Raw genomic sequence first — 72089 nt, forward strand, 5'->3', positions numbered from 1 at the left:
CAGAAAACACCTTACTACTGCCTTGGAGAACAGAATGAGCGAAGGCTCAGGGGTGAGCCAAAACATGCCACATTCTGGGAGCTGGAAATGGATTCAGTATGGCTGAAGCAGAGAGTGAAACACAGTGTTTCTTCACAGGGAGTAGCAAGGCCAGATTCCAGAGGACACTGGGAAGCCAAAGAATTGAAAGCAGGGTAATGTCCTGATCTGATTTGTCTCCGTATAACGGTTTTCTTATCTATTAGAAGTGTGAGCGCCTCGAGGGTAGATACTACACCTTTTCATCTCAACGTCTGTAACATAGTAGTATCTGATACACACTAGGCACTGTAGATTAATATTAGGTCATCTTATTTATTTTACAAAACAAGCCTATAAAGCAGTATAACTTTTTTCCCCATGTTAAAACAAACAGAGGTGGGATAATTATATAGTTAGCCCAAAGTCACCCAGCTGGTCACAGAGCTGAGCTTTGGACCAAGGATATCTGGTTCCAAATACTTTGAGTTGAACCAATGCTACGGTGACTCTTGATGGATAGGTAGATGCAGGAAAAGTATTTAATATATTTAAGTCCTGGGACAGGCCAGTTAGAACAGACACTCAAACAGTCAAAATAAGCACTGATCATTAAGTCCTTTACCTGTGTATCCACTGATTATTAGGCCTTGGCTGATGCATTGTTTAAATCATTTAAAACGATTTGCACTAAAAAGTAACTCAGGGTTCTGCAACCACATCCCATTTCTGGCAGCTGTGTGCAGGAGGCCAGTCTGCACATGTCTGTGAGCATAGACCAGTGCTCCTCAGATGGGAATTCTTAGCGTGGACAGCACGATTTTCACGTTTATATCCCTGTGGCAGTCTGGGCATCTGCTTTTGCTTCTGTATCTTGGAAGCTTCTATCTAAATTGTGCATCTTTCCCATGGAGTCTCATGTATTTTGTGGCACATTTATCCAGGACTGTGAAAATGTCTCCCCCATTTGTTGAAGTGCTTTCAGGGGAAATACTATGTTTCTATTAGTCCAGAAGATAACCCAAAATGGGAGCATATTTTCTCAGGTTCTTGATGAACTCCTGGAAAGAAATGAACCTTTTCAGATTTTCCCATGGATCTATAAGCTTGTGACCTAAGGAAAAAAAAAATTAAACAGGACAAATAAGGTATGTGCTCTGCAGCTCCTCTAATGAAGTTACCTCATCCTCTTCCATATAGCAGGCCTTTGCAAGGTAACATCCTTTTAACCCAGCTTCTTATGCCAAGAAGCATGTTTAATAAGCTATTGTTCTTGAAACTTACCAACCCTTCCAGCTTACTGCTCATTGTCAAAGGCTGTATTAATGGAAAGGCTGAAAGCCACTTCTGTGTGTTCACAGCTGCCCGCCAAACATGGTTAATTCTCCACCACAGTGATAAACACAGTGGTAGCAGATTAAGGTCAGTTATCAGAGCAGCCTAGTATCTCCATAAACTAGCAAGGAACACACAAGGGACTCATAAAGTTCTGTAGTGTACCTTTAGTCACTTCCTCTTAAGCTGTCATTTTAGTTAGCAACAGCTCCTGGGATATTCAGGATCCCCGGGGAAGGTTTTGGGCTGTGAAGCAGGTGACCAGTGCACTAGGCTCAGTGAGTGCAGTTACTCAGCAACCCCCTTCCTATCTGAGTTCTGTGACTTAGCATTGCTGTGAAACTGGCAAATGACAGCGGAACAAAATTCAGCTGTTAACACCACTTTTCCCTTACTCTGGCCCGATGCAAAGGTTAGTTCCACAGCTGATTGGGGTCAAATTGCTCTTGAATGAAAACTGAAATTGCTATTCATCTATGGAACTCTCTTTCGGGGAAGTAAGAGTGAAGAGGGACTGAAAAGACATTACCTCTACAATCTGTTACTTGGAGCACAAAGGGTTAGCAGGGCACAGCTGTACAGAGTTCTCCCCTAGGAATTTGTTTTTCTGCTAGGGAAATGTCTCTTACCAGACCGCTTCTGGGCTCCTTATAAAAGCTCTCTTTCTCAAATCCGATAGCTGCCCCATTTCTGAGTTTTCTCCCTGTGTGTTCTTCTGGCAAAAGTGGACCTCTTTGTCAGGGGCAGGACTGATCCCCCAGCTTTAGTACAGGATCTTTCTGCAAGTAAGTTTGTGAGCTTGAGATAATCTCTCTCTCTCTCTCTGATTCTATTGCCTGAGATGACCTTTCAAGGGGCAAGGGGCAGGATCAAATGACCTCATTTTCCAGAACCCCAAATTTTTCTGTGCACAAGGTTAGTATTTTAGTGCACGGAAGGCTTTTACAAAATACATCAGGCATTGTATTATATAATCTTCAGATAGTTTATAAAACCAACATGGAACAGTTCAGAGTAATTTAGGTGACCGTGAACTCAGTAGTATATATTTTAACAATTCATTTATTATGCCAATTTAAAAAGATTGAGATGATTGTGTTTTCCTGGGAGTCATTGTTACCTTAGTGGTCATGCCTCTTCAGTTTCATTAGAAGATGTTTCTTTTGTCTTTTATTAACTACTGCCATTTCCCAGGGCTCTTTCCTCAGACTTTTTTTCCCTTAGATTTATTACTCCAAGATATTAATATTTTCATTGCTCCTGTGACTTCAACCACAAACACCAGTTTCACAACTTGCAAGCCTTATTATCAGGGCAGGATTCACTTTCCCTGGGATGCAGATGTAGGTACATGACTCAATTCTTGTATGAAAAGTCACAGGTGAAAAAATGAGGCTGGTCCTCCAACTGAGGTGCAAGGGCTGACTCCAAAATCAATATATTTTGTTTTGTTTTGTATTGCCTGTCAATTCAAATTTTCCAGTCATTATCATTTTTTTAAGTGAGTACTCAAAGATGCTTCGTGTATTGAACATTTTTCTCTCTTCCTCTCCTCAAATGCCTAGAGAAATGCCCTGCTGAACACACCTTCTTCTGTAACCAATTATTCTCATCCAAGTCTAACCTTCTGCCTATTAATTCATGGGTTGTAATGAAGGGAACCAAGTTAACTTATACTCAGATATTTTCTTTCCCAGAGTCATGTACAGGCCTTCTGAAAATACCAGGTTTAATTCTAACTCTATCCATTGCATACAATGGCATTTTGTAAGTATTTAAATATTTCTTGAGTAAATACATGCTTGAATGAATACAAGGGGAACACACATACATTAAAAACCAAGCATTCTTCCTGTGGATAAAGATTCTGTGTTAGAAAGTTTAGGACAAGAGCCAATATAGAGCAACTTCTTCAACCCTATAGAAGCATAGATCTGGGCAAGTGTACACTCATATCTCCAAACACAGGAGGGAGATCCCCTCTCAGCCAATGCTTTCTCAATACCTTTCTGCAAAGATGGAAAATCAAGAAACTTGCTCAGAGAACTCTGCTCCAATTATTATTCATGAGCTTCCAATGAGTTCCTTTGTTTGGGATGAGGTTACCTTTAAGCCATCTTTCTTCAGGTGGAATTTCCCTTAAACACAATCAGTTAGTTTCTCAACTACCACCTGGATAAACAAACTTTTTTCTACTATCACCCACTGTGGTCTATTTGTATAGATTTAATTGGTTCTTTCCTAGTATTTAGTTTTATTTTTATCAACAGCTATTGAGTATTTATTCAATCAGAAATATGTTACTAGAAAATATTTAATATTATCTTATTCTCCTATTTTTTTAATGGGCCTCAAGGTTTTTGCTTTGGAAACTGAGAAGTGAAGAAAAGAAGGTTGAATTGCCTGTTGTGTTGCTTATGGTTGCCCAGAAATATCCTGTCTGCCCATGTACCTAGAGTCATAGAACTGGAAAATATTTTCCATTATTGAATCTATCTCCTCTTTTATGTATGTGCATGTAAATATGTTGAAACCTAGTTGTAACAGAATGGGAATCTTGCTAAAACCAGGTTTCTTCACACAATTTAATGCTTTATGTCTCCCCCAAGTTCACGCAAGATAAAATCTAAGAAAACAGTGACAGACTATGCAATTCCATTGAAGAACAGGACATGGTTCTCCAGTAATCCTAAATTGTATGATTCATAGAAGAGAGTAAAAATATTTTTCTTCTCTATTATTACAGGACATGGTTCTTTCCCCAAGAAAATATGCTTCCCTCAATTATTATCCCATCATCCTTCAACCAGAGCATTTTGCACCCTTCGGTCTTCTTTCTCACTGGCATCCCTGGCCTTGAAACCTTTCATGCCTGGATCTCCATCCCCTTCTGTTGCCTCTATGCCATTGCTATCTCTGGGAATGGCATGATTCTGTTTGTCATCATCACTGAGTCGAGCCTCCATGAACCCATGTACTATTTCCTCTCCATGCTGTCCTTCACAGACCTAGGTCTGTGTCTTTCTACATTGGTCACCATGCTGAGTATTTTCTGGTTCAATGCTCCAGAAATCAGTTTTGATGCCTGCATTGGCCAAATGTTTTTTATCCATGGCTTCACATTCATGGAGTCCTCAGTACTCCTGGCAATGGCCTTTGACCGCTTCCTTGCCATCTGTAACCCACTGAGATATGCCACAATCTTAACCAATTCACGGATCATCAAAGTGGGCTTTGCAATCGTTATTAGGGGGACCGTGGCTCTGGTGCCCTTACTCTTGCTCCTCAAACGTCTGTCCTTCTGCCACAGCCACATGCTCCACCACTCCTATTGCTTCCACCCTGATGTGATGAAGCTCTCGTGCACAGACACCAGGATCAACAGTGCATTTGGCCTGGCCATTGTCATCTCTACTGCTGGCTTGGACTCTGTCTTGATCCTCCTCTCCTATGTTCTGATCATCCGCTCTGTGCTCTCTATTGCCTCCCCAGAGGAGCGGAAAAAGGCTTTTGGTACCTGCATTTCCCACATCAGTGCTGTTGCCATCTTCTACATTCCCATGATCAGCTTGTCACTGGTGCACAGATTTGGGAAGCATGCCCCTCCCCTCGTGCACACACTCATTGCCAATGTTTATCTGCTCATCCCTCCTGTAGTGAATCCCATAATCTACAGTGTGAAGACCAAGCAAATTCGCAAGGCTGTGCTGAAAGTATTTCGTTCTAAGCTAATTTAGGAAAGTTTTGGACTACTTCTTTCTGAAGTCTTCCCTGAACCATGTTTGATCATTCAGTCCTGTGAGTTATTATTATTCTTTGAAAAAGCCGGTCTGTACATGATTTCTATTCTGATGATCCACTAACGTACTATTTACACAGTTCTAGACTGGTTTCTTTGAGGGCAGGGACTATGTCTTGTGTACATCTGACCCTATCATGAATACAGAAGTTGGCACAGTATGGGACCATGGTTAAAATATGTCTGCAAGCATGGGCAAATAAAGTCATAATTTGGAGTCTAGACAGTCTCACTGCCTCTAGGGTAAGTGGCTCTCCAAGTTATGTCTCATACAATATAGATCAGTAGGAAATGTCTAGGTTTCAGTAATTCTTAGGGTTTGGTAATGATTATTATACCCCAAACTAGATTATTCATGGCTGAAGAATAAGAATAAGCACAATAAACAAGAAGAAATTTGAATAAAAAGAGTACTTCTAAATTTTCAAAAGTCCTTGGGGTCACTTTGTCAAATGCATTAATATTTTAATTACACAAGAGCTAGTTATTTGTCCTCTAAATAAATATGTGTCCAAAGAGGAAAAATGGGCAAGAATGTAAAGATGTATTGTGATGTTCAACACATCTTTATACCTCACAATGATAATTTGGAAACTGCTTGAACAATTACTTTAGAGAATTTATTAAATAAAATATGAAATACAAGGCAATAAGTTAAATACTGACACAGATGTAAATGATATATTGTTAAAAGAAAACATAGATTACTAGACAGAGAACTTATCACCGTTTGTGTACATATTTCATGTGAATATACATATATGCACATATACATGAAAAAGGTATATATAGACACATCCCAAATGTTAAAAGTTCTTATCTTTGAATAGTTAGATATTGCTTTATTTATATTTTCTTTATACTTTTATAAATATTTTATAAATTCTCAATGAGGAACTTTTTAAAACACTTTTCAGACAATGATGTCACCAATTTGCACTTAATATCTCCCCCAAATAAACACAACTTTTTTTGCTCTTCATCTTCCACTGGATCTTTATTCCCATGAGTCTTCACAAATCTGGCTTCACACAGCCCGCTGGATAAACAATAGTGTGACATCCACTTTCCATTTGAGCCCATCACTATTCTCAATGTGGTCCAGCTCCAGTGCATCAGAACCACTTGATATTCTTTTTAAAAGTGTGGATTCCTCAGTTACACTCAGGAATTACTTAATCAGAAATGCTTGACATAGAATCCGCAAATCTGCACTTTAATCAGACATCTACAGTTTATCATGCATGCTAGAGTCACACTCTTCTGGGGTCTATCCACTTCTGGGGATAATATCCATTTCTGAAGAACACCATGAATGTCTTGCCTCTAGGTCTTCATTACTTTGCTTTTTCTGACTGAAATATCCCTCCCCTTTCTTTTCCTGCTTGTTCCTTTTTTCTTTACTCTTTCAGGTGCCATTAATAAATCTTTGTATTATAGGTAGTCAGGTCTTTCTTCCCTTACTGACCTGAAACTCTTTGAAAGCTGGTATTATGCTCTGGGGATGGATATATCTTGCCCAGACCCAAACACAGAGCTTTATTAATGATAGTTATTTAATATACGCTTATTTTATTAAATTTATTTGTACATAACTTTACCTATATTCTTATATATTTCAAGCATCTTCATTTTGGCAAACAGTGCAGGAGGTACTAGGGATAAAGCTATGACCAATGAAGACACAGACTCCATTTTTGAGGGATTTGCATTCTCATTAAACATATATAAATTGAAACAATATTTTAAACCAGTTGTTTCTTATGAATAATCTACTGTGTACAAAACATTGTACCAGATGCAAGAGGAGTTATAGATAGTAGTCTCTCTCTTTCCCAGGAAGAGCCTGAACTAATGGGAAAATAATAACCCTAGGAAATACTTAACCAGATAAGGAAAATACAGGTCTTAGAAATTTACTGTTTAATAGTGAAGATATAATAACGTTCATTTCTAAGTAATAGAAGTATAAACATAAATGATTTAGATTCATGGATGGTCAGGAAAAGTTTTGAAAAAAGAAGAATTTTGAAGATGGGCAACCATATTTTGAGGTATATTTTAAAATAAATGTACTAGAGAATGTTCTTGTGAAAGCAATGATTTTCACTCATGCTACAATTAAGGTGATTCCTTAAGCATCAGTTACAGATAATTTTGCATAGTATGGTTACATGTACATTAATAAAATCCATTTTAAAGTATGTTTCTTTTCTTTTTTATAAAGTAATATTATTTAGATATAATTTTCTAAGTACAAATATTTTTCTTTTACAAGTTATACTTTTCGCTTTTCCTACTAGCTGTGTTATGCTTTGAATTCAACATTATCCAATACAGAGATTTATATATTTTGCTTTTATTTATAGACCTTCTCAAACAACGCTTGTTTAAGACTGTTTGAAGAAATGCTGAAAATAATAGTATTGGTTCATTTGAAGTAGAATTTGGAAGAGTAGGTAATGGGGTATTCTGCCAAGACTGAGCTCATTGAGGTTTTCTTTGAGAAGGTTTCCTGAACTGATATTTATGTATAACTGATATATTGTAGCTTAGAGGGAAATGTGATTTTTGCACCATTCAGGATGATATTGACATCAAGCAGGGAACTACAATATATTAGGTATCCTCAGATAAGGTGCCTGACTTCCTCAGTTGCCTCACATGGAGCTGTAGGAAAGCATTTTCCTAGGAATGGGGGAAGATTAAATTCTATGCTGAGAAATTTTTATGTTATTTAGATTCAAATGCCTTAGAATGCCTAAATAATCTTCCATAGCATTCATCCTGCCTTCCTGCTTGGCTTCACCTCTTGCTACTCCCCCCCACTGAGTGAATGTGTTGTTAGTCATCTCCTGTTTTTCCTGTGTTCTAAACTTCCTTGTCTCCTGGCAGACCTGGACCTGGACTTTCCTGCAGGACAAATACATGCTCTTGTGTGCTGTCATCGTAAACATGCCCTGTTTAATCACTGAGTTTTATATCTGCTTCCTCACTGGGTTGTGAGCCCTGGAGGGAAGAGAATGTTCTATCTTCTGGATTATAGTACAAAGACCTGGGATATGATAGATACTTAAAGTGTTTTATGAAAGAATAAATAAAGCTTTTTTTTTTTTGATTAGGAAGGGCAGAAGCAGAGAGGTTTGTAACATATGTACAAAATTCACCCAAATGGTGTTGGAGGAAGATAAATTTATCAGTTGTGTATGAACGTAGTGTGAGAATGAGGGGTGAGCTGGTGTTTTTTTGGGGGGTGTGGGTATTTTTACTCACAAATTTACTTTTAACAAAATTTTATCAGGACATAAGATGAAAGAGCTGTAACACCAGTCCCCACATGGCAACTATAAAAGTAAGTGCGTTGGAGTAGAAGTAGAAGGAAGCTGGGGAGTAGAATGAACCCTTGGGGAACTTCACACTCTGAGGGCCATGCAACTGTCCCAGAGTTCTCTGATTAGGAGATTCACGCAGCCTGATACGTGGTTCTTATACAGGCCACTCATCCCCGAGTAGAACCGCTCCACAGCTCCTCGGGCCCCTTCCTGGAAAACAGGACTGGGAAGAACACATCTCTGTACGTTGTAAGTAAAAGTGCTGCATTCAGGGGAAACACTAGACCTTTCACACACTGGTTTCCTTTAAGAATAAGGACGATTTTATTAACCGCAAAAAGCTCTCATGGGTGCCTAAGAAAAATGGTAGAAATCTCTTTCCTAAAGTCTGTATTTTCTGGGGACATTTTATTATGAGGAGGTTCAACTGGTCTATGAGCCATTTGTCTTGCTGCTTAGAGCAGATTGTTAACGTATACATGCAATTGAGAGTTTTCTGGTTAATCGTGTCACATTTCAAAACTGCCACCTTAGGTCAGTTGCCCTTACCACCACCACCCACTGCCACCACGATCCTCATCCTCAGTTACTGTCATCAAAGGCCTCCCCTGTCCCATGCACTAGTCAGCATATTAGACGCTTTACAATGCTATCTCACTCAATCCTTACAAATTAATGCCATTGGTGAGCTATAAGTTTCACTGCAATGATATCTGATAGAAACTGCTTATTTGGAGAACTCCAGCTGCTTGATGGCAGAGATAGTATTTGAATGTACGTTTTCCTGACCCTATAACTGACTCTGTAATTAGAGAAGAGAGACAATGCAACGCAGTCCAGCACAGAACCTGTAGCATGCTTTCTTAGTGGGACTGGAGTAGCAATGTCACATAAGAAGGAAAGAATTACTGTCAACAAATGGGAGGGCACATGAAAGTTAATCTCCCAATACTAAGGCAGAGTCTTTCATCAAAAACAAACAAACCCATTACTCAGTTCATGGGAATGTGGGCGAGCTCAGCGAGATTCCTCTGGTAGCCACATGTGTAATTTCAGACAACACAGCATGATTTAAACAAACAAAATTAGAATTTTTTTTTTTTTTTTTTTTTTTTTTTTGAGACAGAGTCTCACTCTGTTGCCCTGGGTGGAGTGCAGTGGCATTATCACAGCTCACTGCAACCTCAAACTCTTGGGCTCAAGCGATCCTCCTGCCTCAGCCTCCTGAGTAGTTGGGACTATAGGCTCACGTCACCATGCCTGGCTAATTTTTCTGTTTTTAGTAAAGACGGGGTCTGGCTCAAGCTGGTCTTGAACTCCTGGGCTCAAGCAATCCTCCTGCCCTGGCCTCCCAGAGTGCTAGGATTACAGGCGTGAGCAACCACACCTAGCCAAAACTAGAAATTGTTGAGGTCTTGATATATGTTCAGAATCTTTGGTCAGTTTACAACTCTTGGATTGAATTTATGTCAACAAGTATATATTGTACGCCCACGCTTTTCAGAATAGAGTTCAAGGTATTGAGAGTATAATGATGAAGGAGCAATGATCCACCTGCTAGTGGCTTAATTTGTTTGAAGAGGCACATTTTCAAATAACTCATGATCATACAATGGAATAACTACTATTCTAGATGTATAAATATAAACAGTTATAACTCCAGATGAAGAAGTAATTTCTCCTCAGAGGAGGTGATGCCACTGAATGCTTCCTGAAATAAATAAATTCATTTTTAATTTATAAATGGTTAAATGGATCAAATAATGAGTTTAACGAATTTCATCTTATTTAAAGAAGAGAGGACTGCATGAATTAAGCAAGCACATTAGTGTGAAAGCATGTGCTATATTTGGTAATCTGGTGAGGTAGGAAAAGCCCAGGCTGATTATATCAAAAGGTCCCTTTGGGTAGGGAAAGATGGTCACTGATGGAACTGGAGGATAAGGATGCATAATCAAGAGACATTTGAGAAGTTAAACCTATAAAGGTTTGGAGAGTAAATAGCCTTGACGGTTGGGGTAGGCAGAATTCTAAAAGGGCTCTGAAGATTCCTAGCCATGCTGGTGTGCTTACTGGCCCTGTGATAAAACCCAGCCTTGGGTGTGAGTAGTGCCTGCAAATGTGATGGTATATCGCTCCTGTGATTATGTTACGTCATATGGCAAAAGAGTTCTACAGCTTTAAATAAGGTCCCTGATTACTTGACTTTGAGTTAATCAAGAGGAAGATTATCCTGGGTGGGCCCAATCTAATCACATGAGCCTTTAAAAGAGACAAAAAATGGTAGAGAGATTCTCCTGCTGGATTTGAAGAAGTAAGATGTTGTGTTATGAGAGGACCACATAGCCTCTAGGAGGTAAGGGCGGCCCCCAGGCCCCAGCAAGGAAGAAATGAGAGACTTCAGTCCTACACTCCAAGTAAGTAAATTCTGAAAATAACCTGAATGAGCTTGGAAGAGGATCCTGAGCCCCAGATGAGGACACGGTCCTGGCTGAAACTTCACTTTCAATTTGCAAGATCCTGAACAGAGGACCTAGTTTTGCTGTACTCAGACATCTGAATTACAGAATTGTGAGATAATAAATGTGTTTTCTTTTAAGTGACTGAATTTTTATTAAATTTTTTAAAGCAGCTCCAGGTAACTAGTGCAACAGAGTGTGCTTCTGGCAAAAACAGAAACCCGAAATGAACTATAGGTGTGAACCATTAAAGAGGGAAGTGAGGATAGACAACTTATTGTATGGGTTGTTGGTAAAGGAAAAGACATACATGTAGCAGGGAGGCAGGGTAAGAAGGCGGTTTTTTGTTTTTAAATTGTGTTTAGGTTTAGCAAGAAATCAGCATATTTATAAAGATTATAGTAAGGGTATAGATTCCTTACCCTTTTGAAAGTAGCAAATAATTCCATACTTGATTCCTGTTACCTCTCAAACACTACCTTTTCATCCTTTGTATCTCATACTTTAGTGGCATTTCTAGAATATCTGAAACTCCATTGCCTTTGGATATGCTTAGAATTTCTTTCATGATGATTTTCGCCTATCAACAACCTCTGCACAAGAATTCTTTACTTACTCAAAGAATCCTTTGACACACCTACCAGAAATTTCTAGTATATACAATTTTTGTATTTTAAACACAATCCCATTATTGTATAATATATGTCACACTGCATTTTACTTATTTCCTTACACGTGTTTTCCAAACCACCCTGTTCTTTCCTAAGGACCCTCAAGGGCAGGTGTAATATCTAAGTCGCTTCTGTGTCCCTGTGGTCTAGATTGCAGTTTGCACTCAGTCATGTTTGTTATCAAACTAAACTAATATCCAAAACTGATTGGGAGGCTACTTAGTAGGGTGGTCTGGAAAGGAGCAAGAGCTTTTCTTTCAATCAGGAAAGATGAAGAAAAGATGAGAAAAACTTGATTGTGGAGGAAGAAGGGAGCAAACGAGGAAGAGGTATTAACTGTGGACATTACCTAAGTCAGAATTAGAAAATACACCCTATGCCATTCTATAACTTGAGAGAGAGAGGAAAAAAAAAGAGAGATTTCCTCTTTTCTTTTTCCATCTTTTTATTTTTCTCTTGGCTTCCAGGAAAGGGACAAGTAGATAAGTAGGGAGGGGTGAGAATAGATATAGGGGGGAAAAAAAGAGTGAGAAATCTTTGTATAATTTTTTAACTTTAATTTTTCTCTTTAAGTGATAATAGATAATATTTGGTGAGCTTTTACCATAGTGAGCTACTCTACTGATATTTTCACATACATTTACTAGTTTAATCCTCAGAACAATACTATGGGGTATGCACATCATTATTACTTTAGATATGGGGAAACTGAGACACATATGGATTAGTATTAATAATTTGTTACCAGCTGGTAAAAGCTAGAACATTTTAACCCAGTTAAAATTTAGAACATGCAGTTGTAACACAATTGACTTGGGATGCAGGATAAAAATTCATACCATCAAACTATCCATAATATTTATATTGGAGACCCTCTATATTCAAATAATTCTGTTTATATACAATATTCTCAATTGCTCATATTTGTTATGTGGGATGAAAATTACTTAGGTACAGTTCAAGTTTTGATGTTGCAAACAGACTGTAAGATTATCCAGGGTATTATCACAACTGCTAACAGGTAGTACAAGAGCTACAAGTGTTAGCTATTCATTGGAGATGTTGAATCTGATTCTGATTCAAAGGGAATATCCAGAAAATGAACAGAGGATTTTTTGGATGGGCCTCTGGAAGCTAAAGCAGTTCAATTACTGTATCAGAATCACTGTATACACTGTTTACTATTTTTCTAAAATTTCACACAACCCTTTGGACACATTTCAGGAAATATTTACTGACTGCCTGCTATTGGGAGTCAGGAGGTGATGGGCTAAAACTGCAGCCCCATTGCTTATCAGACCTGCAAACCTAAATAGAATGTTGATCCCTTTGTTTTGTACAAATTTTATATGCTCAGGTAATTGTTTATTTCCTATTTTCTGCTTCTTTATTTGATGTGGTTTCTTAGTTGCTTTTTTTTTAACCAATCTTCATGAGCTCTTTATATGATATAGATACTGTCTTTTATAAATGTCTAGTGAAATAACTTCAGGTTGAATGCTTAATAAATAAATAAATATTTTAATAAATACAGTTTATCACTGCTGGACCCTTAGCTTAAGATTCTGCAGTTTGAGTTCAAAATGCCTATGCTGCAGAATATGACATCATCTTCCATCATTTTCCTGCTAACTGGTGTTCCTGGGCTGGAAACCTTCCACACCTGGATCTCCATCCCCTTCTGCTTCCTCTATGTAACTGCCCTCTTGGGAAACAGCCTGATTCTCTTCGCCATCGTCACTCAGCCCAGCCTCCACGAGCCCATGTACTATTTCCTTTCCATGCTGTCCACCACTGACCTCGGCCTGTCCATATCCACTCTGGTCACCATGCTGGGGATATTCTGGTTCAATAAAAGGGAGATTGGCTTTAATGCCTGCTTGTCCCAGATGTTTTTCATTCAACTTTTCACTGTCATGGAATCCTCAGTGCTGTTGGCCATGGCTTTTGATCGTTTTGTGGCCATCTGTAATCCTCTTAGATATGCTTCTGTCTTAACTGACCTTAAGATAGCACAGATTGGAGTAGCAATCATCACCAGGGGGACAGTAACACTGACACCAATGGTAGCACTTCTTAAAAGACTGTCCTACTGTCGCAGCCATGTGCTCCACCACTCCTACTGCTTCCACCCCGATGTGATGAAGCTCTCGTGCACAGACACCAGGATCAACAGCGCAGTGGGGCTGACTGCCCTGATCACCACCGCTGGGGTGGACTTGATCTTTATTGTCCTCTCTTATGTGTTGATCATTAAGACAGTCCTCTGCATTGCATCCCTGGGAGAGAGGAAGAAAGCCTTCAGCACATGCATCTCCCATATTGGGGCTGTTGCTGTATTCTATATTCCCTTGATCAGTCTCTCCTTTGTTCACAGATTTGGGAAGCGGGCCCCGCCCTATGTGCACACTCTGATTGCCAATGCCTACCTGCTGATCCCTCCTGTAATGAACCCCATCATCTACAGTGTGAAGACCAAACAGATCCGCAAGGCTGTGCTGCACATTCTTCATTTAAGCATGACAAAAAGCTAAATGGTCTTTTCAATTTTTTCTAGTCTTTGTCATGGTATAGATGACTAAGGTGTCATTAGGAGAGGTTAGACTCATGATTATGTTTAAAGTTTCCAGAAAGATAACTTTAGTTCTGTGTAAGAAGACTGTGGCTAAGTGAGATTAATAAGAGCTGGAGATTCTCAAGGATATCACTATTTTCCTTAGACAATCATAGTGGTAATAAGAGCATTTCTTCCTTTACGATGAAGGATTTTTGATGATCTAGATAACCAATGTCCCAGTTTCATTTACAAATGTGGAATTATTTTTTTTAAGTGGACAAAGAGAAGGTGTCTACTTGTTGATTTAGTTTCTCCTTTACAGAGAGAAATTCCATAACCCTGCTCACAAATGGTAGTGCCTGGGGTTACTTAATTCTTGCAAATATTCTTACTGTCCTTCTTCCTCTCTGGCCTCCCTGACCTCTTCATTTAATAGCTGTATAATCATCAAAAACACTGTATTGCCTTGTCAGTAACCTAACATTATTTGTTCAAATATTCATACCTTTTTCCAACCCTTCAGGGAATATTTTTAGCATAAACATTTTGTGAAAAAAATAACTCTTCTTAATTCAACTCCAATATGTATAGTTTTATCAAAAGTACTAATGTCATATTTACTGCTTAATAAATGTGTTCTTTCTTTTGGAAAATATCAACTTTAAATAAATTTTCTCTGAAGCCCCAAGATTAAAAGAAAGCAAATACAGAAATATTTTAATCTGGTTTGATTTATAATGCTATATTTGGATCTCTCCCTCAAAGGATGAAGTGTGTATACCTGTCAGGCTCTAGGTTGAAAAATAATTAACAGAGGGAACATTTAATACAAAAAGCTGGATAACAGGTAGTGGAGGACTAAAAAGGTAAAAAGAGAACATACAAATAATACTGAAATAATAATAATTGCAGGAATTTTCTGCCACCTGTATGGCTGGAGAACAAAGAGAAGAGTTTGAGCTTATTAAAACTAGACTCTTGGTAGAGGTTCCTCCCAGAACTGACATTCAGAGCCATAATGAGAGGGTGCTGCCCTGCTGGTTCTGGTACCTTAGTAGCTCAAAGGATGGAGCTCATGGGATCAAGACCCAACATTGGAGGAAGGGGCTCACTCCTCAAGAGCATAGAGGAGGACCTCTCGTGGAATTGGGAGTTAGATCTCTGATAAAGGCCCACTAGTGGTTGGTTCTGTTTTTTCCCAGGAGCATGATGAGATTGGTACTGGAAGAATGGGGGAAAATAAAACCACAAACTGGAACCAATGCAGGTGGGCAAAGAACTGTTGCTGTGGCAGCACTGGTAGGTATGACAGGCAAACATGACAGGGATACTTGTCCCTACAGCAGCCTCTAGGCTCCTTCTAACATCCCCCAATTAATAGAGCATAGGAAACCAGCTGCCAAGTGATGATTATGACTCATGAGTTGCGTCCTTCTTATCAAAAGCAGAGTCTACAGAATGGTGGGTTTGGAGCTAATATAGCCAAGAGGCAGTGCAACTAGGTGATGTGCTTGTGACACAATTAAGCTTGATATGGCCATGATGGGGGGCTTATGTGGTGTTCCAGGATGGACTGTTGATAAAAACAGCAGTGATTAGTAATTATACCCAGACAAATGCTTCCACAATTCAGTAAGCATTTTTAATACAAGGCTGTCAGTTGACACTTTTCAGATCTTTCCTAGGGGTGTTGCCTTCCTTTCTACCAAATATCTTATTCTCCTAGGACCACTCAGGTCTTTTGTTTGATGGCCAGCAATAGAGTTCCAGGTTGTGTCTGTGTCAACTTTTATTTTGGAGCTTGCTGGCTGCTCAGGAACTCCTGGTGGCTTCTCTATCATCTTTCCCAATTTCTCTTGTTTCTGTTCACTAATAGCTTCTTTCCAAAAGCTGAGTGTATGGCATAACTATCCCTGGGTGATAGATTATGGCTGGAAACTTGTGCTCATCATTCTTGGTATCCTCCCAACTTCAATTGTGTTGTCCATCTTTCTGTGCTTTGTCTGATGCCCCAGGGTGTTGACTGAAATGGACTGCATCACCCAGGCTCTCCTGTGAGCTGACTTCAGGTTGGGTTCACAAAACAGAAGAAACTAGCAGGAGAATGTAGGGTTGGAGGAGTGATCCTGCTCTGACAATGTTTCCTCTTCCCCTTTGGCTTCTGGGCCAATAATCGTTTCTCACTATCACTGGTCTCACTATCACTATCTCAGCATCCCTTTTTTGTTTCCTTAGCCCTGCCCATTATTCTGCAATTAGTTATTTCATTAACATGTCTCACTTTAAGTTATCTGAAAGAATTTTGTTTCCTGCTGATTTTGCAACTAATACATATCTCTTCAAGGAGCAAAGATAATGTCTCCTTGATCCTACTGGGTCTACTCCAACTTCACCTGTAAATACTTTTTGAGCTTGAGATGCAAGAGATAGGTGCTAATTGGTCCTTTGCCACCTAATGCATGAAGTAAATGCCTTTTTTTTGGCCTTTAATCTAGGTCTTGCTTCAGCCATATATAAGACCCCAGGAAAAGCACCACAGACATGATTCCTAGACATAGAGGGCTATGCAGGATTTTCCTCTACATGCTGTCAGGGCCTGAAACCATAAAGGGAGGGTGGGGTAGACTTGCAACCTCCTGGTTGGCTCATCTGTAGGGATCTGGGTACACAGCTTCATACATTTGTTCTGGTGCAAATATTAATAGAATCGATAGTCATAATTTCAGACTGAGAGGAGGGAGGCTTCAGTTCTGCCCTGGTATTCCTCTTTTGGCCTTAGCTTACATTAAAAACATAATGTTGGGAGAATCTATTTAGTACTTACCTTGTGCTTTACCTTGTGGAATACAAAGATTAGAACTTTGATTTTCCAGCTCTCCAGGAGGTAATAGTCCAGTTTGGAAGCAAGAATTATACCCAAATGTTTTGGAGAATGTAAGAGCTAAAAATAAATTTGCTGTAGCTCCTACACAAAAATCCCAGAAAGGGGTAGGAGGTGGTAGGGAACACTTTCCATATAAATGAATTCAACAGCACAATTTTGTTGAATACTATAGTACAGGGTTAAAATTGGATTTTCCTCTCTAGTTGTGGCTGAGGCAAGAAAACAGTAGATACTAAATTCCAAAGTGAGTTGTCAGACAGTCAAGGAAAACAAGTCAGATTAGAATGAGAATACACAATTTAGAAAAGAATTGAAAAAGTTATTATAGACATAAAGAAAACAGACTAAAATATGAAATTTAAGATTGTCTTTTTTCTTAGTAATCCACATATCCAGAGTAAATCTACTTCTTGGGATCTTAAAATTTAAAATGTCCTTTTATACACCCTAATGCAGAGCTAGTTCAGTATCTTATACAAGAGGCAAGTGGTCTCTTTACAAGAATTCCCAGTCTTTGTTGTCAGAGCCTTGTTTTCTAAGAACATCTTTTTCTTTTTCTGAGGTAGGGGAATTTTGACACAGAGGTAGTGTGGACAGGGTACCTTGTGACTCAGGGTTGTGCTGTCAAATAGGGCCCTTGTGAAGAGGACAACCTTAGAAAAAGCTGTCTTAAGAGTCTACCTACTCTCTCACCAAAGGAGGAAGGATCGAGTGGTTAGGGAGAGACAGGATGGGACCCTTCAGAGAGATCTGGGGAGAGCAGAGGACTGATGACTGACTCTCTCTGAGAAAAGTGAAGAGCAGGAAAAGGGACTGGAGAGTTTCTGTGGTGGCAGAATAAGGAGAATTGCTGTTTCACATATTGGGTCCATAATACTCTCTCAAGACGGCATGAGTGTGTCCTGCAGACCGATGTAAACTGCATGCACATGAACGAGCCAGTGAGAGTTCTCTTAGATCACGCCCAGTGGGCTTGTCCAGAGGCATAGCAGAAACTTAACAGAACTGGGGATAACCTCTAGGCCATGGAATGAACTAGGGCACGTTCACCAGATTAATGAAAACACTGGTGAGAAACCAGTACTGTTGGGAGATATTTGATAAACCCACAAAAGCAGTTCAAGAGAGAAATTAGGTCCAAAAAGCCAGTAAATCTAGCAAATATGGAAACATCTATGACAATATCAAATAAATAAGAATTTTACTATTGGTTTTACTTTTCTCTTCCTTTTAGCTTTGACCTCGGCAGTGTGAAAAGTAATAGCTAGTAAGATGTGAGTGTGCAAGAGAAGAAGCCAATACAGTCTCTCTCTTGATGTCCTGAGGCCGACCAGCAGCCAGCTTTAGCTCAGACAGCAGGGAGGAGTATTGCTTTTGAAGGAATATGCAGGTGTTAATTAATTTATTGAGCTGAATTCTTTCAATTTCTAAATTGAAAATGTGTTTTATGGCTCAAAGTATTTCGTATCATAAGCAGAAAACATTGCTTGCCAACATTTTCATCCAGGAGTAAGAAAGAATGTTTCTACTGAGAAGTCATAAAAGGGGTCTGGGGGAAAAAGAAAACACAAAAACTACACTTTTTTTTAAAGAAAACATCCTATGCGTACTGTATGTTCATCAACATCAGTTGCCTTACAAAGTACAACCAGTATCACCTCTTACTTACAAGCAGATCACCTATCATATGGTCTGTTTAATAGCATTTTTAAAATGTTTGCTTACAGTTGTAAAACATTTATAAATAGCAAATATAAAAATTTTATTATTTAAAAGGAGGTGTTTATGATGGTTGAAAAAAAATCTGTATTTTTCTGTAACTTCCTGTCTCAGTACCAGGTACTTGATGACCCCAATAAAACAAAAAAGTCCCCAAGCCTTTTCCGCTGTAGTAGTAATCAAGAAGAGATAGAATAAAACAATGAGTTGTCATTAATCAGCTATTAAATTAACAAAGATTTAAGTAAAAGGTCATAATACTGCTGAGTGTAGCTGGGCAGAATATACTTATGATTAGCTGGTGGGGGTATAAACAGGTACAGTTCTCCTGACAGGCAAAATGGAAACTGGGGTATGTATTAGGAACTGTAAATTGTTATCTGATTTAATTCAGCAATTCTAATTACAGTGATGTGTTCAAGGAAAAATAAGATATGAAAAAATATTAATAAAGATGCTACTTAGGTTTTCACATGGCACGAAAAACTGGAAATGGCCTAAATAATTTAATTTAGGGAAATAGTTTCTCATGAAAGATTATATTATAACCCAAGAAGAAATTAAAATTTATACTTATGCATCCTCTTTTCGGGGCTAAGGCATGATTTACCTAATTTCCCAGAGTGTTGGCTGCTGACAGATGAGTCCCTCTCTGGATATTGCCCTCATCTGAATGGAGTTGCCACGTCCAAGGTTCTGGGGTGTACTTATCCAGTGACTGGTCAATACAGGTGTACAAAGGCTTTGTCTCCCTTGCCTAGACAACTCTGAAGGGCTACTCCAGCTCTACAGCCTTCATGGGACTTTTTGAGGCCTCTGTTATAAGTATGGGGGAATTTGACATCCCCTTTTGCCCAGTTAGGACTCTCTTACTCTCTTATAGATGCTATTCCAGAAAGTACACTTTAATAAATTTCTTGCATGCAAATCTCCATCACAGAATCTTTTTTCAGAAAAATCTGATGTAAGACATGTTACTGCCTTGTTGTTTCCCTCTTGATACTATTGCCCTGTCTTTTCTAGGAGGTGTGTGCTAGAAGTTAACACAGTTCGGAAAGCGGTGAGCAGCGTCATTCCCTTGAAGGTTTTAAAATTTTTACTAAAACCATACGCATGCACATGCACAGAGCACATAGAATTGTTTAGAAATTTTACAGTCATGTGAATACATTCTATTTTGCATATTCAATTTGCATTTTGCTCTAACAACTAAATCTATTTTGAGATCATACATATTGATGTATAATAACATAATATTTATGTAAGAATATATGGTTTTAAAAACTTGTATATATTACATTTCATACAAGACATATACTACATGTGTTTTGAAAATTAATCCCCCATTCACAGACATTTAAATTATTCTCATTTTGTTTTTGCTGTGACCAAAAAAAATGGATCCTTAAGTATCCTTATCCAAAACTTAAAAATTGTACTATAAGCATCTCCTTAGTTCACATGTAAGTGAAGTTCTCTAGGAGTTAAATTGTTGGGCAATAAGATGTGAAAGTCAGGGGTTAAGCAGAAAATCAGAAGCCACTATAAATATTTTCAAAGAAGAATGTAGTTGCTTATGTGATGAAGAACCTGAGAGCCACGCAGGTGACAGTGAGGTAACCTGACTGCAGGAAGCCACTACATCCTCTTGGCTGGACTCTCCTTGTTGTCATTGGAGCTCAGGAGGTACGGCTCCCCGATGGAAGGTGGGAATGTGGAAGAAATGCAACACTGCCAGAGATGCTGCCCAAACAAAGCACAGAGGAGTGGGGAGAAATTCCTTAATTCCTCGCCTTGCCTTCAGTCTCCTGTTAGTGACTACTGTAGGCCAAACCAGGCTCGAATCCAGCTGCGTGGAAGGCTGAGATGCACAGCCTGCAAGGTGCTGCTCTCCTGAGGTACTGAGCAGAGTAGAGCAAGGGAAAAAATGGATTTGAGGGCAAACATGTCCAAGGCCATCACAGTCCACCCTTTTTGCTATTCATCAAATATATTTAATGGATTCATGATTCAACCTAATAGGTATTATCAATTTTCTTTTATAGGTATTTGGGATTTTTTGTTTGTTTATTTGCTATTGTTGCTTTCCATCAGTGTTCTTTATTTTCACAGCCTTACTGAGATATAATTTATATACAATACAATTAACCCATTTAAAGTACACAATTTAATGATTTTAGTCCATTCACAGAGTTGTATAATTATCACCACAATCAATTTTAGAACATTTTCATGTTCTAAAGAAACTCCACACCCATTAGCAGTCACTTCCCATTCACCCTCCCCCCAACCCCCAGAAACCACTAATCTACTTTCCGTTTCTGTGGAGTTGTTTATGAAGTTATTATTTTACATGTAATTTTGAAGGTTTGATTTCATGAGCAAAGTGTTCATTTTAGCCACTATTATTCATGCTTCCAAAAGTTTACTAACATTTTTATATTAAATAATATAATATATAATAAATAATATCAGGATATTGCATTGCTCATTTCTAAAGAGTAGATTAATAATAGTTCTATTGAAAATAAAGAATAAATTTCCTCCAAAATGCATCCTTCACCCAACCTTCTACTTTTTTTGATTTCAGGTTACTAACATAAGGAGTTATATTTATTAAACTCTATGTCTTGGACATGATAACTAAAGAGTAGATTTTATTGCAAAGTATTAGAATCAGACCTCAGATCCCTTGGGAGAGAGGACTTTTTTAATGGCCCTACGGATCTGCTTGGTTTTCACACTGTAAATAATGGGATTCATCACTGGTGGAATAAGCAAATACACATTGGCCATGAGAGTGTGCACATAAGGAGGTGCTCTTTTCCCAAACCTGTGGACAAAGCACAAGCTAATGAGAGGCATGTAGAAAATGGCAACAGCAGCTATGTGGGAGATACAAGTGCTGAAGGCCTTATGCCGCTCCTCTGGGGAAGCAATGCTTAGGACGGTCTTAATAATCAGAACGTAGGAGAGAAGAATAAAGATGGAGTCCACTCCTGCAGTGACTATGAGGGCAGTAAGTCCTAAAACACTGTTGATCTTATTGTCAGAACATGAGAGCTGGATAATGTCAGGGTGGAAACAGTAGGAATGGTGGAGCACATGGCTTCGGCAGAAGGACAGACATTTAAGAAGCAAGGCCAAAGGCAATAGAATCACTGTGCCTCTGACAAGGATCGCAAACCACACTTTGATGATTCTGGAGTCAGTCAGGATGGTAGCATATCTCAGTGGGTTACAAATAGCAATGAAACAGTCAAAGGCCATTGCTAGGAGCACTGAGGACTCCATGACAGTAAAGAGTTGAATGAAGAATGTCTGGGCAACACAGGCGTGGAAGCTGATCTGTCTTGCGTTGAACCAGAATGTGCCCAGCGTAGAGACTAGTGTGGAAATACACAAGCCCAGGTCCGTGGCTGAGAGCATAGAGAGGAAATAGTACATAGGTTCATGGAGACTCGACTCAGTGATGATGAAAAGTAGGATTATGCCATTTCCAGAGAGGGCAGTTATGTAGAGACAGCAGAAAGGGATGGAGACCCAGGCATGAGCAACTTCTAGGCCTGGAACTCCCGTCAGGATAAAGATCAGAGAAGAGGAAGTAACATTAAGAAAAGATGACATGATTACTATGGAAGTATAATTCTGCTGCCATAAAATGTCCTAGAATGAGAAATGATAACACCATTCAGCAATTTTGTTCTGACTTCTATAATATTAATTGTAGTTGAATAAATCACATTGGAGGTTAATCTTAGGATTTTATCCTCTCCTTTATTCTTCCCAGTTTTGAATTCCCTTTTTTCTGCCTTTCAACTTCCTCTTTATGATTTTTGTTTTCTGATTCACAATAGAGAATAGTAGCTCTTTTTTTTTTTTTTTTTAATTTTTAACTGAAGAGTGCTTTCGGTTCTCTTTCTTTTTTTTTTTTGAGACAGAGTCTCACTTTGTTGCCCAGGCTAGAGTGAGTGCCGTGGCATCAGCCTAGCTCACAGCAACCTCAAACTCCTGGGCTTAAGCGATCCTACTGCCTCAGGCTCCTGAGTAGCTGGGACTACAGGCATGCGCCACCATGCCCTGCTAATTTTTTCTATGTATATTTTTAGTTGTCCAGATAATTTTTATTTCTATTTTTAGTAGAGATGGGGTCTTGCTCAGGTTGGTCTCGAACTCCTGACCTTGAGCGATCCACCCGCCTCGGCCTCCCACAGGGCTAGGATTACAGGAGTGAGCCACCGCGCCCGGCCTGGTTCTCTTTCAATTTGATCCTAATCTGTTTCTTTGTCTTTTCCTTTACACTTTCCACACAAAAGGATAATTGGACTAAAATAACTTGAAAATACCATGAATTCAGTGGAGACTTGACAATCATATTAGTTTTTGAAAGTAAGATTTATTATTTAATAAAACTATACATATGTTTGAATCTTTTTGTATTATCATATATTTTAAATATATATAGCATTTTAAGGAAATAATTTTACATAAATAATTTTATACAAGCAAAAATGGCCTATTTGCTATTTCTTGGTCAGTGATGTTACCCTAGCCTTGTTCTGTTTGTTTCTAGTCTAGGGTTGCATTTCTGATCTTGATTCTTGATATTCTTATCTGTTGTCACCATAGCTGAGTTGATTCATAACTGTTAAAGAAAATTATCTGTAACATCACCTTCAGCAATTACTTTTTAAAAGGACAATTGTATTAAGTTTCAGGGCTAGGAGTGAACTTAGGTGTGCAGATGTTACTTACATACAAGCCTCAGAAATACACTTTCAGAGTCTGCCTTCATCAAGCTAAATAACAAATATGAACTTTTAACTCTGCCAGTAGCCAGCATCTGAAATAAGACTTACTACTATGTAGGTGAAGGTCTAGGTGAGTTTTCTTCTCTTTCCTTTCTTCTTTCCCATATTGACTTACTTCATTCTTGTGATCTGCTTCCCTTAGATTTCTTAGGAAAATCTTGCTAAGATTCCCACTAAGCCAATCTGGTGGTGCTCTGAATATCCATGTGTTGTTCAGCCTCGAGAAGACTGGATGCTTTCCTCATAGTCCCAGGCATTGGCTGGTATCCCATCGGTCTCTCATGGACATTCAGAACCAGGATGCCTCCAACCACTTGATTTGGAGAATATCTTCCTGCAGCTGTGTTATAGACACACAATTTTACCTCCTTTGTGATGCAGTCTGGCTCCAAATCTTAGTTTATGACACCTCTTGGACTGCATGTTTTGTTGTTGACTATATATCTTTTTATCCCCAGCTATAATACTATTGCTGTCCAGTTTCAGCTTTTACTCCTGTTCTTAGAGGCCACTGAGATCCCAGCGTGTCTTACATCTAAGGCTACTCAGTTTTGATTTAGCCACAAAATAGCCATGTCTTTGGTCTTGTCAAATAATGTTAATAGTAAGGAGGATTGACTTAGATAATATCTATTATTATTTTCTTATTCTATGTTACTGAAGTTTAAAAGGATCACAACAATAAACTTTTGAGCATTATATAATATCCTAAACATCTGAGAAATTATGGAAAGGGCTCCATGCAGAAAACTCCAAGTGCTGATTATAGTGATTGGAAAATAGCTACTCTGCTGAGTACGAGGTGATTCATATTGCATTAAGTTCATAATTTGACTGAAAAGTATATTAACTTAGATCAATTTATAACTCATTTTTCTGGCATCAATCCAATATTAATATGTAAAACATAAAAGTAAAACCCCTTATTCATCAGATAATTTTAGAAGGACAATTTAGTGGTTGTAGATAGGGAAAGATAAAAAACATGTTTTTTTAATTCAAAATATTAAGAGGTACAAAGTTTCTGTTACATGGATATCTTGTGTAAGGCTTAAGTTGGGGCTTCTAGTGCACCCATCACCAGAATACTGTTCATTGTACCCAATAAGCAGGTCTTTACCTCTCACCCCTACACCGTTCTCTGTTCTTGGTTTTCAATGTCCCTTTACATCTCTTTGTGTGTGTGTGTGCTCATCATTTAACTCCAAATTATTAGAGAGTACATCTAGTGTTTGTTTTTCTATTCCTGAGATATTTCACTTGGGATAATGGTCTCTAATTCCATCCAAGTTGCTGCAAAACACATTATTTCATTTCTTTTAATAGCTGAATATTAGTCCATGGTGTGTGTGTGTGTGTGTGTGTGTGTGTGTGTGTGTGTGTGTGTGTAGACCCAAAGCAAAATGGGTCTTTTCTTAAGGTTTTTTTCTTTTGCTGGCTTAGAGTTTGGTTTGCTCTTCTTTTTCTAGTTTCTTGAGAAGTGACATTAGGTTGTTAATTTGTTATCTTTATGTCTTTTTGATGTATGCATTTAAGGCTATGAACTTTCCCTTTAGGACTGCTTTTACTGTCTTCCATAAACTTTGAAAGTGCTATTTCTTCCTCATTGTTGACTGTGAGGATTCTTTTAATTTCTGTCTTAATTTCATCATTGACCCAAGCATCATTCAGCAGCAGGTTGTTTAATTTCCATTATTTTGTGTAGATTTGAGTTTTTCTGTTGGAATTGATTTCTTGTTTTATTCCACTGTGGTCTGAGAAGGTACATGATATGATTTCAATTTTTTTGAATTTGCTGAAACCCATGTATAATGTGGTTTTGAGTATTTCTTGTGGGGTAGGTCTAGTAATGACAAATTCCCTTAGTGTTTGCTTGTCTAGAAAAGTCTTTATTTCCCCATCATTTATGAAACTCAGTTTTGCAGGCTATAAAATTCTTGCTTGGCTGTTCTGCTTAAGAAAACTAAAAATGAGGCCTCAATGCCTCCTGGCTTGTAAGGTCTCTGCTGAGAAATCTGCTGTTAGCTTGAGGGGCTTTCTTTTATAGTTTTTGCTTTCATCTTGCAGCTTGTAGAATTTTCTCCTTCATTTTGACTTTGGCCATGTTGGTGATTATGTGTCTTGAAGATGTCCTATTTGCTGTGAACCTTCCTGGTGTTCAGTGATCATCTTGTATCTTGATATCAGAATCTCTGGTGATATCAGGCAAGTCTTCCTCAATAATTCCCTCAAACAGGTTTTCCATGTGTTTTGCTTTTTCTTGTTCTCGCTCAGGGATACCTATAATTCTTACATTGGCCTGTTTTGCATAGTCCTATATTTCTCTGGGTAATTGTTCATTCTTTATTATTCTTTTCTCTGTATCTTTAACTGGCTGGGTTAGTTCAAAAGCCTTGTCTTCAAGCTCTGAAATTCTTCCATCTGCTTTGTCTAGCCAGTTGTTGAAGCTTTCTGCTGTATTTTGAAATTCTCTAAATGACTATTTCATTTCTATAAGGTCTGTTATATCTTTTCTTATGCTATCTATTTAGTGAGTTTTTATATTTTTTATTCATGTCTTGAAAGGTTTTTTTTTTTTTTTTTTTTTTTTGGCTTCTTTGTGTTTGTCTTCAACTTCCTCTTCAATTTCATTCCTCTTCTTGTCATCCATATTCTGAATTCCATCTCTGACATCTTGACAATTTCCTTTAGGTTGGGTGGGGCCCATTGCTGGAGACCTATTGTGATCCTTTGGGAGTGTCAAATCAGCTTGTTTTGTCATGTTGCCAGAGTTCTTATTCTGGATACTTCTCATCTGAAATCACTTCTCTCAGCTCAAGACAGACAAACTTGCAGCGCACCTGTTCTCCTCTGCTGGGAACTCTCCTACTTAGTGCAAAGCAGAGGGTCCCTGGATGGTGCACTTGTCTCCTGTGCTGGAGGATTGACCCAGTTGGAGATGGGCAGATGACTGTGAGCACTTAACACTGTTGCTCTCCTGCCTCTCCTGCCTCACCATTCTTCTGTGGTTTTCACTGGGGTCCCCACATTGCAGAATGAATGAATGCCCCACCTAGTTCTGTCAGCAGCAGTGATTATCAGCTGAAGCAGGCATGAGAGCTGCCCCACTCAGATCTGCAGGTAGCAGTGACTGTCAGCGCCTGAGAGCTGTAGGGTTAGAACTGTGGGCAGAGGCGTAACTGTGGCTTCAGAGTAACTCCGCCCATCTACGGGCAGAGGTGATTGTCAGCCCCTGCCCATTGCAGAGCTGCCCCATTCAGTTCCTGGGGTGGCTGCATGTGTCAGCAGGCGCCAGCTTGAGCGCAGCCCCGCCGGTTATTGACAGGTGGCAGTGATTGTCCGTGGCCCAGCCCAGGTCCCCCAGTGGCGGTGAGAGTGCACGGCTCCTGCCTGGGACTCATGAGAATGGCTGGCCTCCTCGCTCCTCCCGCCCCTGGACTGGCAGGGGCGATGGGGAGGCAGCAGCAGCGTCTGACCCCTGGGTAGAGGCAGTGCTCTGCGTCTGGGGTTTTAAAACGGCATCAGCCACAGCGCCCAGGGTTCACAAGCCAATGGGTCACTGCTGTGTCCCCTCTTCGAAGCAATGCTGCCGCAGTCTCCAGATAGCTACCTGTCAGTCCTGAGGCCTTCTGCAGTGGAGAGTTCCTCCCACAGGTCCAATAGGATAGCAATGATCACAGAGGGTGGAGCCGCAGGATTCTCCCCTCTGTGCCTTCCCCGCGTGTGCTCTCATCTCCCCCGTGAACCTCCAACCTGCAGAGCAGGTTGCTTCACTCCCTTCTCCTTCACATCGGGTGGACAATGCTCTCTTTTAGAGGGTTGATCTGAAGGTGGATATGCACTGGCCACCTTCGGTCCTCTTCATTTGAGGGGTGTGTGCAGGCTGCTTCTAGTCTGCTATCTGGGTACTCTCCTCTACCCCCCGGGGAAATGTTACGTTTACAAAAATAATGCACTTGTGGCTAGAACTATCAATAGGAATTTAAACTCATTTACTTTAAATCAAATAAATGACCAAGAATGCCAGTATTAAAACCCAGTGGTCATGGGCAGGAAAGTAGCAGCAGTAGGGTTCAAGAAGAAATAATATTTGTCTCTGGAAGTCTCCTCTAAGATCACTAGGATTGGTTCTAAATGTCTCCATTTATAACATTTTAGAGTCATGTGGAATATTAGAATTTTAGAATTGGAAAGTGTTCAAATGCATGGAATGAGCCAGAAACAATGCTACAATGAGCTTTCAATACTGCATGACAGTACTGCCATTTTAATCTAAGCACAAACATTGGAAATGGGATACATTCATTTGGTAATTCAGAAAATATGCATTGTACATCTATTATGGATGAGAGATAGAAAATTAAATATTAATCACAACAAAATCACTGGCATCAAAATGACTAGTTGATTAGAGGACACAGACAAGTATCACAGAATTATAGAGTGGAGAGAATAAACCTAGAATATTGTGAGAGCACACAAAGAGGGCAATAAGCTCATTTGGGGAATAAGCAATGGTTTCCAATAAATAATAATATCTAGATTGAGACCTGAATTCTAAGTACAGTTGGCAAAACATTGGAATGAAGGGAAGGGTGTGATGGTTAATTTTATGTACCAACTTGATTGGGTCACAGGATACCCAGATATCTGGTTAAACTTCACTCCTGGCTGTGTCTGTGAGGGTATTTCCAGAAGAGATGGGCATTGGAACTGGTGGCTGAGTAAAGCAGATGGCTGCCCCAATGTGGCCTTCCCCAATTTATTAATGTATGTAATTCAATAGGTTCTCTTGCTTTGGAGAACTCTGACTAATACAGTGTGAAAAGGGAGGGAATGCTTAATAGTGACAAAACTTTGGAATCAGATGCCTTAATTTAGAATATTGTTGATGCTCTTTTCTCATTGGTAAACTAGAGATGATAATAGTTATAGCTACTTTGCCAGGTAGTTAAGATTTATCATTGATAGAATCCTACAATGTGTCAGGCCTGATGCTATGTGGTTTATAAGAATTATTTCATTGCATTTAAAAATCATATTGCTTATAAGATTCCAGCATTTTAGCCTTGGAAGATAAAAGTTAGAGAGGTTAAACAATTTGCACCATTTCATACATTGAAAAAGATAGGATTTTAATTCCATCTGTGTAAATTTAAAACTTATTAAAAATTCCACTGTGCTATGTATCAGTGTTTCCCTATGGTGGTGAAAATTGGTAGAATAATTAATTTTTATTAATAATTTTAATAAAAATAAAATAAACTCATGCTACATGCATATGTGAATTACCTAAAAGACAAGTATTCATGTGATTTGCCTCAATAGCCACATACTATCATTGTTCCTTGGCTCTATATGGTCAGATAAATGCATATACATCAGGGTTTCAGACACTTCATATTCAGTAGGTTTGTTTTTCTTTTTGTTACTCTCTATAAAAGTCATTTTCTTGTCAATATTCTGGAGATAAGGAAAGCAAATATTTCCTTGTGTGCTAAATTATTAAGACTGCTGGTAAAATTAATTAGTTTCTGTTGTACAATAGGGGCTGCTGGTATTATGGATTTGAGCTATGGATACTTGTATTTACTTTGCTCATTTTCATAGCCACTGCTGACATATGTAACCTTAGTTAACCAACTTCAAAGACATCTTTTTGTTATCAGCCTGGCTTGAATGTCCTGATCTTGTTAAAAATATTAATGTCTGTTGTTCTGAATGCAGCATCATCCCACTACTGGAAAAATAAATAAAAGCTTATGCCCTACTAATGATATTTTATTTGGATAAATTACTTATTGTTTTCAAAGCTCAATACTGGGTGTCTGAATTTATGACCCCAAGTATTTCATATTGTTTGTTTCTGCTTAAATAAATTATATATTTTTTAATGTCAGAATTCTACATTAATGAGTCAAATTCATTTTTTAGAATATTCTGACTCTCCATATCTAGTACCATGGATAGGAAATTTTAATTTTTTTTTATCTTTTCTAGGGAATCCTGGCCAGATTTCATATTGACCGCATTCCCTTGATTTTTTTTTCATAATTTTACTGTTTATGGATATTTTCAGAATGAAGATTCAGCACATTGAAAAGAATCTCTATTGTTTATTTTTAGGTTTCCCTAAAAACAGTAAAACACTAGGGCCTTTCCTATTATATAATCTCTTGAATCAAAGGCAACTTCACAGCACTTTGCGTTTGCACTGTTATAAATTCCTTTTGGAAATATTTCCTCCGATGAATCTACTTCTCTTATTGCAAAACAATCCCACATAAACCTTCTGACATGAATGCATAGCCATTGTCTCCTACATGCCCCTGTACTTACATTGAGTGGAGAGGGTGAGGAAGAGACAGGGCTCTGGGGTCCCACTTAGCTTCCAGAATGGAGGGTATTTATGAGAACTCATTCTTAGGAAGATCATTTACTCCAAAGAAAAACTTATTCCTAAGGGATCATTCTGGTAAATTGTATTTGCTTGTTTTGCCTTTGTGCTTCAGAGTCACCCTGCATGTCTAGATCTACTTACTCTCCCATGTGGTTTCTTTTCTTCTTTACTAACATTTTTTTTCCAGATTAATTGAGGGGGAACTGACAAATAAAATTTGTATATATTTACAGTGTATAATGTGATGTTTTGATATACATATGCATTCTGAAATGTTTTCTTTTTGAATTGCTATGATTGATATTAAAATTATATGTCAGGAAAAATATAAATATTGAACAAATATGAAAAGTGTATAGATGTAGTTGTCCCACCTACTTTGGGAAGGAGACCACTGAAGCTACCCTATACTCTTGGATTTTAGACCCAGCTATTCCATAGAGAGAAAGACTTAAAGATTTTTTTTCCCATGAAGATCAAAACAAATAAATTTTATGCTGAAGAAAATAAACAACAAAGAGAGATATGGTTGTGTTTGTTGTCTCTCAGTGGCTCCCTAAACTGGCTGAGTATCAGGTATGCCTTGGGATCTTGTTATAAATATAGATTCTCAGGCCTCATTCCAGAATGCATAAAATAAAGTATTCTGGGAGTAGGGCCCAGGAACCTGCATTTTTGTAAACTTTGTTAGACAAGGTTTAGATTCACAGCAAAATTGAGTGAAAGGTATAGAGTTCCCATATACCCCTCCCACACTTACGTGTGCAGTCCTTCGTTGAGTTTTATTGAAGGAAGGTGCATTTATAATAAAAATTTTAGAAAGTATATCTTTGCAAATTATAGTCCTCACTAGGCATTAAACTCCCTTAAGGAAAGAAGCAAATCTTGTTCCTGTTTGTGTTCCTAATATCTGGTTTATAGATGTTAAGTGCATATTGTTGTTGGAAGATGAATAAGAGTATAATTTGGAACCATCACGTCCTTTGTCTTATGCCTTCTATTCTTAATGCTACAAAACTTTGAGCTGGATGCATTGTAAGGTAAAGTGTGCCACTGCCTTATCATCATCTGTGAAAATGTGAGCGTGTAAAGTAAGGTACCGTGAATCAGATGGCCTTGATCTGGGCAGTGAGCTAGAGTAATTGTGGTAGGGTGCTCAGTAGCTATTGTTGATGGGAGTAGAGCCTAGTAAGCAATCCTTGGAGACAGTGTTGCACAGTATTTCTATGTCTATACAAAGTAGCAGTCCAGAACTAGCTCACCAAATCTATATTATAGGTGTACAGAGAACTAGGCAGTAGGGTTTGGAATCACAGGGGACAAAAAACCTGGGAAAGTGTTGAACAGGATATATGAAGGGACAGTGAGATCCATAGGAATTTTGGGTAACAAAAAAGGTTCTCTAGCAGGTTTTATGTGGTTCCTGAAATGACAAGCAAATGTTTCTAGGAAACTTTGCTATTATCTGAAATACAAATAATAAAATTTATTTTAAATTTTATTTTTTCCATATCTATGAAATAAATGCATAAAAAAGAAAGGTTAAAAATCAAATCTATACAATGTTTAACTTTACAGAGAAGTTAAAGAGAGACTGGGTTTGAGGGAATATAGCAATGAGGACTTTGTCCTTTTCTATATTTTATTAATGAGAGCGTATTATTTATTGTATGTTAAAAATGTATTAAAATACTTTAGAAAAGTCCTTTCTGACTGTTTTATAGAAAACAGGAGGAAGAAAGGGTAAGATTAGAGAGCTAGAGACATATAAGGAAACTGCAATTTAGCTGAAAGATTTTGGTGTCATAGACTAAGTCCAAAAGTGAGGATAAAATATTTTGGTGTTAGTGTAGACAGGAAATATAGATTCATTACACATGGGAGCAAAGGATGAGTGAGCAGTTGAGGACGGTTCACTAGTTTTTCTTCGGCACCTGGGAAACTTTAAAAAATTACCTAACTGACATCCAGTTCTAAAAAACCTTTCACTCATGAATAAAAAAATGGCTTAAATTATTCTTAGTCAGAGTGAGCCTTATGCAAACAGGAATAAGTTCCTGAGACCTCAGGATCCAAACAGCCATTCAGCTACATGGCTTGGAAAAGTCAGAGTTATAATCAATTGCTAGATAACACAGGCATACAAAATTGGATTCTGTTATAAGAGAATTTTTTTATGTTCTACACGTCAAATATGGAATCGGATGAATTATCACTGGAATTGTTCAGATGGGCTATTTGACAGTCTATTATACATAGTTTAATTCAATAATTATCCATGAATGTCTATTATGTGAAAGATATTCTGTTAGGTATTGCAAATACTTCAAATAAAATCAAGACTTTTTATTTAGGAATTTTACAGCCTTGTGGAAGCTATAACAATTAATATACACACATGGGCACTCACACATATAAAAGCAAAACAGATATAGAGAAAGCCATATGAAAGTCAAATGATGGGAAATCAAATATCTTTGAAGCAATCATGAAAAATTTAAAGAAAAAGAAATTTAAAGATGAGCTTTGGAACAAAAGCAGAATGTCAAGGTGTAGAAGTGGGTGTCAAGGTTGAAGTGGCGTCAACAGTAAGGCCCACCATTAAAGAACTGCATACATTTGAAGAAGTAGTTAGCAGACTGGCATTCTTAGACTGCAGAGTATGTGAAAAGAGTAAAAAAGTAGGTTAAACTGTAAAGGTAAATAATCCCAAGTTGTGAAGGAGCAATTCCTGTCTATTTTACTATAGACAGGAGTTGCTGCTTCATTTAGTTGGTACATGAGAAATAAACATGGAAGGGATGTTTGTTTTTAAATTTTATTAGAGCTGAATATTTAGAAAATTAATGCAAAGTGAATGATGAGATTTTCAGCAGAAACAGCATAGAGATAGTAGGTCATTTAGTCATCTATTGGAATAAGGGAGCTGAGAGATAGTGATAATCTGAATTAGCATCTAGGTGGTAGAAAAAAAATGAGATTGCCTTAGAAGGGATAACCCTACAGTGGAGAAGTTTGAATTAGATGACATCTAGTTCCACTCAACTCTAAAAATGTATGGGTTTATAAGTCCGATTTGTGGTAATTTTTTCTGACTTTGAAATAAGTCTTAACAGGAGTAGTAAATGTTAAATCCGAGTTCCTTGGAACATAGGAGTTTGATCACAGCTTTCTGAATCTGCTTGGTTTTCACGCTGTAGATGATGGGATTCATCAAAGGCGGCAGGAGAAGGTACACATTAGCAATGAGGGTGGGCACAAAGGCGGGGGCATGTTTTCCAAATCTGTGGACAAAGGACAGGCTGATCAAAGGGATGTAGAATACGGCCACAGCGGTGATATGAGAGACGCAGGTGCTGAAGGCCTTCTTCCTCTCCTCTGGGGACGCAATGCTGAGAACTGAGCAGATGATGAGGACGTAGGAGAGCAGAATGAAGATGGAGTCCACTCCAGCAGTGGAGATAATTGCAGTTAGACCGAATGCACTATTGATCGTTGTGTCTGAACACGAGAGCTTCATGACATCAGGGTGGAAGCAGTAGGAGTGGCGGAGCACATGGCTGCGGCAGAAGGACAGTCGCTTAAGAAGCAGGACTAGTGGTGTCAAAATGACAGTTCCCCTGGTAATGACTGCCAAACCAATCTGTGTGATTCTTGCATGAGTTAGAATGGTGGCATATCTCAAGGGGTTAGAAATGGCCACAAAACGATCAAAGGCCATAGCCAGGAGCACTGAAGATTCCATGAAAGTGAAGAGGTGAATGAAGAACATCTGCGATAAACAAGCATTGAAGCTGATCTCACGGGCATTGAGCCAGAAGATTCCCAGCACTGTCACCAGAGTAGAGATGCACAAGCCAATGTCAGTGGTGGACAACATGGAGAGGAAATAGTACATGGGCTCGTGGAGGCTTGGCTCAGTGAGGACTACGAATAGTATCAGGGTATTCCCGGAAAGAGCAGTTAAATAGAGGCAGCAGAAGGGAATGGAGATCCAGGCCTGGGCCCATTCAAGTCCAGGGATTCCCGTCAGGAGGAAAGTAGTGGAAGTGGAGTTATGGAAGGTTGGCATATGGAAGATGTGGTCTGTGAGAGCAAAATTCTCTTGTAAGGTCTTGATTTTTTAAATTTAGGAATTTTAAATTATTTTAGTTGAAGTTTAATATACATTGAGTAAAGTGCACAGAAGTTTAGAGTACAGCTCAATGAAGTTTGACATCTACATTTACCCATGTAACTACTTCCAAGATCAATTGATAGAACGTTACCAGCAACCCAGAAGCTTTCCTGATGTCTACCCTCATCAGTGGCCTCTGTAATAGTAACCAATATTCTGACTTCTCTTACCATTATTACTTCTCTGTATTATTGATCTTGATATAAACAGAATCATGCATCATATACTATTTTTATATGGCTTCTTTCATTCAATATTTTGTCTGTGAGATTCATCACTGAACTAAATTACTTCCTATTTAATTATAATTTATTTAGCTGCATTTACTTGGTGTTTACCATTTACCATCTTGTACTCTCATAAAGCATTTTGATTAAATGTTTAATCATTCAGCTGGATTTATGAATATGGTCTTATGAGAATAAGAAATATTTTAGCTAATCTCTGATTACTAGAAATGCTTGCTTATTATAGATATTCAATATAGCTTTGTCAATTGATATACATTTATTTGTTCTTTGTGAAATACTCTATTTATCCATGATTAGGGCTTGGTCTAGGAAAATAGTTGACTCATTTTGATTTTTGGTTTGGAATTTTCAAATTATTGAACTCAGATACTAAGTGCTATTACCCCATTTAGTAAACAGAGAAACATCTCTTTTCAGGGCCTACATAGACCTAAGAATCCACTCCCAAGTAATGGCAGTTTATCCTGCCTCATTATATATGTTTACTACGGAGGAGATGCTTTAGCTCCTATGAATCTGAAGCTTGATATTTTCCTTAGTTTTTAACAGTAAAATATTTCTCTTTTTATGATTATAAAATCTACCTCTGTTGTGCTAAAAATCGGTGAGGCAAATAATAAGCTGCTTTTGTATGCCCTGGCCCTTAACCTGGCCTTTGATCTCTCATAAGATCACTAAAATATATAACATTGTGTTAATGATAAAACCACTTCCATACAATGTTTTAAATATTTTATGTGGATTATTTCATTTGAGGTCTGTGAAAAACTAAAAGAGAGGTGTTTTTATTACAGATGCATAAAGTGAAACTTGAATGTTTGGATAAATTTTCAAAGTTCATAAAAACTGAAAGAGATGATGTTGGGAATTAATCATAGAAAAAAAGACTCTAGAGCCTGTGCTATTAACAATTAGACCACACCATCTAATAATACCAGTCATGATAATAATTATGATATAATTCTACTTAAATTATTAATATATTTATTAGTAAATCAGCCATGATATAGTTATTCGTGTTTGCAAATCTCTGTTTAAAATTTTTATGGTTCAGACTTGAGAGAATTTATTTCAGGATTGCATATGTTTTGTATAATATATAATTAAATTATTGATCTTATTTTTAACGAATAGTAAATACTTAAGATAATTTTGGATGCTATAACTCAAATTAATCCATTGTGGAAATGACATATTTATTATAAAATAAAGTTATTTCTCAAAATATATTTTAATTTTTTTAATGATTTTCTTTACTTTTACAAGCGATCTAAGATTAGTCTCACTAAGTATACTTATTTTTATATAATTTCTATCACCTAGTTGACTACATAGCTTACTTATGGATGTAGATGAAAGTTAATTTGGCTGTTTCTCCAAATGTTTCATCTGTTTCTATATACTTTCAATTTTTCAGGCAATCCATGGACAATGGTTTTTATTTATTCATTCTTCTTCTTTAAAGCTCTTCTCTTCTTCCAAATTCATCTCCTGAATATTAGATCCATATATCTAACTCTTTGCTTCTTCCACTCTAGTATCTCAAAATAACTCAAATACAAAATGACTACATTTGAATTCAGTCTTCCCTAGAGAACCACAACTTGTATTTTCTATTTTCCTCATTTTGATTAATATAGTAGATCTATAGTATCTCTATAGATCTTTAGTAGAGTTATAGGTCTATGGTAGTTCCATATATCAAGTTGCTCAATTCAGAAATGTGCACATACTCTTCACCTCCCATCTGTTGATCACCAATTTCTGTTTTTATTGCAACTCCTTCTAGTTCATAGACTGTATTACTATTAGTTTTTTTAAGACTTAAAGAAGACTTTCATTTTAAAGTAACTTTAACTAGCACTACATGAAACAGTGTCTCCCAACTTTCCATTAAATTTTCAACACACATAAAGAAAAAAAAAAAAGAAACAAACATAAGAAGTACTAATACTAAAACTGATGGATATCCTAAATTCAAATTTTTGAGAGTGATTAACTTCCCTAACTAAGGAATATGAAGATGGATTGAGCCAAAATATAGGACAACAGTTACTGTATCTCCCTAGTCAACAATAAGAAATCTAGAGTCTATACCAACATAAAAAGTTGGGAACCAGACATTTCTTTTTATAGGATGGTTAACTATAAGGTGACCCAGGACTTTTTCACTGTTGCTGACATCACATCTCAATAAAAATAGCCAAAAATAACGGTAAAATGGTCAGCATTGGTAGGGAAACATTGAATTTTAACATAAATCTTGGCCCAATATATCTTTGCCAGCCTAAGAGGAAACAGAAGTAAAATAGTACATTTTGGGAATTTAGGTTGATAATTTCCTCTATAATTTCAACATGGCAAATAACTAGACAGTGTTGGTCACATGGATATTATCTTAGTGAAACTATAGGATGATAGAAACTTGGAATTACATGATGAGTGTGATGCGCACTGTCTGGGGGATGGACACGCTTGAAGCTCTGACTTAGGAGGATGGGGGGCATGGACAATATATATAACCTAAACTTTTGTACCCCCATAATAAGCTGAAATAAAAAAAAATAACTTGGAATTGGACCAGAAACTGCACTCTACATAATCATGCTTATTGAGACAGCAACCGTGAGCAAGCCATATACATAGTTTATTTAAAAAAAAAAAAGTGCTGAAGAGATCTTGCTTTGCACGAGGGAGTGTATAAAGAAACAAAATACTAACATAAAATCTGCAGACCCGGGGAGGTGGGGGGGAGAGGGGATGGAGGTATGACTACATGATGAGTGCCAGGCGCACTGTCTGGAGAACGAGAATTGACGCGCTTGGGACTCTGACTCGGGGGGATGGGCGGGACATGGACAATGTATATGACCTGAACTTATGTACCCCCATGATGAGCTGAAATAAAAAAAAAATAAAAAAGAAAAAAAAATCTTTAAAATATTGCATTAAAAAGGAAACAAAATCTGGAAAATTCAGAGCATGAGCATATATGAAGATATGTAATAATGTCTATAAAACACCTAGCATATTACCTATCATATCATAAAGACTCAGTCATCATCATCACAGATGTAACAACTTCTGCAGAACTAAGAAGAAATCCTTAATGTAAAGCAGGCAATAGCATCACGTAGGATTATGGAACAACAAAAAACACACTGGAAGGAAAAGCCACAATAATAAAATATTAAAAAAATAGAATTAAAATACATGTTGGACATAATTAAAAGCAGAATTGAGGGACAGTAATTTATATCAGTTTAATTTGGAGAATGCATTTGAAAAACTCTCCTATAATGCATAGGGAAAGTATTGAAAAGAAAATAATGAGAAAATTATATTTGGGAAGGGCAAAAAATGAATATCCAACATACAGATCATTAGTGTCCCAGGAAAAAGAAACAAAAATAGAATAAAAATGACTGTCCCAAAAGAAAGACTCCAGTGTAGGGAGGATGAAAGGGCTCATTGTATTCCAGGTAAAATCAATGAAGACAAAAACAAATACAACTATTTGACTTACATAAGTTTTTTAAATTATAAGTTTTCAAGCAGAGAATATGTATTTCCTATAAAGAAACTGAAATCAAGCTGAGTTAAAAAAAAAAAAAACTTTTACAAAATATACCATGCATAGTGTGGAAAAAAATAAAATATGTAAAACAATTACAAAATAAACCAACTAAAACTTGTACGCTGAAAACTACAAAACATTCCTGAGAGAAATTTAAAAATACATAAATAAGTGGAGAGACATCATATGTTAATGGATTAGAAGTCTCAATATCAGCATGATGGCTATTCTCCCCTAGTGGTTCTATAAATTCAATGTAATATCAGCAGGCTTTTTCTTTTTTGTTTGTAGAAATTGACACTCATTGTACAATTTATATGAAAATATGGAAGACAGAGTGAACAAAACAATTTTGAAAAATAATAATTTGGAGTACTTATTCTACCAGATTTCAAAACTTATTAATAAGTCATCACAAAGAAGATATAAAGCACAAGAATAGTCATATAGATCAATAGAACAAAATTAAGAGTCCAAATTTAGACACTTGCCTTATAGTCAATAGATTTGCTACAAAAGTAGCAAGACAAGTTAATGAGGGAAAGGATAGACTTTTCAACAAATGGTGCAGAACAATTAATATCCATATACAATAAAACAAAAAGAAACAACTTATACTGTTACCAAACATGGTCCTCAAAAATTAACTCAAAATGGATTATAGACCTAAATATAAAAGCTAAAAATTTGAAACTTCTAGAAATAAATATATAGGGAAGATTTTGTGACCTTGGGTTGGGCAAAACATTCGTAGATACCATACCAAAAACATGATCCATTCAAAAAATGATCAGTATCAGACTTCAACCCCCCAAAATTGAAATTCTAAAGTCACCATTAAGAAAATGAGAATTCAGGCCATAGACTAGGAAAAAATATTTGCATAAAAAACTTCTATCTGGAAAATATAAAGAACTCTTATAACTCAACAATAAGAATACAAACAATCCAACTAAAAATCAGTAAAGTATTTGAATAGACATTTCACCTAAAAAGATATACAAATGATTAATAAATACAGGAAAGATGACCACTAAAAAATATAAATTAAAAAACCAAAAATTCAAACTACAATGAGCTACTACTTACCCACTAGAATAGCTATAAACAAAAAGAAAGATAATACCAAGCATTGATAAGTATATATAGAAAGAAATTGGAAACATCATACATTGCTGGTAGAAATGTAAAATGATACATCCACTTGGAAAATCAGATTGGCAATAAAATAGAATAAAATTAAAATTTAAGCATAAACTTGCCGTATGACCCAGAAATTCCATTCCTTCGAATTTACACAGAGAAACGAAAGCATATACACACACAAAACATATATAAATGTTCATAACAATATTTTTGATAATAGGCTCAAATTGAAACAACCCAAATATCCATCAGCTGGTTAATTGGTGAACAAAATGTAAATTTTCCACATGATGAAATGCCGTTAGTCAAAAAAAAGGAAAAAAAGTACTGATACATGCTACACAATGTATGCACTTCAAATATATTACGCTGAGTGAAAGAAGCTAGAAGCAAAAGATTATGTATTATATAATCCATTTTTGTGAAATAACTAGAATAGAAAATTTTTTTATACAGAAAGCAGAGCAATGTTCTCTGTCTGGTGATGGGAGTGAGATGTCAGCCAAGCAGTATGAGGGAACTTTTCAGGATGGTGGACAAATGTTCTAACCCTGGGTTGTGGAAATGATTGCAACTGTAAGTTTACTAAAAATCTTTGAATTTTGTACTTTTTATGACATGTAAGCTATATGTCAACAAAACTGTTAAAAATAAGGTTGGATTTACATTTTTTTCATGAAATATTGTCAGAAACCAATAGATGAACATCTATAGAATTTTTGGCAAAATACAATACCCAGTCCAGTTAGTTTCACTGGGAAAAGGAAGGGATATGTAAAAGCTCAGAAAATATACCCACCATATTATCTTTAAATAAAGGACTACAGTCTAGGTCTGCTATCCTTTCTGCATTCTCCATATCCCAGTTGGCTTCCCTCTAGCCAAATCCTAATTTCTACTGGTAACATTCATAGGTGTGTACTTAGACATGAGTTGAAATCTGTGCCTGAAGATTTTAGGACAAGAGAACAGGGGGCTTATCCTTATTTAGGCTCTAAGAAGTATAAACAATCAAGATAAAGCATAAAACACCCTTATTATTTTACAAAGAGAAATATGAGGTCTGATTTTCTAGATTATTAGTCATCTTATCTTAAAAAGAATATCTGGAGTTAGATCCTGCTGTGCAGAAAAATCAGTTACCATCACACAGTGATTTGTTGAAACAATGACAACCAACACAATCTCCCTAGAATGACAAAATGATATTCCTCTTATCGAAAATGCCATGGATTCAATTAATTTAATTTGCTGAATTGATTTATGTATTTATATAGAAGGATTATATTTTTCTGAATTTAGGACACTGCCTGTGGAATAGTTACAAAACTAAGTACCTACACGGAGGCAAAGGAATTACTGTATCCTAAGAACATGGTGACCTGAGGCCCTGAGATAACCATCCTTAGTGTCTGTGGCTTGGAACTGAGATATGAACTAGGCGTTGGGACTATAGATGAGAGGATGGATATAATATTCTCAGAGAGAAGAAAAATGAGCATTGAGCCAGATGCTTTGCTACATATCTCTGCAAGTGTTACTTTAACAAGCTGAGACTAACATTCCCAGGTTTCAGGTGAGGTGACCTGGGTTCAGAAGGAAGAATTTATTGAAGGTTTCAAACCACTGATAGATAGCATGAAGCCAGTGTGTGAATCCAGGTCTGTCTGGCCATAAAGATGTGGTCATTTTACTGTGCTACATTGGTGATCAGAACCAAATTAAAAAGAAAGAAATCAGATGGATGTGGGCTTAAGAAACTGAATGGAATAAATGTGCTGCAGTTAAGTGTAAAACAATTAAAAATATAAGTTATGTAATAGTGAGGATGGGCCAGTGACTGTATTTTAGAATTCGGTTGTTATGTGTGTTAGGAAATACATACATATAAGAAGTACAATTTTTGATATGATTAGCTAAACAGATGAAAATGAAACATCTATATGTTTCAGTGTTTCTGAATAGACATGAGGCCCATAGACATGAACAAAACAGGGAGGAGTGAGTTAGTTAGGAGCTGGGAGGGCTTGGAGATCAGGACTAGGGTTAAATGGGGCGGGCTGGGGGGGCTAACCTTTCAAGGCGAGGAGAATTAGAAGGGCTACAAATAGAGATGTTGGAGCAATGCCCAAAGACTAGGTGAATTATTGGTTTTAGTTTCACTTCCAAAAAATTCTTCGTTGTGTTTATCTAAGCTAACTTACTTATTATAGAGCTTAAAAGTTTTCAGACACAACAAAGTACTGTTGCTGATCAGAGAGCAGCTGCTTTCCCTGGACTTCAGACAGGAAGGAGAAACTTCTCATGCTCTTACTTAGAGTGGGGTTTATGAAGGTGACTCATTTACCTCAATGAATGGAGAAATTTTTTATAAGGAACCTTAATGGTAGAGTCATTTACCCATCTGGGATAAATGTACCCCTGTGGGATTTCCTCTGCCATTCTGTTATGCTGTACTTTTCTTCCCCCTGGGCTAATTAGCTGGCATCAGGAAATGTGGATGCTTAGACAAGTAGAAAAGGATCAAACCAAGAAAAATAAGTATATTGACACGAGAACTTTGTGTTCACATGGTTTAATTAAAAATGAAATTGAATAATTATTTTGGAGATGAATAGTGAATTTAAGATGAAGATCCAGTATTTTTTCTTGCTTTTTATTGTGCTGTGTGTTTCTTATAAATAATCTGTTATACAGATTTTTGTGTACAACTAATCGGAGTACCAGATGATTTGAAAGTATCACCAGGTAACATGCAGTAAATATCTGTTAGAATGAGCAAATGAATTCCTATAATCCAGAAGCAAGCAGGGAAATAGAATGGCAAAGTCAAGGGGCTCCATGGAAGTTGACCTTTCAATGGGGGAAAGATTTGGCAGCTTGGGAACTCAAGTGGAAGCAACTAACAGAAAAAAATATACTTGGCTTTTGTTCAAGGATTATATTAATTAAGTTCTGTGTAGTGATTAATGTTTTTCATGTAATTTTAGGTATATTAACTTATTTAGTTTCAGCTGTTCAGGTTAAAGCAAAGTTTATTATTTACCTGACATATACTGATGAATACAGTACTTGACACAAAATCAATGGTTAAAATGTTTACTGAATTATTTCCTTCCCTTGAAGATCTATTTCTAATCTAGAAAGAGAATCATATGAACAAACACAGTTTGCCAACTCTATTTTAGCTAATGGTTAAGTTTATTTTCTAATAAGTTTGGTTAAATGTAGGAGTCATAAAAATAATTTTAACCTACATTCAATATTTTATTTCAACCTAAAACTTATGTATGTATTTTATTCACAATCTTTTCATGTAGAATTAGGGACTTTAAATATAGTTTTGCCAAGTGGAATTTCACATTATCTTCCTTGCACGAACCTCATATTTTTAATGTATCATATATAACTTCTGATATAATAATTATGCTAGTTGAGGAGGGGAGAAACTGACAGCCTATAGTTCACTTATTGGGACAGTGAGGACCTGCTAATTGGAGAATGAGCTAATCAATTGGCAGCTAGCATTAGTCAGCATATTTTTCAGAGAGAATGAGACTTCTGGATAATCCCGCAAGTTTGTTTAGTAGAACTTGCATAGAAATCTTTGTACTTATAACTTTGTTATATGCTTTTAGAATAATGGAAAACAGAGAAAAAGGAAACTCACTTAGGATGCCAGATACATAGTCCAAGTATTTTCATTGTTGAGAGATACAACAAAGTAGAGTTCTAAGAACCCTGTGTTACACAACCAGAAAACCACAAAACTTTGCTCTGTTAATAACAGTGGCTCAAAGAAAAGATATCATCACTGAGGGCATCAGTTTCCTTATCAGCAAAATAGAGTGGCAACATGGATAATCTCTAAAAATTTTAAAGAATATTACACAGGTTTAGGATTTAGTGTCTTCTTGACTGCTGAAGTTTGTTTACAATTTGGAGAGTGAGAGAAACCATTGAAGGTTATTTTATACAATCTAGTAATTCCATTAATTACATATAATCTGACATTTTTTGTCTGCAGATTATTCTACATTAATCTACAGTTTAATCTGACATTTGTGTCAAGGATAAATTAGAATAAGGAGAGATGCAAGGTAAGGCCACCTGTTGGAATGTGAGGACACAGAATGGTAAAGTAGGAAGTGAGAAAGTACATGAAGTGCAGCATCAAAGAAGCTACATTTATATTAGATGGTACCAGTTTGAATGGTGACAATAGAGAAAGACCAAAGTTGACATTGATACATCAGGCTTGTTTGGCTGAAAAAAGTGTGGCATCACAAAGGGGGAATCAAAATGTTCAGCTTTGTTCTAATAGAAATTTAAACACAAAGATATGTTACTAGGGGTATGAGGAGTGCTTGGTCAAGTTTCTTCAAGAAAGAAAATGGCTTAAATTACCTTACATTCTTCATTATCAGGAATAGTTTCACTCATCAACAGAAGAATCAGATTATTTTTAAAAGAAACAAATTAATTTGATTTTGGACTTGCTGAATTTGAGGTACTAAAGAGCATATGGATTATTTTGGTAGGAAGACATGGTTACAAATGCTTCATGTGAATGTATGTCCTTCAACAGCACACTTTATGTATTAGGCATTGAAAAATATTCACAGAATGAATAATGAACACATAAATGCATAACATTTTGGAAATTAGTTTTGAATAGTATATTTCTTTTCTATGTAACGAAACACATGGCAATGAGTATAGAAACATAGATTTAAGTTACTACAGACTTTTGCGTATTTGTTTTGCATATTTTGTTTAATTCTCCTCAATCGTCTCAGACTAAGAACTATCACATTTCTTAAAGTTTAATTGTGTATAGCACTATTTATTATTAGTAGCAAGATATTTAGTATTAAATTGGATTCCTAAAATAAAATTTGGATTCCTAAAATTGTCAGGATAAGTAATTTTTAATATAATAAACAGCATTTTATGAAGAATCTAAATTATACATAAGGGATATTTTATTGTGCCTATACCTAACAAAATAAGATTATAATCTTGATTACTTTTTAATCTTTGCTTAAAAATACCTGGGTCTGTCTCCACTGGCCCTCAGGAAAGATATGACATGTTAATACATGTGTTTACTCTGTAATTTTATGTAACTGTTCTATTGTTCATCTAATCAGTGATTGTGTAATATTCGGTACTTTTGCCTTAAGTAGTGTGACTAAAAGGGAAATGTTAAAGCTGACAATATTCTTCTGTTTAGTCAATTTAATACCTAGGATAATGACTATTGCCTTAAAGCATGTGTCATTAAACAAATGTTCTCAAAGCACATTGTTAGGTAAGGAGAAGTGTAAGAGTGTTAGGTGTTAGGTAGTTCTTTGGCAAAAATATTTCCCCTTTGCTCATAACAGTCCCAAACGTAGAGGTGGGCCCCACGTGCTGGACCTATGCACGTGAACCTGATTGATTAATACTACACACCTAGATGTCTGACCTAAGCATCATTATTATGTGTCCCACGAAACTGTACATTTCCTGAGGAAGGCACAGGACTCCTCTGACAGGTGAGTTTGGCTTGAGGATACTCAATGGCCTAGACTAACTCTGTTCAGAACTGCACTAGAGTCTAAGATGTTTCTTTCTACCAGAACTTTCTATCTTCCTTCTCTGTTTAAATCAAGGTCAATCTTACATCAAATCTGACAGTTCTCCTAGCCTCTTGCTCCTCCATTCTTGCCTTCTTTTTGTAGTAAATGTTACCTAGCCCCTTGTTGGCTGCTTGCCTATTTTGGCTCAGGGAGGTCATGCTTTACTAAGCATCTACACAGTGACTTGCTTGTTAAGGCCTCAGGAAATGTACAGTCTTGTGGGATACATTAATAACCAAATGCGCCATAAGAAGATACAGTTAAAACATTGTTAAAATGTTATGGAAAGAAAGGATAAAAATCTGAGTACTGGTCATGAAAAAATACAACATGGATAATATTTTAGATGGGCTTTGAAAGGCAGATGGAATTTGAAGATGTTGAGGGGACAATTGTGGAACTACCAAGAGAAGTGAACAAGCACAAATAAAGGTACAGAGGAGGCAGAGAGAGTTGAGTTTGTCTGCAAAAAGAGTTAGCACCTCATTTTGTAAAGAGACAGAGTTGGTCAATGGAAAAAAATGGGATTTAAAGTATAAAAAAAATGGCTAAGTCTAGGTGGTGAAAGTCCTTAAGAATTGGAATGACAGGCTGGGCGCGGTGGCTCACGCCTGTAATCCTAGCACTCTGGGAGGCCCAGGTGGGTGGATCGCTCAAGGTCAGGAGTTTGAGACCAGCCTGAGCAAGAGCGAGACCCCATCTCTACTAAAAATAGAAAGAAATTATCTAGACAACTAAAAATATATATAGAAAAATTAGCCGAGCATGGTGGCGCATGCCTGTAGTCCCAGCTACTTGGGAGGCTGAGGCAGAAGGATTGCTTAAGCCCAGGAGTTTGAGGTTGCTGTGAGCTAGGCTGACACCACGACACTCACTCTAGCCTGGGCAACAGAGCGAGACTCTGTCTCAAAAAAAAAAAAAAAAAAAAAAGAATTGGAATGACAATATGCTACTTCAATTTTATGAGCACATAAATCCAGAAGGTGTTTTTATTTTCAAGCAAAAATAGTTTGCTGAAATAGGACATTTATTATATTAACATAGAAAACCATGACAGTGTAGAGCTGGAAAATCCTACAACTGTGAGCTGGGATAATTGCTTATAGCTATTTAATAGAGTATTTAACAGGAGTGAACATCTGAATTAAAAATGTAACAGAAATGGTGCAAATGTCATAGAAAGATAAGTACATTAAGTAAAAGTTTGGGGAATATCTAGCTAGATCCAACTCTAGAAAGATGTGTATTTGTAACTCCAATACGTGAATATTTAAAAAAAAGACTTTAGAAGAACTTTCCAAGAGGAGTAAATGTTAAATCCGAGTTCCCTGGAACATAGGAGTTTGAGCACAGCTTTCTGAATCTGCTTGGTTTTCACGCTGTAGATGATGGGATTCATCACAGGCGGCAGGAGAAGGTACACATTAGCAATGAGGGTGGGCACAAAGGCGGGGGCATGTTTTCCAAATCTGTGGACAAAGGACAGGCTGATCAAAGGGATGTAGAATACGGCCACAGCGGTGATATGAGAGACGCAGGTGCTGAAGGCCTTCTTCCTCTCCTCTGGGGACGCAATGCTGAGAACTGAGCGGATGATGAGGACGTAGGAGAGCAGAATGAAGACGGAGTCCACTCCAGCGGTGGAGATAATTGCAGTTAGACCGAATGCACTATTGATCGTTGTGTCTGAACAGGAGAGCTTCATGACATCAGGGTGGAAGCAGTAGGAGTGGCGGAGCACATGGCTGCGGCAGAAGGACAGTCGCTTAAGAAGCACCACTGGAGGTATTATTATTAGTGTCCCCCTGGTGAGGATTGCTGCACCAAGTTGTGCTATTTTAAGGTCAGTTAAGATAGAGGCATATCTCAGAGGTTTAGAAATGGCCGCAAAACGATCAAAGGACATCGCCAACAGCACTGAGGATTCCATGACAGTGAAAAAATGAATGAAGAACATCTGTGATAAACAAGCATTGAAGCCGATCTCACGGGAATTGAGCCAGAAGATTCTCAGCACTGTCACCAGAGTAGAGATGCACAAGCCAATGTCAGTGGTGGACAACATGGAGAGGAAATAGTACATGGGCTCGTGGAGGCTTGGCTCAGTGAGGAGTGCAGTTAGGATCAAGGTGTTCCCAGAAAGGGCAGTTAAATAGAGGCAGCAGATGGAGATCCAGGCGTGGGCCCATTCAAGTCCAGGGACCCCCGTCAGGAGGAAAGTAGTGGAAGTGGAGTTATGGAAGGTTGGCATATGGAAGATGTGGTCTGTAGGAGTGGAATTCTCTTGTATTATCTTCATGTCCTGAGATAAAATTTTATTTAGTAACTACTTTTATTTTTAATATAAAATTTGGCATTTATTATTTATAATTTTACATTCTTAGCCACCTTTTTGAGTGCATGTGATTTACTCTTTAACTATATTATTAGATCTTTTTAGCATTTCCACATGAGAAAATGGCTTATTTTGTGTTAATCTTTGCTTAATGTAGTGTCTCACTTAGTAGATATTTATTGTTGGTCAGTTGTTTATTTTTCTTGTTCTTTTGTTCACTGATTATTAGGAATTTGCCTAGGAGGAAAACTGACTAATTTTTTAATAAGAATTGAGGACTTTTTTTGTACAGTTAATAAGTGAAAGTTATATTACCCTTATTTATTAAGAAGGCTTCATGTTTGCTTCAGAGAGATCATGAAACTATGAATCTACCTTAGAAAATGACAGCTCACTCTCAGTGATTACATGTGCTAGCCTGAAGAAAAGTGTTCCCATTCCAATGAATCTAGATATTAATGCCTTCTTAACCATAAAATCTGGTTTAGTATTATGAAATCTGCCACTATTGTTGAAATCAAGGGAAAAATAGCTGTTCTATCTATTCTTAACACTAATTCCTACCTTTAGGAAAAATTACACATGTTATATGAATTGATGACATGATATGTGAGAAGCTTTGTTCTCAATGCTTAGTCTCATAACAAGATTAAGAGAGAGATACTGTTATTGAAGAACTACAAACTGAAGTTATTATAGAGGTATATAACCTGTAGTTTAGAAGTTTAAATACATTGCTCCTGGTTACAAAGCCTGAAAGTGATATAGTTTGGGTTTAAATCTGATACAATATGACTCTCCTGAGGCTGTGCTATCAAATACTATGGTGTATACTTCATCTTTAAAAGAAAACACATAGCTGGGCATGGGGGCTCATTCTTGCAGTCCCTGCAGTTTGGGAGGCTGAGGAGGGAGGATCACTTGAAGTCAGGAGTTTGATACTAGCCTGGTCAATATAGTGAGACACGGTCTCCAAAAAAAGAAAAACAGAAAACACATAAATTAAAAATATATGAAATTTAGAGGCTAATAACACACTTGGAAATATATCTGAAGCATAGAAATCATTAATAGAGATAATGCATTTGGTGTATTGTAAAGGTAGTAATAAAAACATGATAATAGAAAAAATGGACAAACATGAATGGACAATTCCTGTTAGAAAAATTACTAGTGGTAAATTATTGTATGTCAAAAGCTTCAATATCACTAGCAATATGAAAGTCACATTTAAAATACTATTTATAATTTATTAAAGATTACAAAGTATCATTAGGGTAAAAACTGATACTCTTTTATTGTTGGCTGATATATAATACAAAGAAGTAGAAATGTCATCTGGAAATATAATTTTGAATCTTTAAGACTAAATTTCACTTGAGTAAGCATTTTCATTTCTCATAATTTATTAATAATAACAGCTATCAGTAATGAAATGTTTGTTGTACATCACATATACTATTTATTTAGTTTTAAAAAAAATATTGCATGTCTGTTATAGTCATTTATTAATCTTCAAAGTAAACCTATTATAATTACATTGTTTTGGATAATGTTTAGAGACAATGTAATACAGTATTGACTAGAAATGTGCTAAATTTATTAAATTTAGAGAAGAGGCTTTTTGGCCTGCTCCTTACATGTATTACAAGGACCAAGACAAGTTGCTAGACCTTATTGTTAATGATACATAATGACCTGATGATACATAAATAAAAAATCCATTTTATACTCACAAATTCTTTTGATACATTCTAATATACCTTAATATCTTACACTATGCTGTAATCCAGAGACACATTTAATAATCTCTAAAAACAGTACCAGATTCCATTTCATGGCAAAAAAGATAAGAGAAATAGTAAAGAGACTAGTAGAAAAGATGAAGGAAATTAAATTAAAAATTCAAAGCACATTAAAGAATTATTTTCATAGGCTCTGAGTTGAATCCAGATTTTGAGGAAAATCAGCCACAATTAGATGGTGATTTATTCAAAGCTGTATAAACAGAACTTTCTGAGAACCATAATGCCCTGTGTCTATTATTTAAAAAGGCAGTACTGAACTACCAACATATTGCATACAACTTAATATGTTTTTATTTGTACAGATGAGTTTATGTTAGGTCTTTATTTCATTGTATTAATTTTAGAAGTAGTGCTATGGAGTGTTAAAATTGTTTTGGGCACAGTGGTCTCATCACTGTGATGAACAGTAGTTTCTAATTTGCATGAGGGAGATGAGGGGATGACGAACATATATAACTGAAGGTACATATATATATAGGGGGCTATACGGCCTTTCTGCAAAGTTTTTAATCAAAGTGGATTTCTGATTTGTTTATTTATTCATGTTTCTGAAGATTCTTCCCTCGCCAGAGTTTTATTAGGATGAATTACAAAAAGGCTCATTCTCTAATTATTTCTATCTTGAAAATGAAATGCTTCTTGGGTCTCCGTTACTATATTCTTTTTATTTATTTGTTTGTTTGTTTATTTATTTATTTATTTATTTATTTATTTTTGAGACAGAGTCTCACTCTGTTGCCTGGGCTAGCGTGCTGTGGCTTCAGCCTAGCTCACAGCAACCTCAAACCCCTGAGCTCAAGCAATCCTTCTGCCTTCCCAAGTAGCTGGGACTACAGGCATGCGCTACCATGCCCAGCTAATTTTTTTTTCTCTATATATTTTTAGTTGTCCAGATAATTTCTTTCTATTTTTCAGTAGAGACGGGGGTTTCACTCTTGCTCAGGCTGGTCTCAAACTCCTGACCTCGAGCGATCCTCCCACCTGGGCCTCCCAGAGTGCTAGGATTACAGGCGTGAGCCACTGCGCCCGGCCTGTATCCTTAAAATAAAGATCCCCAGAAGATGCTAGTAGCAAATTCCTAACTGTATTCAGATTTCTTGATCCAGAGTAGAGCTACAGATGACAGGTTATCAAGGATTTTACCAGTATACAAGTTGATTTTGTAATGGGAAGTAACTTTTCCTGAAGGTAAAGATAACCCTTTGAAGAAGAATTCACACAGAATATATTTATTTGGTTCAATAAAATATTTATTGAGTATATACTACATAATATATAAAGCTTTAGAATTACACTCAATGTAGATAAATATTTAAAAGATTGCATATCTAGCATAACAATAAACTTATCTCATGGAACATGTAAAGACCCTAATTGGACATTTGAATAGATAGATACATAAGTATTGAAAATTAAAATTTACATCTATATTTAATAAGCAATCAACTGTTAAACAGTTTCATTTCAGATATTGAGGAAGAAGATCTCAGACGATTGATGATATTAATGGAGCACAGTGATGGGGTTTCTTTCACTTCACTCTATGATTTAATTTTTGGACAGTAGGTCAGACTTGGAAATGGGACTTTCAGTGTCTCTTCCTTGTTCCAGCAGAAGGGATATTATTGGTATTTGGGGTAAGATATAAGTGTCAGTAATTATATGAGACCAAATGATGCCATAGTTCTCTTATCCAGAATAAGGGTGGTTTACGAGCAAAGACAAATAGGGAAGGGGCCCAAGTGAGAATGTGGTCAGTCAGTCTGGATGGTTTCTTCTTGTGCTCACCCTCTCTGCTCCCACAACAAATGATCAATACACATGTTTCTTCTTGCCATATACTCCTAAAGGATATCCATATATAGTGATTTACTTTTTTAGGTTACCCATGCCAGTTCCGAGGTAGGGAATCAGCAGGCCCTGCTTGATAAGGAGTCAAAGGACCCAAACTAAGGTCTCTGATAAAAAAGGAGGCAGTGGGGAAGCCAGCCCAAACCAGCTAGAACCAAGATGGCCACAAAAAACCACCTCGGGTTGCCCTCACTGTACATTTTACCCTGTTATAATGCACTTGTATGCTAAAAGAAACTCCCACCAGAGCCACGACAGTTTAAAAATACCGTGACAACTCCTGGAAGTGACCCTATATGATTTAGAAAGGGTAGAGACCCTCAGTTCTGGGAACTCCCCAACCTTTTCCCAGAAATTTTATGAATAATCCTCTTTCTGCTTAACATAAAATTAAATAGAGGGTATAAAAGAAGACCCCAGAAACTCACAAAGGGCTACTATCTATTGCTCTGAGAGATAGTGGGGCTCTTTCTGTGGGGGAAGCCTCCTTTTTTTAATTTGCTTACTTCAATAAACTTGTTTTTGCCTTGCTCTGTCAGCTGGATCTTGAATTCTTTCCTGCACAAAGCCAAGAACCTACTTGGCCTTCATGCTAGACCCCAGGTTTGGGGTCCACTTTCCTGCATCAGTTTTATATTAATACTTCCCTTATGCATGCCACACTTATTATGATGATCATAGCTTAATAATTCCTGACATTTAAAGATAAATGTGCTAAGGTCTCCAAACATTGTATCTCATGACCAGGTCTAAAGTGAGAACTTCGTATATAAATTTACCTTATATTTTCTAATTGTAGTTGATCTACCACCTCCAAAGCACATTATGCTGTGTGCATAAACCTTAAATTTTAAAAACTAGTATTCTAACGTCTTGTTTGTTTTGCCAGTTATTCTCAATCTTTTCATCTCACAATTCAACAATCATTTCTTAAGCAGCTACTAGGTGCCAAGCCCTAATAAATCTGAGGGATGCATAAATGCATGAGGCACAATTTGTGCTTCTAGCAGCTTAGAATCAACTTCAGAATACAAAATAAATGTAAATGCCTGAAATACACTTAAGTAAGTGTGCTGATAGCTGTAGCTATGTGGTACATTTTAGGTACAAAAGTGGGACTTATTCAAACATATACAGCTGCGCTGGTTCTTTGAATTAACCAATTAGATACCAATAATGCTGCTGATTGACAACTACAGACCCAACCCTTATTCAGGTCTGGGATCAATTATCTTCCTAGTAGAAGACTCTACAACCCATCATTTAAGAGAATTTTACTGACTTAGTTGTGGTTGGACCTTGATCCCTTGCTGGAGTGTTGAAGTCTTGTCCTCATCTCTCTAAACCCAGCTCTGTGAACCCTAGGTCCAGTAGAAAGCAGCTCCCTTATTTCTCTGTACTTTAGATCAGTCTCTTGGATCATAATCTTTTTAATATTCTCAGAACAAATTGTTCTTACCTTGTTACCTTTACTAGATTTTGCTTTTATTGTCACAATTTATTTTTGTCTTACTTATCTTGTGAGTTTCTTAAAAGAAGAGTTCTCTATTTCTCTATGAATATAATTTTTAGAAAAGTACAAGCCAGAAAATTATAATATGCGTTTCATAAAAAGTTTTCCCAGTGTTGGGTTCCAGGTATTTGCTGTCTCAGATTCCTGAAACCCAGTACGTAACACCCTCCCAGAGTCCTTCCCAGCTTAGATTTCTGCCTCTACTTTTTGTTTTCTTGGCAATCACCCTATCCAATTGTTTGGGCTGTCTTTGGGCATTAGAAAAGCAGAGCATGGTGGATTCTGAGATTTTATAGCCTGAGTTCAAATCCTGGATTCCATGAACTAGCTGTGTGGCCATGGGCAAGTTTATGCCTCAGATTCCTCATCTGGTTGGTATAAGGAAAATAATAGCAGTGCTGCTTTATAGAATTAACAAGAGGGTTAAATAAATTAGTGTACATATTAATTTACTAATAGTGTCTGTACTTAATAAGTGTAATGCAAGTGTTTGGCTACCATTATTATTACCCCTCACTGTATATATCAGAGCATGTTGTAATTAGCAATTTGTCCATTGACTTGTTTGCTAGACTATATACTCCTTAAGGGAAGAATCGTGTCTAATTTCCATTGTGTCTCTGGTGCCCAGCTGGCACGAAGTAGGTCTCCAATAGAATTATTATTTTTAAACTATAATTGGATCTTTTTTTATAATAAGATGTTTTTCTAATTCTTTGTCTCTGTGTGCAATATCCATGGAAAAATTGGTCCAGCCTATCGTTGGAAATAGCCACTGTTATCCTTGGGATTTATTCTCATATATTTTGTACATCTAGATAATTCTTAAACAAATATGGGGGAAATTGACAAATGGACTTTGGAGCATAATTTGCTTTATTCCACACTTTGGTTTCATTGGTCAGCTTTCTCTCTCCTGCTTAAATTGTATCATTATTAAATTGTGTTGGCTCTAATTTGATCCAAACTATGAAAACTTTGTGATTTATTCTTCGTGAGAGTATAGGAGCTGGGCATTTGGGAGCAGAAGACATTGAGATTGAGAAAAAGGGATCGTGAAAATTACACTTAGCAAAACATGGCTTCTACTTGGAAAGTGTCCCTGTCACATTGGACAGAGACAATATTTAGGTATTCTACTAAGAATATTAACTTTCTGGTACCTTTTTTTGGTTATTAATATGAGGTAATAAAAGTGTTCTTTGGCTTCTTACAATTGAGAAGTGTTTTCTACCCTTTTTCCACTTATTCATGTCTAGATAAGTGTTTTTGATTAAACAAGAAGAATAAAATAGAAGAATCATTTGACCGTGAGAATAGTTATACAAGCACATTCATGCAGATGGCTACACTTTTTAAAGTATGTGCACATACTAACACATATCCACACCTCAGTTCACAAAGACAGGTACAACTTGAAAGAAAACACAGATAATAATGATAATTATGGAATTATTTTCTTGGAAGCAATCTTTCTCTTAAAGAGGAAGAGATTTAAGGGGCTCTACTACACCACCACTCTACTGCCCTGCCTCCAGACCCTCACCAACCTGTATCAACATATTTAGGGAAAGATATTTTTGACAAACACTCTCTCAGTAGGTTTTCTAGAACAAGGGCAAGAAGGTCACTACAATGCCCAGTTTACTAAACTAATCTCAAGTGACATTGAGGTGGAAGGGACTGGCTTGAGAGCTGCACAGATTTTCTCTGTTGTCCTGAGGGAAGAATGAGAGAAGCAGTGACCACTCTTGCTCTCTCTGGTCAGAATAAGAGACACACACTCTGCAGAAGAGGGGTCTAGTTATCAGCAGAACTTGGGTCAGTAGGAAATCAGATAGGGGTTAAAAGCCAACAAACTGAAAACAATTCTGGTGTATTAGTTGAACATTAACTTTTCTATCACTAAACAGCTTGGAAAGAAGTGATCCTTTAGCTGCCTGAAGTGGGGTCACAGTTCTTTAGATGGACACAGAGGATATAAGAAGGAGAAATCAGAGCTATATGTTATTCCATCACTTGTCCTAAGATCGGTTCTATGTGTATGTTAAATCATGATAAATTAAACAACATTTTCAAAGCAGCATCTGAATGGGGAACCATCACAATTTTCATTCAGAATATTCCTGGATCCTTGCTCTTCAAGAGTTTGCATCCTGAGTCTTTACTCACTTAGATAATTTCATGAAATTTTTAGGTGAAATTCAATAACAGATTGAGATGAATTTAGTTATTTCTACCTCTTTGGTCCTTGCCTGACAGAATTGAAGAAAATCAAGTTGGCAGAAGATCTTCCTACAAAATCTCTGTATCATGCTTTCCTGGATATGCTTAGTCCTTACCCCACAGATGGTGGTTTTGAACATGGAAGGCACTAGTCAGTAGACACTGAGCAAAGAGGGGAAAATCATTCTGAATATATGGTGGCAAAGGCAATGGGAGAAGAAGGAGTAGAGTGCTGAGGTGGCGGGGACATGATGACACAAATGTGAGAGGCATATGTGCTAAATACCGTGGGCAGAGATTCTCCATGGGGTAGCTACAGCATAGCCTGCAATGTCATGACATTTGTGGTTGTAATGACAAATAAATCAAATCTAACCATAGAGAAGGCCACATGAGACCACAGATTCAGCCTGACTACTTGTTCACAATAGATCTGGCTGAGGCAGAAGAGAATGTAGGGAACATGAAGCAAAAGGGCTCACTCACAGCACACTGTTGTGTCACCACAGCTCTTCTTTCCTTGACTGCCAATGATTGGAGCAAAATGGCATGGTGGTCACATCTAGTGTCTAGATGGCCTTATCTAGTGACCACCTTTGACCAACACAGGAGAACATATGGAAGACTCAAACCTGGCATGGTTGAAGCAGCTATAGAAGTTGATTTTATGGGCTTAGAACCAATAAAATTGATAACATCTTAGGTCAGGTAGAAGCAAGAGCACCTCCTTCCTTGAGCTAGAAGGGCCAGGAAGAAATACATGGGCTCATAGAAGAAGTAGGCAGTGCAGGTCACATCAGAGAAGGGTGATACATCTTCTCACAGCAGCCAAAACATAGCTGATAAAGAACAGGAAACACATCCAGAACTGGGAATCCTCCCACCCTGGGAAAGCACAAGAAGCCTGTGTATGTTGTGGTGGGGTGGAGGTGTTCTTTTCCAATGGTACCGCCAGAGGTTAACTCCTGCCCTAACATTTGGGGGAGGAACCTACACCTGAAGAGACTAATCAAATAACAAAGAAATACTATTTCTGAGAAAGCTGGAAATTGAGAGCAAAGTGATCAGAAAATTGTATGAACACAAAACCATTTATCATATATTAATAATCACAAAGTTTTTCTTCTAAATTAAACCTAAAAACATTGGGCTATATCCAATGTTACCTAATTATAGTCTTTAGAAATCACAGGCCTAATTTTATAAAATAAAAAATAAGCATTTTAAATGTTAATTCTCCAAATAGAAATGAGACACAGTAAATGCTACATTAGCCCTTGTCTTTTGCTTCCACATAAAAGTCAATTGCATCTAAAGAAGGAAATTACTTTTCATTATGCCTGTGGGCAGGTCTAAACACTCTTCTCTATTACACACATCAAATTAAAATAAATTAGAAAGATCAGGAAGATATTGGGACAGGGAGAGGGAGGGGGACAGAGAGGGACAACTAACAGTCAGAACATTGCCCATTCTTCTTGTATACTTTTAAATTATTTATAGCACCCAAAAGACTGTTTCCATGATTTTGCCTCCTTGTTCTGGGGCCAGCTATACCTGTCAAGAGTTCACTGTTTTCCTTTGGAACCCATTATTTTCCTTAAGAGTTCCAACAGGACATGCCTCACTCTGAATTTGCCCAGGGTTGCTTGGTTAAAACACACAGTGGGGGATTTCTGTGCTTTGTAAGCTAAAACCTAAGCTCCTTGGAAAGATAGTCTGGATTTTGCTCTGTAACATCATTTGACACAGTAACCACTTGGCTGTTCCTTGTAGATCTCTTATGGTTCATTGTCTTTATAAAAGCTGATACCCCTGCTTTGAACTTTCTCATCATTTTTATCCATCTGATGAACTAAAACTACTCAATTTAATCATGAGTTCCTTATTAATATCTTTTCTGATACTCAGATAGAATTACCGTTCTTCATTTGTAAACTGTTCACGGAGTCATTGTATTATTTTTTGGCATTTCTATTTTTTTTTTTCAAGTCTATCTCTTCTGACTAATTGTAAGGTCTGGGTTCAATGTTAGACTATGTCTCTTCATGCCCACTATGGGTGCATTCTGGGTGTTTCAGGCCACTTATCAATAAATCCCTGACTTGCAGGCTCCCTGCCAACAGGAGAATTTATAAATATACACACTTCCTTATGAACACATGAATACGTTCTCTGCTTTGGGAAGTAGGCACGTCTGATCAGTGATTGTAGTTTTATTCTGATAGGTGAGGAAATGGAGACAAAGTTGCTGGGGCAGGGAAGGGTAGAAACTTCGCCAATCACACAATGAGGAAAGTCCTGAGCAGGGACTAGATCCCAGGTCTACTCACTCTGCAGTGCTCCTCTTCCTCCTGTGCTACTCCTAGGGCAATCTTAGCCCTAATATCTGGGAACCTTGGGCAAAAGGATGATGCCTTAGGGCCCGTGTGCTCAGTAGCTGCTGCTGGAAGCATCACCATTGCCATAGAGTCCATGAACCAACGCTGCAGTTCAGGCTCATGTGCTCACTTGCCACGTGAGGTGAGAGCTCCCAGGGAACCTGCACAGTGGCTCACTCACTTTTTAAATCCTACATGAGACCTCTTTAGAACACAGTATTCATCATTCAGGTATTCGTTCATTTAACAAGTGAATTGTCCTGTTTAAGTGCTTGCCGTCTTCCAGGCTGCCAAGTGTTGGGCATGCAGTGATGAGAATGTCTGCTCTCAAAGACAACTTAACAATCAGTTGGGAAATGAGTAAAAAAAATGGTTGTTCATTGCAGTTACTAAATAAATGAAAGAGCTAATGAATGGCTCCCTCTCCCATGTGAATTTAATAAAACTAGCCCCCAAAAGATTTATTGGTAATTCAAGCCACCACTGAAATACATCCAGAGTCCAGGTTAGCACATGTCCTTTTCCTGAGCAGCATTTACTCCTCCCTCAACAGACCTTCCCTGCTAAAGTCCGGCCCATGTGCAGCTGTGACTGTGCTGACTGCTCTGTTTCTAATGGCGAGAGAACTGCAGTTGCACCTCTGCTTTAGAACATCCACTGAGCCCTTTCCACTCAATCAGGAAGCCAATTAAAATGGGGAGATGTGGTGAGAGGTATCCTGTCCCTATCTGCTTCCTCTAGACTTGGGTCCTCTTTTCGAACAATTAGGTTTCAGGGGAGCTGCCACATTCAAGAAGCAGAAATTGGCACAAGTAAAATTTACTTTTAATCTCTCCCTGAGGTGCAGTTTTGTACAACTTAGGAGGCATCTTTAATTTGGATTACAATGTAAATTTCTCCTAGAAATTAGGTAAAACACAGCCCTTAATTATAAGTTTCTCTAATACGTCTAACTGATTTCTTAGAAAAAACCAATTCCCACCTGGGAGCTCTGATTTTTGTTGATTTGTTTGCTTATTGTTTTTCTTCTTTCTGCCTCTTTCCTATTTTCTGGCTCAGAAATAAACCCAAAGTTGTTACTTACATTCTTCTGTTTCTGTTTCCTCATCTACATAATGCAATTGGGTGATCACATCTACCTACATATACCAAAATGCAGTGTTGCAAAGACCTACAGGAAACATCAGGGCTGGCAATTGAAGGACTTCTAAAAATTAGAGAATCCCAAATCTTTCCCATGGTGATCCATACTTAAGATAGACATGCTGAGAACTGGAATTCAAAGACTGAGAGTCCGGCTTCATCTGGCTTCGGGGTGGGTGAGGGAAGGACACTGGTCTGCACAGTCAGGCACCACGTCCCCTGGGCCTGTCTTTCCTCGGCAGCCCTGGCCTCGGAAGACAGAGCAGGGTTAGCCAGAGACTTCAGGTTAGGAGACTGAGAGTGAGAATTAAAATGGGCCACAACAGGGTGGGGAAACAGGAGCTCACGTGCCTGCAGCCTTCAGCCTCATCATCTTCTAGGGGAGGTCTGGACCATGGGACTGGGCACACAGCACAAATGCCCACAATAGTCAACAACGGCAGTATTGAAAGTATGTGCTTCAGTTCTTATTGGCATGACTGTGATCTCCATTGGATAGAAAGATATTGGTTTCCACATGCTTATTGATGCCTGCTCTGTGTTAGTATTTCTGAGATCTGAGGTAAGTAAAGCACCATTTCTCCTCCTGGAGAGTAAAGCACAGGTGCAGACTCAGAGCCAGGACACTGGGGCGCAAAGGACGGAGTGTGCATGTTGAGAGCAGAATGGAGCAGATGCTGTGTGAGCACAGGGCTGGGTTTTAAGAAGCGCTGTGGACTTTTATCTGAATATCCCGGGCACCAAGCAGTGCACTGGGTACATACTAATTGATCAAAAAATGCTGTTGATTTGAGTATGTAATTTCAGCATTCTAATAACACTATATTTGGCTCTGTGCACGATAGACAATACTGAAGAAGGCTTTCCCCTTTGGAAGTACTCTAGAACTAAGCCCTGAGATCACAGCTTGGCTCCAACATTACTTGGAGCCTGACTTAGCAGGGGTTGCCTTTAATGAGATTATGTCTTTCCTCTCTTAGTCACTCTGATCACAGATTTGTGTTACTTGAGGGAAGAGGCACTGAGGTAACTACCCATCTACAGTGAAGTTAATCATCTATTTTTATTGGTTCAGAATACTTAAGTTTGCTTATAATCATGATAGAGGTATACATCTTAAGTGATTATTTTCCAAACTGGGGCTGGAATTATAAGTATTCAGTATTTTGGTTTTGGGTGGAAACTCTGCAAATTAGATGCTCTGCTTGTCAGTTTCTGCTGTTCCCTATTCTATCCCCATGGCAGAAGGCTGAGTGAAGAGTAATTGCTCTCTATATTTCTTACATAGAAACTTTAAATGTCACAAATATTTTAATTTTTGTGAAAAGAGGTGAGAGACAATTTACTATTTGTATAACAAATTTATCGTATTTGACAACATCCTTCAAAAAATTAATTCCAAGGGGTTAATGAAAGGGGTGCTTAGGACTGAGAGGTGTGGTACTGTATTCAGTTCTGGAGGAATGAGACAAAATGGACCTGAAATGTCCTCTTGTTATTAATGTGAGGTGATAGGTATGCTAAATACACTGATTTGAATTTTATACAGTGCATGCATGTGTGTAAACATCAAAATTGTATCCCTTAAATATGTCAATAAAATATAATAAAATAAAATTAAGTTTAAAAATATCCTAACATGTGCAAAGAAAATTAAAATCCCACAAGCCTCTCTACTCTGAGCAGCTATTATTAACGTTTGGGTATATTCCTGAATCTTTTTTTATGCATATGTATTTCTTTTAAGAATTGGCATAAAGCCTTGTGGACAATTGTTTTTCTCTTATTTTTTAAAAACAATATTTTATCATGATCATTTTTCATAACTTTAGATAATTCTTGCAAATACCACAGTTAAATGGCAACTAATATGTAACTGTCCATTGCTTCATCTGGTTTTCCATAGAACAATATTTGAAAGGTTTTTGGTTTTCTTTTTATAAGGCATGATTTTATGCATGTTTTTCTAAATTTTTTTTGTAAAATTCTATTTCTATAAAAAGCCCAGATGGGAAAGATACATGTGCTTAACTGATGCAAATTTCTAAATTCCTTTCTAACAATGAGTACCAACTTATGCTTCTACCAATAGTGTAAAATAATATTTATACCTTAATTGTCTATAGAATATGACATTCTTTTAAAATATTTACTGATTTAATAGGTTAAGATATTTTTATTTGTTTATTTTCTGATGGTATACATAGGTCAACTAAATTGTTATTATTTGTCACATCTCTCAAAGGATTCTTTCTCTGTGTATCCTGAAAATTGTTTCTCTTGTTTATGGAGGGCTGCCCATCTCTGGGCCAGGTCTTTACACAGGTGGCATTGTGATGACATGTAACGGTTTGTTAAACTCGTTTCATTTGCATCTCCAGATCGGTGGGGCAATAGCAGTGGTGGTGATGCTGTGATCCTTGGCTCAGGGGTCTTTTCCACAACATCCTTGGACAACCCTGTCCCTGATCTGTTTGGTTCTAACTCCGTAGATGATGGGGTTGAGCATGGGAGGCAGCAGGAGATAGAGGTTAGCAAAGGTGATGTGCACCATGCGGGGCACACGGTGGCCAAAACGGTGGGTGAGGAAAGAAAAAAGGGCTGGGATATATAAAGCCAAGATAACACAGACATGGGAGGCACAGGTGCCAAAAGCCTTGAGGGAGGCTTCACCTGAGGGCAATCGAAGCACAGCTCTCAAAATCATTGCGTACGATATGCTGATGATAGTCATATCAAAGGCAGCAACAGAGAAGGCCACAAAGAGCCCATACCCACGATTCACTCTAGTGTCGGCACACACCAACTTCAGCACAGCCATGTGCTCACAGTATGACTGGGGAATGACCTGGTTGTCACAGAAGGGCATCCTGGAGACCATGAAGCAGAAGGGGCTCACCAAGAACAGCCCTCTCATCAGTACGACAGCCCCCAGTTTGACCACTACTGATAGGGTCAGGATGCTGGAGTGTTGGAGTGGGAAGCAGATAGCCACATAGCGGTCCAAGGCCATGGCCATGAGAATCCCAGACTCCACTGAAGAAAAGGTATGGATGAAGAACACCTGGATGAGGCAGGCATGATATTCGATCTCATGGGCATGGAACCAGAATATGGCCAACATCTTAGGCTGGGTGGAGGAGGAGAGGACCAGGTCAGTGATCGCCAGCATGGCTAAAAAGAGGTACATGGGTCCATGCAAGGTATGGTCAATTCGGATTATATGAAGGAGAGTTATATTCCCAAGAATGGCCACAATATACATGGTACAGAATGGAAAGGCAATCCAGAATTGGGCACTCTGCAGTCCTGGCATTCCAAGCAGGATGAAGGACACAGGATGAGAAGAGATGTTCCCTGAAGGCAACATCATAGGGTAGCTAATATGTTCTCCGTTCGGAAGGTAATCTACTCTCTGCAGGTGACAACAATCAAAGCAAGTGTTATTATTACTTATAAACTTTTTGTATGGGACAATATGGGCAATTGGGTTTAATGATAAAGTGGTATAACTTGAACTGCTTTAATAAATAAAATTTTGCAACATAAAATTGTATTACTTTTTATTCTTATTCATATTTTCATCACTCAAAATGAAGTAGATCATACTAGTGGAAAGTGTAATTATTTTTTAAAAATCAATATTTTTCATGAAATTAGAATCTGCTAAGACAGAAGTAGCATGACAAATGATGTTGTAGTGATTCTTGTCCTTTAATTCTATAGAACTAACAGTTAATTTGTTCAAACTTTCCCACAGGTCCTATTTATCCCTTTCTTAAGCCACTTGGGCAACTTCTTACGGTAGGAAGCTGATAAGGCTTACAAGCCTATGGCAAATCTGTATTGATTTTGAGTTGGCATCGTCTCTGGGTCAGTTACTATGAGAGTTTGGGCTGGAAGATAACTGACTGACCAATTGTGCCCTGGCAATTTAATGTGTTATCCTTAGTGTAGATCTTACTAGATTAAGGGTTAGCAAAAAGTCAGAGCATAAAAATGTGAGGGATTATGGCCATACATTCTCTGTTGCAACTAGTCGATTTAGCCATTGTAGTGTTAAAAGTAGCCATGGGGCATAAATAAAAGTGTCAATGTGGCTGCATTGCAGTAAAACTTTACTTACAAAAATGGGCTGTGAGCAGGATTTAGTCTGTAGCCTATAGTTTGCCAACCCGTGTTCTAGACACTATACCTAGCATCTCTGTGCTTAGTACAGAGAAGGTGTTTACTAAAACATTGCTGAAGAAGGTAACAGATAAATGTCATTCATAAGAAGCAACAGACTCATTAACTGATAAACGATAGCCTAAATGTCCTGATAGACTCCTCTTAACCCTATCTTGATACCAAGCCCTTCAGTCAGTTGTGTCCATTTCTCATGCGAGAGCTTGGCCTGTGGCCAGTCACTATTTAACCTGAATTGTCCTGTGCCTAGGTTTGAAAGCCTCAGTTCTCACCTCCTTCATAGCAGAAACAACTGGACAAGAAGAGTAACCTTTCAAATCTCCCTTAACAAATCACCTATGGGAACTAACAAATGTTTCATTCAGCTACAACAAATGGATCCTGAAAAGAGTTTCTTCAAGATCCCAAATAGACCTAGGATTTTTCTAATTTTCCCTAGATTTATAATGGCATGAGGGAAATGGGGTTCATACTTTATGTCTTTCTCTAAATGGGAAATTTGACCATCCTATAATTTGACCAGCTATAGTTTGCTCAAAACATGTACTCCTACCTGGAGTATGGCCAAGATTCAAAAACACACTTTATTGTGGCCCAGGAGCTCCACTTTATCCCCTTCTACCTGGCCTGGTGTCCCCAAACTGTCTTGTATATTCTGTTTGAGACAGGCTCTTCCTCCCTACCTGCCACTTGACCTTGTATGTCACACTCTACTTTGGGAACACAGTCCCCAGGCTCAGGGGCACCTGGAAAAACATGCTCAGACCGTTGTAATTGCTGCACCAGGCACTGGAAGAGGCAAAAGGTACAGTTTCTCAAAGCATATAATTATCTCTGATTAATTATGGAAGAGATTGTTACCTTTTGAGGTATAGCAGTAAAGTAAAACTTTTACAATTTTGTTTCTAAGTCACACAAAATCTCTCAATCTTCATTTTACAATGAGAAAAATAGAGTTCAGAAAAGTTACATGATTTGCCCAAGATCACAAAATAAATAAGTGTTAGGGTGCACGATTGCACAGCCAGTGCTCTTGGTGGTACACATGTCACCTGTGCTAGATAATGATTGATTGGGACTCCCACCCAGTTTGGGTAAAGCAGAGATCGTTGCCTTATCTTGACAAAGGCAGATATGACAGGTACTTACGTAACTGTATACCAAGTTAGCAGCAGATCTGCACTGGAACCCAGGACCCCTGCCACTTCCCTGGACTGAAGTCTCTAAAGTAGCCTCCGGCTTGGCCTCCTGGCATCTCTGGGCATGTGCTACCTTTTCTGGGATGTTACCTTTATTGGCTTCTGCCCATGAGCCTTCATGGAGAACTCTCCTGTCCTACACACTCTTTAGGAGCTGGCAACTCTGCCCCCAGCCATGTTGCAGCTTACTCACATTCTACAGCCCTTTCAAAATTTAGTTTCTCTCTTCCCTCCATTCAAACCCCAGACTCCCCAATGTACTTTTCTCCTGTCAGGGCTTCCCTGTTAAGTGATGACTCTCAGCCTTCCTCATTCCATTCTGCCTCTGATTTTCTGCTCAGATTTTCTTTCTTTGGTGGACATTTGAGAGGCACAAGTCCTAGGACCCAAGACTGACTCAGGAGAAGGGGACTCCTGAAAGATGCCTCATTTCCCTCTCTGCACTTTCCTCTTCTGATCCTTTGAATCTAGAGCTCTTACTGTCAGAAGAACCCTTGCCTTTTTTTCTTCACAGATTTATAAGCTTAAAATGGGCAGAGTTAGTGCTACATTGGACAGGGAGTTAGCCAATCCTCAGTCATTTTTGTCCAGTGTGTGATGTTTTCAATATGGGAAGTGCAGGTTATCAGGTAGCTGCTAGGATGAGGGAAGGGAGTGTGTATTCCCTAAGAGGTTGGAAAGAGAAGAACCATACAATTTCTCTTCTTCTCCAATACTTCCTCCTCCCCTACCATGTCATTAAATGTGTTTTCTTCTTTTTTCACAGGCTAGAATTCTTATGAACATAGTACATACTAACACCTAAAATAAAATCATACTCTTTTCAAACACTATACCTAGGGGGATGAAATTTGAACTTAAGATTCAATTATTCTGTTTCCCAAAATAACATTTAACTTGTGAAACCACAATGTAGATTTGCCTACCACTGAGTGGAGCTCAAGCGTTATGTGTAAGAATGGGTTTGAGTCCGGAGGTACTACTCACAGGCTCTGTGGGCTTGAGTTCTTCCACCTATTATGGAAAATAGTTAACTCCATCAGTGAGTTGTGTTACTGAAGCCAATGGAAGGACGAAGGATAAAAACAACGGAGACCTTGGTAAGGAACAGCTTAGGGAAATTCAGACTCTGTTTTCTCTCTTTGGGGGAATCTGAAACTAAGCCATAGAGCAATATGGAGCAGGGTGGGTTTCCGAGCCCACCTCATTCATGGAGTTGGTGTGTGGAGGCAGTCTTCCTACCTTTCTAGGGTCTCCGAGAGGACAGAGTGGAAGTTCTGAGTCTTCTCCTCATCTCAGAATGAAGCCCCCTGGTCATAGATCCCTGGACCTGAAGCTCCCAGTGGGTCGGGCCATTATGCACAGTGCATTGCCTTGCCTTCCTGCTTCTCACAGCTTCAGTGAGTCCTACTGCTCTGGGAAGGGAAGAGGTGATTGAGGCACAGGGAATCACTCACCCTCTGCTGTTTTCTATCTTTGACTACACAGGGCATGACCATAAGCAGTTCTAAAAAGCTCCTGGGATTTAGCCTTTGGCAGAGGCCTCAAATCAGGGCCTATTTAAAGCACCAGACCATGTCTAGCCTTTCCCTTCCCCCAGCATTAGTTGTCTCACTGCCCCTGAGCCGCACTGCCTCCTCATAAGCACACTGGCTTCCTTTGGGACTGCAGACTAAAGCTGGGAGCATTAACCCCTAACTTTCCTTTCTCCTCTGTATACAAATGGGGAGATAGGGTATTTGAATGCTTGTGCAAGAAGGTGTATTGGTAAAATTATATGAGTGTGAGCTCATCTGTCTGCATGTATTTTTCTTAGTCAGAGTATGTATATTTATAAGAAAAGATATTTTGTGCAAAAGGAAGTGTGTTCTTATGTAAGTTGATGTGTGTATCTGAGAGGTATGTGTACCAGTGACCGGATTTGCATGTGAGTTTAAGTAAGTATGTGTAAAAGCATGCATATATGTGAAGGTATGAATAATCAATTGCTTTATGTATGTGTAATTAGTGTGCTACCATCATGCTGTGAGTATATGGTCACTGAAAGCACATGCTTTGTGAAGCTACATGCCTACCTACATACCTGGTAGTGTGAGGTTATAAATCAGAGTGTAAACATATGAGTGTGTATGTATATGTAGTGTGGGTTTGATGAGGATCTTTGATCATCTATTGCTCCAGTGTTCACTGTAGTAGGTATGGTTCCAAGACCCCTGTCTTCTGAGTTGGTGATTATTAGAAGAGGCAAAAGAAATTCCAATAGAGATGGTGCCATAGTCATTTATAAACCTTTATGGGGCTGGAAGGCTCTCCTCAGTCAACCTGAACAGTTCAAGCCTACACACAGCTTTTTTTCTCTCTATTTCTATACAGGGCCCTGCTGGTATCACCTTGTTTATTTTTTTCTCAGCGCTCTCTGATCGTTTTATTTATCTCATACTTTATGAGATGTCAAAGGAAGATTCAAGAAAAAAGCATTTAAAAACAGAAATAAAATATTATTTGAGCAGAGTGCAAAGCAATCAAACTTCAGAAGATATATCTCATAAAATACAAAACCCAACATTTATTTAAAGAGAGAAAAATAACACAAAAATTATCAAGGTTATCAGGTTTACAATGATGTGTTGGTAGATTGCGGTCATCATAGTCAAAAAGTTCATGATTTAGTTTTAGATATCAGCCTCACAATATCAGAAATACAGTTGTTTCTGTTAGAGAGTCCAGGTTTACAGGAAATATCCAAGGTTTTATTATTTCGAGGATTAGGGCGACATCACACATTGTAATTTTGGTTTTATCTCAGGTTGCAAATTATTTTCAGTTTTTATGGTGCTTAGCACAATGAAAGCAGAGTAAAGTTCAGGTGCTTTTGCATTCTTTTTTTTTATACTTTGATTTTAGAGGTACTTTTCTCTCCAAACAGAATGTGCTATCTAGAGTAGGATCTGTAATTCCTCATCTCTGACTCTTCCACCATCCCAAAGGCCACATGGCTCCAAGCAGACATGACCCAGCTCTTCTGGAAAGCACGTCTCAGGACAATCACACGACTTTTCAGGTTTGTAGGGCATGGCTGGCTGAAAGCAGCCTGTAGTAGAAATATCTGAATTTTCCTGGATGATGCTTCTAGAGGCCCTTCATCATTTGAATCTTTCCAAAGCTGGTACCTCTGCCAGACTCACCAAGGGCTTAAGAACCTGGCTTACGGCCCTGTTCTGAAGCCCAGTCTCCATTAGCATGTACAAGGATTTCTGGGTAGCATTGAAAGCCTAATAAATGTTGGTTACAATAAATGTGTAGTCACACAAATCTGTAATTTCAGGATTACAAGGTTGGGGCAAGAACAATGGTTAGAATAGAAGTTTTGATGAAAGAAAAGGTTTGTGGCAATATTGACATGAAAATTGTGGGTCTCTTCACTATATCTTTGTGGAAACCTAGGCAACATCCATAGCCTCATAGTTCTTACATGCTCATGTATGTTGGCCTTCATCTTCACAATCACATATGAGCATGACCTGAACCTTGTCACAGCTCAGAGATACTAGAATACTATCATTTTCGAGCATCCTGCCCTTTACAAAATCCATCTTTCCAATTCTTGTATTCATCCCATGTCCTTCCACGTCATCAATTCTTTATATATGTGTAAACATGTATATATAGTATATGATATATAATATGAATTTTTTTATGTGAACAAATATAATGTATATATTATATATAAAGGGATAAGTATAATACACACATATCTATCTATATATCTATATCTATATCCGTATCTCTATCTATATATATCCTCAACCTTCTTTTAACTCCTTTGCATAAAATATAGTCCTTAAAGTCCATCATTTCAACTATACAAATGTGAATAACCTCAGTAACTATTTGTCCATCACAGCTACCATTCAAAACATCATCTCCTCCTATCCCTGTGCTACCAAGCAACTGCTAGAAACAATAACACAGATGATCAGGTCATTATTGTTGCAAGTTCATGGTAAACAGCCTTATTTGGGTTTTCAAAATATCCCAAAATACTTTTACATTTCTCTCTTTTTAATGGTGCAGGGGCATGACATTAGAAGCTTATAATAATTATAATAACAATATACTAACCTTCCTGGCTAAGTATATTGCTCAGACTCTGTCCTTCAAGCTATAACAAAAGAGCTTTTGCTTGGGAAGAAGAATTTCCAGTCCTGATGTTGAAGATTAAAGCTCCTCATTTTTGACCTGTGGAAGGGGAACATGGGATAGCTTTTGCCTGCCTCACTGCTTGTTACTCACCTAAGCTCTCACCATCGTCCTCTCCAACATGGAGGGTGTGTTACCACATTCACATAAGTGAATCAAATCTGGTTAGAGGGGAAATATCTATGTCCATGCTCTGCCCTCCTCTAATTTTAAGAAAACTGAAATGTCAACATTGTAGTGAAGGTTCTAGGCACTGCAAAATAAATATCTACAAAATGTATGTGCCCTGATTGGACAACTGTTGCTGTTTGAATTGTGTCCCTACAAAATTCATATGTTGATACCTTAACCCTCAGTACCTCAGAATGTGACCTTAATTAAAAACAGGGTAATTGCTGCTGTAATTAGTTAAATTAAATGTGGTCATACTGGAGTATGACAGGTTCCTAAATCAAAATACCTGGAGTCTTATGTAAAGGGGAAATTTGAATACAAAGATATGCACATAGTGACAATCTCTGATGCATCTATAAAGCAAGGTTTGTAGAAAACCACCAGAAAGTAGGAGAGACACATGGAGCAGATTCTCCCTCACAGCCAACAAAAGGAGTCAATTCTGCAGAGAGCCTGAGCCTGGGCTGCTCTCCTTCAAACTACAACACAACAAATTTCTGTTGTTTAACCCACTTAGTTTGTGCTATTCTATTATGGTAGTCCTAGGAAACTAACACAAAATTAAATGCATTTGTATCTATTATTCTATATCTTCATATGTAAATAATTATACCTCACATGGGCTAGTGGACTTTTTTTTAAATTTCAGCTTATTATGGGGGTACAAAAGTTCAGGTTATATATATTGCCCATGCCCCCCCATCCCCCCGAGTCAGAGCTTCAAGTGTGTACATTCCCCAGATAGTGTGCATCGCACTCATTAGTTTTATTGAAATTCTTTATCTAGACAGGAACCCTATGAAACATATTTTCCAAGTGTCTCTTGTATTCTAGGGGTAGCCTTGTATTTATGTAAAGATAGATCAATACATTATTGAAAAAATTAAAAAAATAACCAGAGATAGCTCCAAACATATAAGTAATCAATTCTCAATAGAGGAATCAGTGCAATTCAGTGACAGAAATATGTTCATACTACTAGAACAACTGAATATCTACATGAAAAACAAAATGAATCTCATCCCCTTCTACCTCAAAATAAAAAATCTTTATTTGAGATGTAACATAAACCTAAATTTAAAAGCTGAAACTATAAAGCTTATGAAAGAAAGGAAAAGTATAGTAATGTTTTTATGAACTTAAGGGGAGCAGATTTTTTTTATACAGGACACAAAGCTAATTAGCCATAGCAGAAAAAAAAATCATCAATTGATTTTCATTAAAATATTCAAGAAAATCTACTTCAAAAGCTACCATTACTACAGTGGAAGGCAAGTTACACAAAGAGAAAATATGGAAAATGCATATTTCTGGCAAAGAAAGCTCCAGAATCCATTAATAGAAGAACAATCAACTCATGAAAAAATAAGACAATGGTTTCAACACGCACTTCACAACAGGAAGTACATGGATGGCAAATGCACATCTGAAAAGAGCTGAACATTGTTATTCATTAGAAAAATAAAAGTTTAAACCACAAAGAGGTAATAATTTAAATGCATTAGAACAGCTAAAATTAAATTCTCTGATAACACTAAGTATTGGTAAGAATGAGGAGTAATTGAAGTACTCATAAATTGAATCTTTTTGGCAATTTCTAAGAGAATTTACACCTTCTTTTGACCAAGACATTCCACTTCTTCTCTTTTCATACTCCAAAGAAGTGGTCTATGTGGCCACTAACAAAAATGTCTAAGAATGTTTGTAGCAGCTGTTTTCATGGCATCTAAAATGTGGAAACCATCCAAATATCTGTCAATGATTAAACAAAATTTGCTACATTTATCCTATAGAATACTACTCATCAAGATGAAAAAAGAATGAACTGAAAAAAAGTATATAGAAATAATATTGTGAAATTTCAAAGCACCAATGACAAAGAGTAGAGTCTAATACTTTAAAACAGTGGGGGAAAGATGACATACAAAGGAAGACAGATGAGATTCATTTTAGTGTATACAGGTCTAGCAGTGAATTTGTGAGAGTTTCAAATAATTTCTACATGTCAGGTTGCATTCTAAGGGGTGTTATGCCCTACATAATTTTCTCTGAACATTTTTAAGATTTAGTCTAATGTAGTGAGTAAGACTACTAGCTCTGTAGCCAGCAGGGAGAGCTAGTAGTCTTATCAACTACATTAAAGTAAGACTTAAAAATGCTTAGAGAAAACTATTTAAAGTATAATAATTCTGTATACAGTCAATATATCCATGAAATATAACAGAAAAAAAAGAAGTATTTTAGATAGGCAAAGAGAAAGCAAATTTATCATTTATGTGCATTTCTTTCTGAGAAAAAAAATCCTGGAGTATGTGTTACCAACTGAAATAGGTATATAATAAAGTTCAACAATTGATAACCAAATATGTATTAAAATTACTCAGGGATGCCATGTAAAATAATCCCAGGAATGCAATAATCCCACATTCCTCAAGAGAAAGAGAACATGTTAGAATCGTGCACAAAATATGTCTTCAGAGCAGGAGTGATGTCAGAAATTCACAATTCAGTCCCCATTCTAGTCCTAATGGATCCAAATTTTCATTTTAACAAGATCCTGAGGTTATCTGTATGCTCACTAAATTTTTTAGAGATTTAATTTTCTTTCTGAACAAATAGCCATAATTTGAGATCTTTCTTCTTTTTCGATGTAGGGATTTATTGCTATAAACTTCCCCCCCATAACTGTGTTTGCTGTACCTCATAGGCTTTTGGTATGTTGTGTTTCCACTTTCATTTGTCTTAAGAAATCTTTTGATTTTTTTTTTTTTTTGAGACAGAGTCTTGCTCTGTCTCCTGGGCTAGAGTGCAGTGGCATCATCATAGCTCACTGCAATCTCAAACTCCTGAGCTCAAGTGATCCTCCCACCTTAGCTTCATGAGTACTAGGATTACAGGCATGAGCCACCACAGCCAGTTTTCTTTTTTAATTTTTTCATCAGCCCATTGGTTGCTTAGGAGCATGTTGTGTTATTTCCATAAAGTTTCTGAGGTTTCCCCAGTATTAACTTCTAGTTTTATAGCATTGTTTTAAGAAAAGATACTTGATTTTGTTCTTAAATTCCTTAAGTCTTGTTTCTTTTCCTAACAGATGATCTATCCTGAAAAATGTTACATATGCAGTCAAGAAGAACGTGTATTCTACAGCTGTTGTGGATATTCTATAAATGTCAGTTAGACGCATTTGGTCTGGAGTGCAGTTTAAACCCAATGTTTCTTTGTTGGTTTTCTGTACGGACAATCTGTCCATTGCTTAAAGTGGGGTATTGAAGTCCCCTAGCATTACTGCATTGCTATCTCTCCATTTAAGTCATTAGTGAGATAATGAAAAAAGCTTTTCTTTATCCTGCAATCAGACAAAATGAAAGATAATTTAAATTTCATAGAAAATAAAAAGTTTTCCTGGAAAATCGATGGTCTAAAATAAACAGAAATTTGATATAATTATGAGCAACTGAATTAGTATTGAATGAAAGAATTATTTTTCTTCTAATGAATGGTGCCTTCTCTTACAGTGATGTGACATGGGATGATGTGTCGTTCTTTTTCTCATCATGCCATAGATTATATATGCTGTGTTGAATATTTAGTTATTTAACCATATTTTAATCAAAATTTTGTTGCTTTTGAAGTTTGAAAAATCTAAACATACATATGAAATCATAGCTATAAGACTGTATTTAGATTTATATATTTCATCCAGGGAGTCATTATGCTACAGGTAACTAAAATTGGGAAAGGAGGGAGAAAAGAAGGGGGAAAGTGCAAGGGTATTTATTCCCCGCTTTCTACATAGCACGAAGTAGAATCTAAAGTTAAGGAAGAAAAAAAGAACATTAAAAGGGAGATGCAAACATATTACTTGGATCTGCTTCAGTCTAGTGTGAGGAGCCTCCTGGGAAACTCTAGTCATCACACCTAGGGTCGAGTCCCCAGGGTCTCTTGGCAGCAGGGTTGGGTTATATGCTGGGATCCTTATTAAGGGCCAGGTCCAAGAGCCATCCACACACACTGAGCCGGGCAGTGAGTGTAAAATGCACCTCTTTCTCTGTTGAGAGCCAGGTAAGATGCTAGGTCAGGAAAGAGCAAGCCAAGAAGACAGAGACTGTTGAGGTCTAACCTGGAGGGCAAGAGATAGAGCAGAGAGGGAGGGATGGGGAGCGGATAGGCAGGTGCTCAGAGGTAAAGGGCTGTAAATGAGAGGCAGAAGGGTAGAAATATTGGGAAGATGGGTTCAGAGTAACAGACTCAAACTGAAGGATGTGGGAATTAGTGAGATATCAGTAAGACATTTGCAAACAAAATTTTTTT

At 37.6% G+C, this 72089-nt stretch overlaps 6 protein-coding genes across 6 annotated transcripts; 2 read left to right on the top strand and 4 right to left on the bottom strand.

The window, feature by feature from the left end:
- The first annotated feature begins 4124 nt into the window (after positions 1 to 4124).
- Positions 4125 to 5090, top strand: LOC123642016 (olfactory receptor 51F2-like). The gene has a single exon (XM_045556944.1). The coding sequence runs from the start codon at positions 4125 to 4127 to the stop codon at positions 5088 to 5090; it is 966 nt and encodes a 321-aa protein (XP_045412900.1).
- Positions 5091 to 13197: 8107 nt separating this feature from the next.
- Positions 13198 to 14148, top strand: LOC123641554 (olfactory receptor 51F2-like). The gene has a single exon (XM_045556429.1). The coding sequence runs from the start codon at positions 13198 to 13200 to the stop codon at positions 14146 to 14148; it is 951 nt and encodes a 316-aa protein (XP_045412385.1).
- A 7302-nt stretch (positions 14149 to 21450) lies between these two features.
- LOC123642017 (olfactory receptor 51F2-like) lies at positions 21451 to 22401 on the bottom strand. Its single transcript, XM_045556945.1, has one exon. It carries the CDS (start codon positions 22399 to 22401, stop codon positions 21451 to 21453), a length of 951 nt encoding a protein of 316 aa, XP_045412901.1.
- Positions 22402 to 33094: 10693 nt separating this feature from the next.
- Positions 33095 to 34057, bottom strand: LOC123642018 (olfactory receptor 51F2-like). Its single transcript, XM_045556946.1, has one exon. The coding sequence runs from the start codon at positions 34055 to 34057 to the stop codon at positions 33095 to 33097; it is 963 nt and encodes a 320-aa protein (XP_045412902.1).
- Positions 34058 to 46030: 11973 nt separating this feature from the next.
- Positions 46031 to 47011, bottom strand: LOC123642020 (olfactory receptor 51I2-like). Its single transcript, XM_045556947.1, has one exon. The coding sequence runs from the start codon at positions 47009 to 47011 to the stop codon at positions 46031 to 46033; it is 981 nt and encodes a 326-aa protein (XP_045412903.1).
- A 13431-nt stretch (positions 47012 to 60442) lies between these two features.
- Positions 60443 to 61396, bottom strand: LOC123641555 (olfactory receptor 52R1-like). Its single transcript, XM_045556430.1, has one exon. It carries the CDS (start codon positions 61388 to 61390, stop codon positions 60443 to 60445), a length of 948 nt encoding a protein of 315 aa, XP_045412386.1. The 5' UTR covers positions 61391 to 61396.
- Positions 61397 to 72089: the final 10693 nt, after the last annotated feature.

Source organism: Lemur catta, chromosome 7 (genome assembly GCF_020740605.2).
Source record: "Lemur catta isolate mLemCat1 chromosome 7, mLemCat1.pri, whole genome shotgun sequence".
NCBI classification, from domain to species: domain Eukaryota; kingdom Metazoa; phylum Chordata; class Mammalia; order Primates; family Lemuridae; genus Lemur; species Lemur catta.

Coding starts and splice junctions, on each gene's coding strand:
- LOC123642018 (XM_045556946.1), bottom strand. CDS start 34,057: ATGCCAACCTTCCATAACTCCACTTCCACTACTTTCCTCCTGACGGGA.
- LOC123642017 (XM_045556945.1), bottom strand. CDS start 22,401: ATGTCATCTTTTCTTAATGTTACTTCCTCTTCTCTGATCTTTATCCTG.
- LOC123641554 (XM_045556429.1), top strand. CDS start 13,198: ATGCCTATGCTGCAGAATATGACATCATCTTCCATCATTTTCCTGCTA.
- LOC123642016 (XM_045556944.1), top strand. CDS start 4,125: ATGCTTCCCTCAATTATTATCCCATCATCCTTCAACCAGAGCATTTTG.
- LOC123642020 (XM_045556947.1), bottom strand. CDS start 47,011: ATGCCAACCTTCCATAACTCCACTTCCACTACTTTCCTCCTGACGGGG.
- LOC123641555 (XM_045556430.1), bottom strand. CDS start 61,390: ATGATGTTGCCTTCAGGGAACATCTCTTCTCATCCTGTGTCCTTCATC.